This window comes from Lactuca saligna, chromosome 4, assembly GCF_052625555.1.
Source record: "Lactuca saligna cultivar CGN05327 chromosome 4, ASM5262555v1, whole genome shotgun sequence".
NCBI classification, from domain to species: domain Eukaryota; kingdom Viridiplantae; phylum Streptophyta; class Magnoliopsida; order Asterales; family Asteraceae; genus Lactuca; species Lactuca saligna.
The window spans coordinates 170,265,814-170,337,902 of NC_136420.1; the positions used below are offsets into that span (position 1 = coordinate 170,265,814).

A 72,089-nucleotide genomic window follows, 5' to 3' on the forward strand; every position below is an offset into this window, starting at 1 on the left:
ATCCTACTCGCCGAGTAGGTGCTATTTTTGGTGTTTTTCTTTTTATCCAATTCCCGAGGTCCTAACCGCTTCTCCTGCTTCCTTTTGCTTCCGAGCTTCGTTTTTGGACTGAAAATACAATTCAAACAGTTTTAAGTACCTTTTGTCCATGAAATGCAATAATTTAGCTAATAAATGAATAAAAATCTATACTTCATACAAACTAAATATGCACATATCAAAATACCCCACACTTGACTTTTGCATGCCCCCAAGCAAAACTGAATTTTAAGACATTAGAATTATGTATGACAACCCCAATCTAACCCAACCATTATGCCAAGACCGTAACGCATGCATTTGTGTCTAAAATATTTCCTTAGGACCCCCCATACTCCAAATACTCACAATCGTCATAAACATTCACCCACTCACCCCGAACTATGCTTATTTTATGCAACCCTCCGAATCCATCCTCAGAAAAACTCTTACCCTCAAGGTATTTTTAATTGAGCAACGCAAGCATACATAACCTAGAATTACAACTTTTCGATACCACTATGGAGCTCTTTTAAATTCTTCACTTACTTCATAATTTGATCTTTGATATCTTTGAATTCACCAACTTGTATTGATTGAGTTTTGGTATCTTCAACTTTTTGGATTTCTTGGAATTTTGATCTTTAGATCTTCACTTCATTTGCTCCAACATTCTTACTACTTTTCTAGTAATTCTCTCTTTTTTTACATGTATTCCTCACTTTTTTTCACTCAAATTCCTACATGCTTAAGCAGGGGCGCTCAATCTAAACCTTTATTGGCTAACGATAAACATTTTCCTGGATACATTTCAGGTTTAGGCTGCTAAACGTATTGCATCCCTCAGGCTGAGCAAGGTCGTGGTTTTGTCTCATGATTTCACTGGAATAAGGAAGCCACAAATGCACTACAACGTATATAGGCTCAACTAAACATTTAGGTTTTCATGCAATCATCAAATATAATTCTAACATGGAATCCTAATTGCTTTACCAAAATTTTCTAGATTAATCCGTAAGTCATATTTTTTGTATGCAACAATTTTTTTAAAATTCGCCTAAATTAAGATTCTAAATTTTATAATATGTGACTAACCCCTTACCCCACACTTATTTTATGCAATGCCCTCATTGCATATTATGCAAAAATAAAAATGCAAAGATAGAGAGAATTGGATCAAACTCCCCTGGGGAAGCAGTCGATATGTTGACACTCTTCTTTCAAGCTCCAACTTCAATTGACTTTAGCCATGAAAACAACGCATCCATGACTTGGGCATCAAAATCTCATTTGGCAGCTCCAAATATTCATGTTCACTAGTCCTAGACATATAACAAAGAAGTCACAAGATATATGAGGTTGATAATCAAACGATGTTCATGCTATTTAATTATCTTCCTATTAACAGAAAATTAATTATCATTCACACACAAGGTTCTTTAGAAGGCTAAAATAACAAATAAATCACCAGCATTGAATTAATCCTACCAATAATCAAACCGTAGTCTCAATTTTGTATCCCCAAACAGAAGTTTAAGAGTTTTAGCTCATGATTGAAGGAAATAACAACACAAAAACGAATTTTAATTATCTAACCATAGTGGAAAACAAAAGATTAAGTATAATGATGGAATTTGCCTCAAATCTCCTTCGGGATTGAATTTTAGCTTCTATCTTCGTCTTCTAGGGTTTATCTGGCCTCTGAATCGCAGCTAATTACTCCAGAATTATCCCAGAAGTTTTTTTCCTCGATCTGAGAAGTTATGTATATATTTGCGTATCGACTCGTCGAGTCAGGTGGCAACTCGTTGAGTCCGTCTCACAATATCCGTATGCGATAAGCATCTGGGTTCCCGAGTCATTATCCTCGCTTGGACTCACCGAGTAGTCGATCCTACTCGCCGAGTAGGTGCTATTTTTGGTGTTTTTCTTCTTTATCCAATTCCTGAGCTCCTAAGCGCTTCTCCTGCTTCCTTTTGCTTCCGAGCTTCGTTTTTGGACTGAAAATACAATTCAAACACTTTTAAGTACCTTTTGTCCATGAAATGCAATAATTTAGCTAATAAATGAATAAACATCTATACTTAATACACACTAAATATGCACATATCAAAATACCCCACACTTGACTTTTGCTTGCCCCCAAGCAAAATTGAATTTTAAGACATTAGAATTATGTATGACAACTCCAATCTATCCCAACCATTATACCAAGACCGCAACGCATGCATTTGTGTCTAAAATTTTTCCTAAGGACCCCCATACTCGAAATACTCACAATCCTCATAAACATTCGCCCACTCACACCGAACTATGCTCATTTTATGCAACCCTCCGATTCCATCCTCAGAAAACCTCTTACCCTCAAGGTATATTTAATTGAGCAACCCAAGCATACATAACCTAGAATTGCAACTTTTCGATACCACTATAGAGCACTTTTGAATTCTTCACTTCCTTGATAATTTGATCTTTGATATCTTTGAATTCACCACCTTGTATTGATTGAGTTTTGGTATCTTCACCTTTTTGGATTTCTTGAAATTTTGATCTTTAGATCTTCACTTCATTTGCTCCAACATTCTTACAACTTTTCTAGTAATTCTCTCTTTTTTACATGTATTCCTCACTTTTTTCACTCAAATCCCTACATGCTTAAGTAGGGGCGCTCAATCTCAACCTTTATTGGCTAACGATAAAAATTTTCCTGGATACATTTCAGGTTTAGGCTGCTAAACGTATTGCATCCCTCAGGCTGAGCAAGGTCGTGTTTTTGTCTCATGATTTCACTGGAATAAGGAAGCCACAAATGCACGACAACGTATATAGGCTCAACTAAACATTTGGTTTTCATGCAATCATCAAATATAATTCTAACATGGAATCCTAATTGCTTTACCAAAATTTTCTAGATTAATCCCTAAGTCATATTTTTGGTATGCAACAATTTTATTAAAATTAGCCTAAATTAAGATTCTAAATTTTCTAATATGCGACTAACCCCTACCCCACACTTATTTTATACAATACCCTCATTGCATATTATGCAAAAATAAAAATGCAAATATAGAGAGAATTGGAACAAACTCCCCTGGGGTAGCAGTCGATAGGTTGACACTCTTCTTTCAAGCTCCAACTTCAATTGAGTTTAGCCATGAAAACAACGCATCCATGACTTGGGCATCAAAATCTCATGTGGCAGCTCCAAATATTCATGTTCATTAGTCCTATACATATAACAAAGTACTCAAAAGATATATGAGGTTGATAATCAAACGATGTTCATGCTATTTAATTATCTTCCTATTATTAGAAAATTAATTATCATTCACACACAAGGTTCTTTAGCAAGCTAAAATAACAAATAAATCACCAACATTGAATTAATCCTACCAATAATCAAACCATAGTCTCAATTTTGTATCCCCAAACAGAAGTTTAAGAGTTTTAGCTCATGATCGAAGTAAATAACAATACAAAAACGAATTCTAATTGTCTAACCATAGTGGAAAACAAAAGATTAAGTATAATGATGGAATTTTCCTCAAATCTCCTCCGGGATTGAATTGTAGCTTCTATCTTCGTCTTCTAGGGTTTCTCTGGCCTCTGAATCGCAGCTAATTACTCCAGAATTATCCCAGAAGTTTTTTTCCTCGATCTGAGAAGTTATCTATATATTTGTGTATCGACTCGTCGAGTCCGTCTCACAATATCCATATGCGATAAGCATCTGGGTTCCCGAGTCATTATCCTCACTTGGACTCGACGAGTAGTCGATCCTACTCGCCGAGTAGGTGCTATTTTTGGTGTTTTTCTTCTTTATTCAATTCCCGAGCTCCTAACCGCTTCTCCTACTTCCTTTTGCTTCCGAGCTTCGTTTTTGGACTGAAAATACAATTCAAACACTTTTAAGTACCTTTTGTCCATGAAATTCAACAATTTAGCTAATAAATGAATAAAAATCTATATTTAATACAAACTAAATATGCACATATCAATATACCCAACACTTGACTTTTGCTTGCCCCCAAGCAAAACTGAATTTTAAGACATTAGAATTATGTATGACAACTCCAATCTAACCCAACCATTATGCCAAGACCGCAACGCATGCATTTGTGTCTAAAATATTTCCTAAGGACCCCCCATACTCCAAATACTCACAATCCTCATAAACATTCGCCCACTCACCCCGAACTATGCTTATTTTATGCAACCCTCCGAATCCATCCTTAGAAAACCTCTTACCCTTAAGGTATTTTTAATTGAGCAACCCAAGCATACATAACCTAGAATTACAACTTTTCGATACCACTATGGAGCTCTTTTGAATTCTTCACTTCCTTGATAATTTGATCTTTGATATCTTTGAATTCACCAACTTGTATTGATTGAGTTTTGGTATATTCAACTTTTTGGATTTCTTGGAATTTTGATCTTTAGATCTTCACTTCATTTTCTCCAACATTCTTACAACTTTTATAGTAATTCAATCTTTTTTTACATGTATTCCTCACTTTTTTCACTCAAATCCCTACATGCTTTAGTAGGGGCACTCAATCTAAACCTTTATTGGCTAACGATAAAAATTTTCTTGGATACATTTCAGGTTTAGGCTGCTAAACGTATTGCATCCCTCAGGCTGAGCAAGGTCGTGTTTTTGTCTCATGATTTCACTGGAATAAGGAAGCCACAAATGTACTACAACTTATATAGGCTCAACTAAACATTTGGGTTTTCATGCAATCATCAAATATAATTCTAACATGGAATCCTAATTGCTTTACCAAAATTTTATAGATTAATCCCTAAGTCATATTTTTGGTATGCAACAATTTTTTTTAAATTAGCCTAAATTAAGATTCTAAATTTTATAATATGTGACTAACCCCCTACCCCACACTTATTTTATGCAATGCCCTCATTGCATATTATGCAAAAATAAAAATGCAAAGATAGAGAGAATCAGAACAAACTCCCCTGGGGTAGCAGTCGATATGTTGACACTCTTCTTTAAAGCTACAACTTCAATTGACTTTAGCCATGAAAACAACGCATCGATGACTTGGGCATCAAAATCTCATGTGGCAGCTCCAAATATTCATGTTCATTAGTCCAAGACATATAACAAAGTAGTCACAAGATATATGAGGTTGATAATCAAACGATGTTAATGCTATTTAATTATCTTCCTATTAACAGAAAATTAATTATCATTCACACACAAGGTTCTTTAGCAAGCTAAAATAACAAATAAATCACCAACATTGAATTAATCCTACCAATAATCAAACCGTAGTCTCAATTTGGTATCCCCAAACAGAAGTTTGAGAGTTTTAGCTCATGATTGAAGTAAATAACAACACAAAAACGAATTTTAATTGTCTAACCATAGTGGAAAACAAAAGATTAAGTATAATGAGTGAATTTGCCTCAAATCTCCTTCGGGATTGAATTTTAGCTTCTATCTTCGTCTTCTAGGGTTTCTCTGGCCTCTGAATCGCAGCTAATTACTCCAGAATTATCCTAGAAGTTTTTTTCCTCGATCTGAGAAGTTATCTATATATTTGCGTATCGACTCATCGAGTCAGGTGGCAACTCGTCGAGTCCGTCTCACAATATCCGTATGCGATAAGCATCTGGGTTCCCGAGTCATTATCCTCACTTGGACTCGCCGGGTAGTCGATCCTACTCGCCGAGTAGGTGCTATTTTTGGTGTTTTTCTTCTTTATCCAATTCCCGAGCTCCTAACCGCTTCTCCTACTTCCTTTTGCTTCCGAGCTTCGTTTTTGGACTGAAAATACAATTCAAACACTTTTAAGTACCTTTTGTCCATGAAATGCAATAATTTAGCTAATAAATGAATAAAAATCTATACTTCATACAAACTAAATATGCACATATCAAAATACCCCACACTTGACTTTTGCTTGCCCCCAAGCAAAACTGAATTTTAAGACATTAGAATTATGTATGACAACTCCAATCTAACACAACCATTATGCCAAGACCGCAACGCATGCATTTGTGTCTAAAATTTTTCCTAAGGACCCCCCATACTCCAAATAATCACAATCCTCATAAACATTCGCCCACTCACCCCGAACTATGCTCATTTTATGCAACCCTCCGAATTCATCCTCAGAAAACCTCTTACCCTCAAGGTATTTTTAATTGAGCAACCCAAGCATACATCACCTAGAATTACAACTTTTCGATACCACTATGGAGCTCTTTTGAATTCTTCACTTCCTTGATAATTTGATCTTTGATATCTTTGAATTCACCACCTTGTATTGATTGAGTTTTGGTATCTTCAACTTTTTGGATTTCTTGGAATTTTGATCTTTAGATCTCCACTTCATTTGCTCCAACATTCTTACAACTTTTCTAGTAATTCTCTCTTTTTTACATGTATTCCTCGCTTTTTTTCACTCAAATCCCTACATGCTTAAGCAGGGTCGCTCAATCTCAACCTTTATTGGCTAATGATAAAAATTTTCCTGGATACATTTCAGGTTTAGGCTGCTAAACGTATTGCATCCCTCAGGCTGAGCAAGGTCGTGTTTTTGTCTCATGATTTCACTGGAATAAGGAAGCCACAAATGCACTACAACGTATATAGGCTCAACTAAACATTTGGGTTTTCATGCAATCATCAAATATAATTCTAACATGGAATCCTAATTGCTTTACCAAAATTTTCTAGATTAATCCCTAAGTCATATTTTTGGTATGCAACAATTTTTTTTTTAAAATTAGCCTAAATTAAGATTCTAAATTTTCTAATATGTGACTAACTCCCTACCCCACACTTATTTTATGCAATGCCCTCATTGCATATTATGCAAAAATAAACATGCAAATATAGAGAGAATTGGAACAAACTCCCCTGGGGTAGCAGTCGATAGGTTGACACTCTTCTTTCAAGCTCCAACTTCAATTGAGTTTAGCCATGAAAACAACGCATCCATGACTTGGGCATCAAAATCTCATGTGGCAGCTCCAAATATTCATGTTCATTAGTCCTAGACATATAACAAAGTAGTTACAAGATATATCAGGTTGATAATCAAACGATGTTCATGCTATTTAATTATCTTCCTATTAACAGAAAATTAATTATCATTCACACACAAGGTTCTTTAGCAAGCTAAAATAACAAATAAATCACCAACATTGAATTAATCCTACCAATAATCAAATCATAGTCTCAATTTTGTATCCCCAAATAGAAGTTTAAGAGGTTTAGCTCATGATTGAAGTAAATAACAGCACAAAAACAAATTCTAATTGTCTAACCATAGTGGAAAACAAAAGATTAAGTATAATGATGGAGTTTGCCTCAAATCTCCTCCGGGATTGAATTGTAGCTTCTATCTTCGTCTTCTAGGGTTTCTCCGGCCTTTGAATCGCAGCTAATTACTCCAGAATTATCCCAGAAGTTTTTTTCCTCGATCTGAGAAGTTGTCTATATATTTGCGTATCGACTCATCGAGTCAGGTGGCGACTCCTCGAGTCCGTCTCACAATATCCGTATGCGATAAGCATCTGGGTTCCCGAGTCATTATCCTCACTTGGACTCGCCGAGTAGTTGATCCTACTCGCCGAGTAGGTGCTATTTTTGGTGTTTTTCTTCTTTATCCAATTCCCGAGCTCCTAACCGCTTCTCCTGCTTCATTTTGCTTCCGAGCTTCGTTTTTGGACTGAAAATACAATTCAAACACTTTTAAGTACCTTTTGTCCATGAAATTCAATAATTTAGCTAATAAATGAATAAAAATCTATACTTAATACAAACTAAATATGCACATATCAAAATACCCCACACTTGACTTTTGCTTGCCCCCAAGCAAAACTGAATTTTAAGACATTAGAATTATGTATGACAACCCCAATCTAACCCAACCATTATGCCAAGACCGTAACGCATACATTTGTGTCTAAAATATTTCCTTAGGACCCCCCATACTCCAAATACTCACAATCGTCATAAATATTCACCCACTCACCCCGAACTATGCTTATTTTATGCAACCCTCCGAATCCATCCTCAGAAAACCTCTTACCCTCAAGGAATTTTTAATTGAACAACGCAAGCATACATAACCTAGAATTACAACTTTTCGATACCACTATGGAGCTCTTTTGAATTCTTCACTTACTTGATAATTTGATCTTTGATATCTTTGAATTCACCAACTTGTATTGATTGAGTTTTGGTATCTTCAACTTTTTGGATTTCTTGGAATTTTGATCTTTAGATCTTCACTTCATTTGCTCCAACATTCTTACTACTTTTCTAGTAATTCTCTCTTTTTTTACATGTATTCCTCACTTTTTTTCACTCAAATTCCTACATGCTTAAGCATGGGCGCTCAATCTAAACCTTTATTGGCTAACGATAAACATTTTCCTGGATACATTTCAGGTTTAGGCTGCTAAACGTATTGCATCCCTCAGGCTGAGCAAGGTCGTGGTTTTGTCTCATGATTTCACTGGAATAAGGAAGCCACAAATGCACTACAACGTATATAGGCTCAACTAAACATTTGTGTTTTCATGCAATCATCAAATATAATTCTAACATGGAATCCTAATTGCCTTACCAAAATTTTCTAGATTAATCCCTAAGTCATATTTTTGGTATGCAACAATTTTTTTTAAAATTAGCCTAAATTAAGATTCTAAATTTTCTAATATGTGACTAACCCCCTACCCCACACTTATTTTATGCAATGCCCTCATTGCATATTATGCAAAAATAAAAATGCAAAGATAGAGAGAATTGGATCAAACTCCCCTGGGGTAGCAGTCGATATGTTGACACTCTTCTTTCAAGCTCCAACTTCAATTGACTTTAGCCATGAAAACAACGCATCCATGACTTGGGCATCAAAATCTCATTTGGCAGCTCCAAATATTCATGTTCACTAGTCCTAGACATATAACAAAGTAGTCACAAGATATATGAGGTTGACAATCAAACGATGTTCATGCTATTTAATTATCTACCTATTAACAGAAAATTAATTATCATTCACACACAAGGTTCTTTAGCAAGCTAAAATAACAAATAAATCACCAGCATTGAATTAATCCTACCAATAATCAAACCGTAGTCTCAATTTTGTATCCCCAAACAGAAGTTTAAGAGTTTTAGCTCATGATTGAAGTAAATAACAAAAACGAATTTTAATTGTCTAACCATAGTGGAAAACAAAAGATTAAGTATAATGATGGAATTTGCCTCAAATCTCCTTCGGGATTGAACTTTAGCTTCTATCTTCGTCTTCTAGGGTTTCTCTGGCCTCTGAATCGCAGCTAATTACTCCAGAATTATCCTAGAAGTTTTTTTCCTCGATCTGAGAAGTTATCTATATATTTGCGTATCGACTCGTCGAGTCAGGTGGCAACTCGTCGAGTCCATCTCACAATATCCGTATGCGATAAGCATCTGGGTTCCCGAGTCATTATCCTCACTTGGACTCGCCGGGTAGTCGATCCTACTCGCCGAGTAGGTGCTATTTTTGGTGTTTTTCTTCTTTATCCAATTCCCGAGCTCCTAACCGCTTCTCCTACTTCCTTTTGCTTCCGAGCTTCGTTTTTGGACTGAAAATACAATTCAAACACTTTTAAGTACCTTTTGTCCATGAAATGCAATAATTTAGCTAATAAATGAATAAAAATCTATACTTCATACAAACTAAATATGCACATATCAAAATACCCCACACTTGACTTTTGCTTGCCCCCAAGCAAAACTGAATTTTAAGACATTAGAATTATGTATGACAACTCCAATCTAACACAACCATTATGCCAAGACCGCAACGCATGCATTTGTGTCTAAAATTTTTCCTAAGGACCCCCCATACTCCAAATAATCACAATCCTCATAAACATTCGCCCACTCACCCCGAACTATGCTCATTTTATGCAACCCTCCGAATTCATCCTCAGAAAACCTCTTACCCTCAAGGTATTTTTAATTGAGCAACCCAAGCATACATCACCTAGAATTACAACTTTTCGATACCACTATGGAGCTCTTTTGAATTCTTCACTTCCTTGATAATTTGATCTTTGATATCTTTGAATTCACCACCTTGTATTGATTGAGTTTTGGTATCTTCAACTTTTTGGATTTCTTGGAATTTTGATCTTTAGATCTCCACTTCATTTGCTCCAACATTCTTACAACTTTTCTAGTAATTCTCTCTTTTTTACATGTATTCCTCGCTTTTTTTCACTCAAATCCCTACATGCTTAAGCAGGGTCGCTCAATCTCAACCTTTATTGGCTAATGATAAAAATTTTCCTGGATACATTTCAGGTTTAGGCTGCTAAACGTATTGCATCCCTCAGGCTGAGCAAGGTCGTGTTTTTGTCTCATGATTTCACTGGAATAAGGAAGCCACAAATGCACTACAACGTATATAGGCTCAACTAAACATTTGGGTTTTCATGCAATCATCAAATATAATTCTAACATGGAATCCTAATTGCTTTACCAAAATTTTCTAGATTAATCCCTAAGTCATATTTTTGGTATGCAACAATTTTTTTTTAAAATTAGCCTAAATTAAGATTCTAAATTTTCTAATATGTGACTAACTCCCTACCCCACACTTATTTTATGCAATGCCCTCATTGCATATTATGCAAAAATAAAAATGCAAATATAGAGAGAATTGGAACAAACTCCCCTGGGGTAGCAGTCGATAGGTTGACACTCTTCTTTCAAGCTCCAACTTCAATTGAGTTTAGCCATGAAAACAACGCATCCATGACTTGGGCATCAAAATCTCATGTGGCAGCTCCAAATATTCATGTTCATTAGTCCTAGACATATAACAAAGTAGTTACAAGATATATCAGGTTGATAATCAAACGATGTTCATGCTATTTAATTATCTTCCTATTAACAGAAAATTAATTATCATTCACACACAAGGTTCTTTAGCAAGCTAAAATAACAAATAAATCACCAACATTGAATTAATCCTACCAATAATCAAATCATAGTCTCAATTTTGTATCCCCAAATAGAAGTTTAAGAGGTTTAGCTCATGATTGAAGTAAATAACAGCACAAAAACAAATTCTAATTGTCTAACCATAGTGGAAAACAAAAGATTAAGTATAATGATGGAGTTTGCCTCAAATCTCCTCCGGGATTGAATTGTAGCTTCTATCTTCGTCTTCTAGGGTTTCTCTGGCCTTTGAATCGCAGCTAATTACTCCAGAATTATCCCAGAAGTTTTTTTCCTCGATCTGAGAAGTTGTCTATATATTTGCGTATCGACTCATCGAGTCAGGTGGCGACTCCTCGAGTCCGTCTCACAATATCCGTATGCGATAAGCATCTGGGTTCCCGAGTCATTATCCTCACTTGGACTCGCCGAGTAGTTGATCCTACTCGCCGAGTAGGTGCTATTTTTGGTGTTTTTCTTCTTTATCCAATTCCCGAGCTCCTAACCGCTTCTCCTGCTTCCTTTTGCTTCCGAGCTTCGTTTTTGGACTGAAAATACAATTCAAACACTTTTAAGTACCTTTTGTCCATGATATTCAATAATTTAGCTAATAAATGAATAAAAATCTATACTTAATACAAACTAAATATGCACATATCAAAATACCCCACACTTGACTTTTGCTTGCCCCCAAGCAAAACTGAATTTTAAGACATTAGAATTATGTATGACAACCCCAATCTAACCCAACCATTATGGCCAGACCGTAACGCATACATTTGTGTCTAAAATATTTCCTTAGGACCCCCCATACTCCAAATACTCACAATCGTCATAAACATTCACCCACTCACCCCGAACTATGCTTATTTTATGCAACCCTCCGAATCCATCCTCAGAAAACCTCTTACCCTCAAGGTATTTTTAATTGAGCAACCCAAGCATACATCACCTAGAATTACAACTTTTCGATACCACTATGGAGCTCTTTTGAATTCTTCACTTCCTTGATAATTTGATCTTTGATATCTTTGAATTCACCACCTTGTATTGATTGAGTTTTGGTATCTTCAACTTTTTGGATTTCTTGGAATTTTGATCTTTAGATCTCCACTTCATTTGCTCCAACATTCTTACAACTTTTCTAGTAATTCTCTCTTTTTTACATGTATTCCTCGCTTTTTTTCACTCAAATCCCTACATGCTTAAGCAGGGTCGCTCAATCTCAACCTTTATTGGCTAATGATAAAAATTTTCCTGGATACATTTCAGGTTTAGGCTGCTAAACGTATTGCATCCCTCAGGCTGAGCAAGGTCGTGTTTTTGTCTCATGATTTCACTGGAATAAGGAAGCCACAAATGCACTACAACGTATATAGGCTCAACTAAACATTTGTGTTTTCATGCAATCATCAAATATAATTCTAACATGGAATCCTAATTGCTTTACCAAAATTTTCTAGATTAATCCCTAAGTCATATTTTTGGTATGCAACAATTTTTTTTAAAATTAGCCTAAATTAAGATTCTAAATTTTCTAATATGTGACTAACCCCCTACCCCACACTTATTTTATGCAATGCCCTCATTGCATATTATGCAAAAATAAAAATGCAAAGATAGAGAGAATTGGATCAAACTCCCCTGGGGTAGCAGTCGATATGTTGACACTCTTCTTTCAAGCTCCAACTTCAATTGACTTTAGCCATGAAAACAACGCATCCATGACTTGGGCATCAAAATCTCATTTGGCAGCTCCAAATATTCATGTTCACTAGTCCTAGACATATAACAAAGTAGTCACAAGATATATGAGGTTGACAATCAAACGATGTTCATGCTATTTAATTATCTACCTATTAACAGAAAATTAATTATCATTCACACACAAGGTTCTTTAGCAAGCTAAAATAACAAATAAATCACCAGCATTGAATTAATCCTACCAATAATCAAACCGTAGTCTCAATTTTGTATCCCCAAACAGAAGTTTAAGAGTTTTAGCTCATGATTGAAGTAAATAACAAAAACGAATTTTAATTGTCTAACCATAGTGGAAAACAAAAGATTAAGTATAATGATGGAATTTGCCTCAAATCTCCTTCGGGATTGAACTTTAGCTTCTATCTTCGTCTTCTAGGGTTTCTCTGGCCTCTGAATCGCAGCTAATTACTCCAGAATTATCCCAGAAGTTTTTTTCCTCGATCAGAGAAGTTATCTATATATTTGCGTATCGACTCGTCGAGTCAGGTGGCAACTCGTCAAGTCCGTCTCACAATATCCGTATGCGATAAGGATCTGGGTTCCCGAGTCATTATCCTCGCTTGGACTCACCGAGTAGTCGATCCTACTCGCCGAGTAGGTGCTATTTTTGGTGTTTTTCTTCTTTATCCAATTCCTGAGCTCCTAACCGCTTCTCCTGCTTCCTTTTGCTTCCGAGCATCGTTTTTGGACTGAAAATACAATTCAAACACTTTTAAGTACCTTTTGTCCATGAAATGCAATAATTTAGCTAATAAATGAATAAAAATCTATACTTAATACAAACTAAATATGCACATATCAAAATACCCCACACTTGACTTATTCTTGCCCCCAAGCAAAATTGAATTTTAAGACATTAGAATTATGTATGACAACTCCAATCTATCCCAACCATTATGCCAAGACCGCAACGCATGCATTTGTGTCCAAAATTTTTCCTAAGGACCCCCATACTCCAAATAATCACAATCCTCATAAACATTCGCCCACTCACCCCGAACTATGCTCATTTTATGCAACCCTCCGAATTCATCCTCACAAAACCTCTTACCCTCAAGGTATTTTGAATTGAGCAACCCAAGCATACATAACCTAGAATTACAACTTTTCGATACCACTATGGAGCTCTTTTGAATTCTTCACTTCCTTGATAATTTGATCTTTGATATCTTTGAATTCACCACCTTGTATTGATTGAGTTTTGGTATCTTCAACTTTTTGGATTTCTCGGAATTTTGATCTTTAGATCTTCACTTCATTTGCTCCAACATTCTTACAACTTTTCTAGTAATTCTCTCTTTTTTACATGTATTCCTCACTTTTTTCACTCAAATCCGTACATGCTTAAGCAGGGGCGCTCAATCTCAACCTTTATTGGCTAACGATAAAAATTTTCCTGGATACATTTCAAGTTTAGGCTGCTAAACGTATTGCATCCCTCAGGCTGAGCAAGGTCGTGTTTTTGTCTCATTATTTCACTAGAATAAGGAAGCCACAAATGCACTACAACGTATATAGGCTCAACTAAACATTTGGGGTTTTATGCAATCATCAAATATAATTCTAACATGGAATCCTAATTGCTTTACCAAAATTTTCTAAATTAATCCCTAAGTCATATTTTTGGTATGCAACAATTTTTTTAAAATTAGCCTAAATTAAGATTCTAAATTTTCTAATATGTAACTAACCCCCTACCCCACACTTATGTTATGCAATGCCCTCATTGTATATTATGTAAAAATAAAAATGCAAATATAGAGAGAATTGGAACAAACTCCCCTAGGGTAGCAGTCGATAGGTTGACACTCTTCTTTCAAGCTCCAACTTCAATTGAGTTTAGCCATGAAAACAACGCATCCATGACTTGGGCATCAAAATCTCATGTGGCAGCTCCAAATATTCATGTTCATTAGTCCTAGACATATAACAAAGTAGTCACAAGATATATGAGGTTGATAATCAAACGATGTTCAAGCTAAATTTTCTAATATGTAACTAACCTCCTACCCCACACTTATGTTATGCAATGCCCTCATTGTATATTATGCAAAAATAAAAATGCAAATATAGAGAGAATTGGAACAAACTCCCCTAGGGTAGCAGTCGATAGGTTGACACTCTTCTTTCAAGCTCCAACTTCAATTGAGTTTAGCCATGAAAACAACGCATCCATGACATGGGCATCAAAATCTCATGTGGCAGCTCCAAATATTCATGTTCATTAGTCCTAGACATATAACAAAGTAGTCACAAGATATATGAGGTTGATAATCAAACGATGTTCATGCTATTTAATTATCATCCTATTAACAGAAAATTAATTATCATTCACACACAAGGTTCTTTAGCAAGCTAAAATAACAAATAAATCACCAACATTGAATTAATCCTACTAATAATCAAACCATAGTCTCAATTTTGTATCCCCAAACAGAAGTTTAAGAGTTTTAGGTCATGATTGAAGTAAATAATAGCACAAAAACGAATTCTAATTGTCTAACCATAGTGGAAAACAAAAGATTAAGTATAATGATGGAATTTGCCTCAAATCTCCTCCGGGATTGAATTGTAGCTTCTATCTTCGTCTTCTAGGGTTTCTCTGGCCTCTGAATCGCAGCTAATTACTCCAGAATTATCCCAGAAGTTTTTTTCCTCGATCTGAGAAGTTATCTATATATTTGCGTATCGACTCGTCGAGTCAGGTGGCGACTCCTCGAGTCCGTCTCACAATATCCGTATGCGATAAGCATCTGGGTTCCCGAGTCATTATCCTCACTTGGACTCGCCGAGTAGTCGATCCTACTCGCCGAGTAGGTGCTATTTTTGGTGTTTTTCTTCTTTATCTAATTCCCGAGCTCCTAACCGCTTCTCCTGCTTCCTTTTGCTTTCGAGCTTTGTTTTTGGACTGAAAATACAATTCAAACACTTTTAAGTACCTTTTGTCCATGAAATGCAATAATTTAGCTAATAAATGAATAAAAATCTATACTTAATACAAACTAAATATGCACATATCAAGATGCATATGCTATCACCTTTTCTCTTTGGGTCAAAACACAACCCAATCCAACCCCAGACACATCTCTATAAACAGCAAAGTCATCAACTCCATCGGGTACAGAAAGTATCGGTGCCTCGCATAGTTTCTTCTTTAGCTTCTCGAATGCTTCTTTATGCTTATCATTCCAGGCATAAGTAGCTCCTTTGTGGGTCAAAGCTGTCAACAGAGTAGCGATCGAAGAAAAGCCTTGGATAAACCTTTGGTAATATCTAGCTAATCCCAATAAGCTTCGGATCTTCGTGGGACTTTTCGGTTGTTCCCATTTCATCATAGCTTCGATCTTCGCTGGATCAACCATTATCCCTTCTTGGTTGACCACGTGAACCAAGAATTGGACTTCACAAATCCAAAAATCACATTTGGAGAACTTAGCATACAACTTTTCTTTGTTCAAGACTTCTAACACTTCTCGCAAGTGTCTGCCATGCTCCTCTTGGCTTTTCGAATAAATTAGAATGTCATCTATGAACACTATCACAGATTTATCTAGGAACGGATTACAAACTTTGTTCATTAAATCCATGAATATTGCTGGAACATTGGTTAGTCCAAACGACATAACCAAAAACTTGTAGTGTCCATATCGGGTTCTGAATGCAGTCTTCTCTAAATCCTGCTCTATTACTTTCAGTTGATGATATCCTGACCTTAGGTCGATCTTTGAAAAATAACTTGAACCTTGTAGTTGATCGAAAAGGTCATCAATCCTCGGCAACGGATATCTATTCTTTATTGTTGCCTTATTCAAATCTCGGTAATCAATGCACATTCTCATACTTCTATCTTTCTTCTTCAAAAATAACACTGGAGCACCCCAGGGTGATGAACTAGGTCTAATGAAACCTTTGTCCAATAACTCCTGAAGTTGCATCATCAACTCCTTCATCTCCGTCGGTGCTAATCGATAAGGTGTTTTTGCAGTTGGTGTTGTTCCGGGCAGCAAGTCAATACAGAATTCCACTTGTCGATCAGGCGGTAATCTAGGAAGATCTTCGGGAAATACTTCCGGATAATCACACACAACGGGAATATTCTGCACCACCTTCTTTTCCTTCTTAGCATCGATCATGAATGCTAAGTATGATGTACACCCTTTGGTCAAACATTTTCTGGCTTTCATTAGAGAAATGATTCCAGAATTTACTCTGCGTTTATCTCCATACACCATAAACGATTCCTTCCCAGGCGGGTTCACTTGCACTATCTTCTTCTTGCATAAAATTTCAACATCATTGGCGCTAACCCAATCCATTCCAAGCACAATGTCGAAACCATTAAGTTCGATAGGCAATAATTCCTCGTGGAACTTATTCCTATTCAGATCAATTAAGATGTTTTTCATACGATGGCTAACAGGTACAAACTTGCCACTATTAACTTTGACTAATAAAGCATTATCTAGTCTATCAATAGGCAAAGCTAGCTTTCTACCAAATTCATGCGATATAAAGGAGTAGTTGGCTCCAGAATCAAATAAAATTTAGGCAGACAATATGTTTACGAGAAAGGTACCTGAAGCGACATCAACTTCATCTTTAGCAGCTTCCAGTGTCATCTGGAATGCTCTCGCCTTTAGCTTTGGCGGAATGTTAGGTCTAACTGCCTCCTTCTTCTTCGGGCAGTCCCTCGACATGTGTCCCTCCTCACAACAACCATAGCAAACCTTCTTAGAGAGGGTGCATTCATTGGCATAGTGCCCTGACTTTCCACACTTGTAGCATGTGGCCACTACCTCACATTTTCCATGATGCTTCTTCTTACATTTTTCGTACCATTTCGCTTCGCCTCCACTTCCCCTCGAACCAGACTTCGAGAACTTGTTTTTCTTATTGGACCCTGAAGTTCCATTGAACTCCCTCTTTTCACCAACTTCTATCCTTTCCAGACCCTTTTCCTTCTACTGGGCCTCCACATTCTTAGCTGCACGAACAACCATTTTCAGAGTAGTTGCCATCTTGACTGTCGGACCAAAGTCGGCAGGCAGTCCATTAGCAAACATCTCAATCTTGGAGAGTTCCGTTGGCACTAGGTACGGAAATAACTTCATTTTCTCAGTGAAATAGTAGCATAGTCGTCTATGCTCATCCTCCCCTTCTTCAAGTTTTGGAACTCATTGTTCAGATCAATCAGATCTATCTCTGAATAATACTGCACCCTTAGTTGTTCCAAGAACTCCTCCCATGACATTTTCAGGGCTTCCCCTCGTGGCATAGTATCAGCCAACAACTTCCACCAACTAAATACTCCAGTCTTCAGTTGTCTAACTGCAAAGACAGTCTTCTGTTTGTTGCTACAGTCGCAACTTTCAAATACCATCTCCATTTCGGAGATCCAATCCATTGTCTTAATAGGCTTTGGACTCCCAGAAAGACTTGGCGGCTTGGTGCCCAAGAAGTTCTTGTACATTCGCCCATCCTTGCTGTTTCTCCTTTCCGGATCGTTCCTTCGTTCTCCTTGAGTCCCAACTTCCCTCATAATGCGACTATTGTTCCCTTCCTCTGATTGCTCAGAAATCAATTCGGGTTCCTCAATAGGTATGATAGGTTCATCCCTATTATCATGCAACATCTGTCGCATCTCATCCCTTTGTTCGGCTAACATATCCCGAATCATGGCTTGCACCCCAGTCATTATTATTGGTTCTGGTGCTGCTGCTACAACAGGTATTTGCTCAATCCCTGGCGGTTGATTCCTGTTTTCATCCGCGTTTCCAACGCCAATCTTTGTTCTCACCATTTTTTATCTACACACCGAATAAGGTGAAATTATATCTCCATTCACGATAGATTTCACTTCATCCTTAGTACTCCAAACGATTACATGCTAGTTCTAATATCGTATACATACGCTTTAGAATCCTAAACACATAAACCTTCAGATCCGGTTGGCAGCAAACCGTAGATCCGAACAAATAGTATCATATATGGCAACATATAACATTTAGCACATAAAAGCATTTTAGGCAACTTTCCTAAAAATAAACTAGTTCTCGTGTCTAAAATCCAACAGACACACATCTCAAAATTCCACTTAGCATTCTAAGTTTAAGTCTAGAAATCCTACAAATTCCTAGTTCGCTTAAGCTAATGCTCTGATACCAATTGTGACATCCCCTAAAATCACAACCAGAAAATACCGATTTCATTTATGCTTTTTAAAATAATTTCAGAGTCAATCCTTTTGATTTAAAAGTGTTGCGGAATTTGTTCCCAAAACAAAACATGATAATATAATATTTATCAAAGCATTTCATCAAGAAATGCATTTTAATTATATAATCAAACCTCAGGATGTCATGTTCCGATACAGACCAGAAAGCATAAACGATAACATTACAAGTCATTCAAAAAATATATACATATAGAGACTTGTAAACAAAACAACTCGATGATTCATCCATCTTACGCCCTTGAGCCACTTCCTGTAATACAAATAAAACTGAGATGGGTCAGGCTTGGGAGCCTAATGAGCATATAGGGTTTTCAACCCACAATAAATAAATTATATTTAATTTCACTAACCAATCACTATCCCGATTTCCCATTCCCGTTATCCTCACTTTACGTCCCTAAAACAACATCTATCTCAAGGGAGCTAATCTAGGATTTTCATCGGGACGGACATTACTGCTAAGGGGTTTCCTCAACAATAGATATCCTAAAGGAAACAATGAGGGGGATAGAGTACACCGGTGAACACATCGTTCACAACACCTACAGGTTATGAACCTACTAGCGTTCCACAAGAATGTCTAGAAGGAGTATGTGGTCGTTATCCATACTCTGCTGAATAACTAGATCAAGAACAACAACATCGAGGCCTCTCATCTGTTTATCACACACCAACTATCTACCCATGTTCAACCCAACATATTAGTAGATAAAAATATATATTTTTATACATAGTTTAAAACCTGTATAGAATTTTCATTCAATACATATTCCACATAACAGATGAGGCACACCCACATAACACGTATTTCATAGAAAATAAATCAGATCTAAGAGATAGAAGAGAATGAATATACATTCACACATATAACAACAATATTATACACATAACACGTATTTTGTATAAAATACTTCATAATTATGCGTTAGAAGAAAGTAACTACACACTCACTTGATCAGAAGATGATCGGACAACACTACGGCTTGTAGAAGTAGTATTCTTCGGCAGATCTGGAAGATCTTCACAAAAACCGGACTCCTCGCGGGCAGAGCTTCGGCTCGGGAATCTTACTTCTTAGGATCTTCGGGACCTCGGGACTTGCTTTGGGGCTCGGGAATGATACCAGGGCTTCAGGATAATTCTTTCACGAAAAACAATGCAAAAACGCGAGAAAAAGGGAAGAAATGAGCAAACTACTCGGCTGCCCTCGACACCCTTTTATAGGGGCTGGAAGGTCGAATTACGTTGGGCGTTACTTGAGATTACGCTGGGCGGAATGACGATAAGGTCGCTGACTCCCCCCCCCCCCCCTTCGGATAATATTGGCATCTATATATATATATATATATATATATATATATATATATATATATATATATATATATATATAAATATCGAAAATATTTAATAAACTTCAAAAATTCATATATTCCTCATACGAACTCCATTTTTGATGTTCTTTATATCCACGCGTAGGGTCCCGCACTTAATACTGACGATTGGAAGTGAACCCCTATTATAGTCGGGTCCTGCATTGCCTTTTTCCATTCTGAGGTCAAACTCCTCTTGTTCCACTATCATTCTTCTCTTTTGGGCAGTCCCTCTTGAAGTGTCCCATTACGCCACATAGATGGCATATCCGAGAAATTTTGACATTGGTGGTTGAAGTAATGTGTTGGATACAAGTGCTGTAGCAATTGGTAGTATGTCCGTTCTTGTTACATTTAAAGTAGTGTAACAGATGACAATTATCCAGATGATGGAAGTTGCACTTGTTGCATTTCGGTAGGTTTCATGCATACTGCCTAGCTGGTGTAGGGACAATTGGGATACCAGAAGGGATGGTAGTAGGAGGTACAAATGTCGTGGCTGCGAAGGTTGCCACAGTTTGTTGTCTTTTATTCGCCCCTTGGGGTGATTTTCCTTTGAATTTATCCCAGAACTTTCGTTTGCTATTCTTGGGCTTGAGATTCGGGGTGTCGTGGTATTTTGTTACTCGCTGAGGTACTTTATTGTTACTTGGATTGGATTGTTTTTGCTAACAATCCTGCTAACATTTGCGTTGTTAGCGTTAAGGTGAGTCAGAACAGCTGTCACGGTAGTTGAGACTACAGCTTGAAAGGTAGCTGCATCCATCTGAAGAGTTGGTGTTTGGTTGATGGGTTGATCACTTTTCTTCAGCGACATGATTCTGTTACACGGAAAGAAAATGAATCCGTGAGTGGATATGGTTGAACCTAGATGTAGTTTGATCGTTCATGTAAAGAATATAAATATGTTCTCGTGGTTTTGACCTACATCCCTATGATGCAGTCTTAGTAAAGAGTAGAAGTAAGTTCGTAGAATGGTCTTAAGATGTTTTTCGTATAAGCCGGGGTATTATTGGTTGGTGAATAATATGATCCAACCTTTTAAAGAGGCTTGAAAATGATTCCAGAGTTAAATTACCCTCTTCCAATAACTTGATCAAAGTGGGTTTTAGATAGACTCCAACGATAGTATAATGAAAGTATTTGAACAAAGAGTAACATGGAAGTTAGCCGACTGTCCATATAATCGATGTTTAAGATGTAATAGGTTTGGGAAAAGTAACTTTGTAGAAGGTCTTACATTATATTCGGAGTAGAAAAGTCTTTGACAGCATAAAGTCCTAACTAAAAGTACTTACAGTACAAGGTAGTCACATGGAAAAGTGCTACAAAACTTAGATAGGAGCACGATTCTTTTTAAAACAAAGATGTAAAGTAAAGTATCTCCTACTGGCGACGGTCACCCCTATGGTGAATCCGTAGTTCAACTAGTTTATGTTCCATATCAAGCAGGTATCTTTCGTACACCCTCTAGCGTACTCGGAGCTCTATGACTTTAGCTCGAGTTTTGGTTAGTGCTTGCAGCAGGGTCTCATGGTCTCTCTTAGCTCTCTCACAAGTGTTTTCAAGACGATTGGTGCGGATGGTATGCATTCTAGCATTGGCATTAACCTCTTCGATACTATGGAGAGTCGTCCTGCCTTGAAGTTTGTTTTGGGTAACTCTACAGACTAGGATTGGTAGAAATCTGTCCACTGAGCTCCCTTCGTTTATGTTGTAGAAGCTTCGGTCTCTATTAAACAGCATAGGTAGATCTTGCTCTTCACTCCATGTATCCAAGCATTCTACCCAAGGAGGCGTCGGGCCATGAAAAGCTGGGACGAGGGTTAGGATTTACAATGGGAGTTACTGGGGGTAGGTTCTTAACCTCGGGTTCGGAGTTATCATCATCCGAAAGGTCTTCAGCATGGTGATCATTCAAAGGGATTGGATGATCATTCTCGGGTTCTTCTCCAACCAATCCAGCATTGTCTTCGTTCGGAAGGTACGGGTTACCGTGGGGATAGAGTCCAGCCATGTTATCTACGTGAGAATTGGGGTAAGCAACTAATTATTAGACTAACTATCTAGATAATTATTAGATAATCTTCATTAGTTACATCATTATTTGTAAAGTGCATACCAGTTATATGTAATCAAAACAAGATAGGCCTTCGAATAAGTGACCTCAACTCCAAATTCACAAGGAACCGGGGTAAAGCATAATTTCACAGATTCTAAGTCAACATAATGAACAAATCAAAATAAAAGAGGAGTCTTGATTTCTCCGTCTTCACAGAACCTGGTCGTCGTACCTGTCTATTTGTGACCCGAGAACACAAGTATTTTGAAAGCGAGTATCAGCAATAAAGCTGGTGAATTCATAAGTATTAATGTGTGTTTGATTTGTAAAATTGGAAAGTAAAGACTTGTATACACTTGGAAAAAGTATGTATAAGTATGAACTATTTGAAAGTAGTTGAAAACGTTTGAACACCCTAAAAAATCCCTATGATTTCTATTAGTATAAAAAGTAGTCTTCTACCAAGGCCTAACTGTTTTGAAAGTACGCATCACTGTAAATGTGACGGTTTTCCTTGTTTAACTATTGTTATAAAACTATAGTCTACCTCATCGATTATGTAAATGTGTCACAAAATAATGGTAGTAATATAATTATATGAGTATTAGTCCACCTCGTCGTTTGGGCGAATGTATCACAAAGTAACGGAACTGAACTAATAACTTAAATATTATCCTTTGGTACTAGGATAAACACAACATAGGAATTACCGAATGGTATTAACTGTAGTCATCCAAAGATGTACATTTACCTCTGTTGCTAACAACTAGGTGTAGGAATAGTTAGTCCCTTAAAGTATACCTATAATGGTATCAACCGTAGACATCCATAGATGTGCATTTACCTCTGTAGCTAACAGAGGTTATAGGAATGGTTAGCCCCACAAAGTATCCGTTTGTACTAGGATAGATAGATGTAATCTAAATGTATAATATGTAACAGTACCTCATCATATAGTATCTAGGTAAAAGTATCCATGTAAGAGGATTCATGTAAGCGTATATATCTAAACGTATTCATGTAAGCGCATCTATGTAAACGTATTCATGTAGCATGTAATGTATTTTATAGACTCATGAATGAACTGACACTTGTGTGATTCCTTGTACTTGGAATGGTAAATAGTATCTCCTAACTATACCTATTATAGTTACTAGTAATGTACGTGTATAACCTGAAGTATGCCTTTGCTACCCAAAGGTACTGAACCGACTGAGGAAAACTGTTATGTCTACATATGTATACATGATATGTAACTAATATTTAGACGACATTCGGACGGATAACCGATATCCCATAGCTACATCCTAACGAGGAAGAGGAAATAGAGTGAGTTAGCCTCCCTAAGTCCTTTAAACATTACTTATATAACTATACATATATGGGCATGCATTTGATAATATAAAAGCATAAAAGAAGTTTTGTAAAACCTTTGAAAAAGATTAATATCTAAGAAAAGATCGACTTGATGTCAGTTTATAAAACGATTGAAAGCATTTTGCTTGATAAGACAGTTTAAATAAGGAAAACCTTTGTTTGAAAACACCTTTGTAACAGAGTTTGAAAGGAACTTACAGTGTGTAAGACAGTTTGATAAAGAGTTTTAAACGTCTAAAAACTTTTAAGAAAGTCATTTAAAGTAATATGTTTGGTAAAACTGCTAAACGTGTAGTAAATCCATTTGCATACTAGTTATAAATCCCATATGATTGATTAATTAACAGCAAGTATAGCAAAAGATTGATATTTTTCACACGAGGATAATCATATGTTTACTTGTATTCCCCCCGTTAAAATTGTATAAAAGCATTTATAAAGTATTTGAAAACTATAATTGTAGGGGTATGAACTCACTTGATAGATTGAAGAAAGCGAGACGAAAACCTAGCAGAACTTCTACTCAAGAAAGCGGATTTCTCAGGATTCTTGGGAATCTCAGGAGTGTAAAACTTTCTTCCAAACTTGGATATGACAACCGGGACTTCAGGATGGCTCCGAGGGTTTAAACGCAGAGCTTCGACACGAGAAAGAGAAGAAATGAGCAAATAACCCCGGAACCCTCGCACCCTTTATATAGGGTCTGGATCCTCGGATTACGCTGGGCGTACCAAGGTATTATGCTGGGCGTAATCCGGATCAGACCGATGAATCCTCTTCCTACGGATAATATTGGGTATTTATAATTAAATTAAATATTTTAATTATTTAATAAATTTCAAAAATTCATATCTTCCTCATACGAACTCCGTTTTCGACGTTCTTTATATCCACGCATAGGTGAGACTACGATCTACAACTTTCGTTTAGACTCCATCAGCTAATTTTGAATTTATTTTTAATATTATATTTTTAATAGGCCGAGACAGGAAAAGTCCGTTAAAATTCCATAACTCCTTCATCCGATGTCTGTTTTCACCAGACTTTTTACCGCTGCGATAACATTGATAAGATATTCGATTCTTGTTTAGTTCATGTTGGCAAAAAGCCGCTCGATCTCAATTTCGAGCTTTTAGCTGTCTACTGCTATGTCTGAAACTTCGAAAAATCATAACTTCCTCATATGAAACTTCGATCTCAATTTCTGAAACTGCGAATCTTAGATTGGTCATAACTTCTTCGTTATAACTCGGATTTTAGTGTTCTTTATATGCACGAAAACCATGATATGATTCCTACCACTTTATTTAATGCAAATAAGATTTTTGGAAAGTCAAAATTTTACCTATATTTGACTCGTGTTACATTTCATTGTCTCGAAATATCGGGTTGTCACAGTAATAAAAGTTTTCATTAAGAGTCTATCAAAGCGTTTATCAATTGTTTCAAAATCAAACACCAAATCATATTATTCAAAACATCAGAGTATAACTATTGAAATTGCGGAACTCATGAGAGGCGGATGTTGTGCTGTCATGTCGGACCCTTTCCTTTCGAATCGGAAGTACCTGACACCATAAACATAAACATTAAGCACAAAGTTTACTGAATTTCATTGTCTCGAAATATCGGGTTGTCACTGTAATAAAAGTTTTCATTAAGAGTCTATCAAAGCGCTTATCAATTGTTTCAAAATCCAACACCGAATAATATTATTCAAAACATCAGAGTATAACTATTGAAATTGTGGAACTCATGAGGGGCGGATGTTGTGCTGTCATGTCGGACCCTTTCCTTTCGAATTGAAAGTACCTGAAACCATAAACATAAACATTAAGCACAAAGTTTACTGATTTCCCCAAAGTACCACATACCAAACATAAAAATATGGGTCCTGCCCTGGGGTCTATTTCAACTCAATAAACAAATATGGGACCCACCTTGGGGCCTTGCCCTAGGGTATATTTCAACCTGAACATGCCATAACGGGTCCCATCATGGGGTATATTTCAACCCTTTATACCACAGTGGGCCCTGCATTGTAGTATATTTCAATCCGATCATACAAACACGTATACACCACTAAAAAACTAGCATTCTATGTAACCAAATAATGGGTCAGCATAGGTACGTCCGGCCCATAGATACAGTGAGCAAACTCACCTCATAGATTGATAAGAAAACAGAAATAGCACACTACTCCGAAATCAACTATACCACCCACCTTTAAAAATATAGTGACCAATGCTCGGAATATAGATCAAAATACCCAAAATGCCCTAAGTCAATCCTTGGTCAAAATCCTAGTCAAAGTCAACCAAGTCAACTTGGTAAGTATGTTGGTCTTACTCCACATGTACATGGGGCATACTGAGTGTTTGACGAAACTGTTGGGTTATGAGCATTCTAACACTCCTAAGTGTACATGCAACCCTAAATACCTTGGATCTATGTTTTCTCTATTATACATGCAAATATGAACATCCAAGGTATTATCCTAATCTAGCATACAAAATAATGGATATAACAAGATAGAATACATACCTCTTTGATAGTGCTTGTCTTCATGAAGCTTGAGTGCCTAGTGCCCTAAGTGTGACACCTCAAATGGTTCACACAACACCATAAACACTTGGAATAACTTAGAGAGAATTCTACACTTCATGAAATCGACTAGCCCTCTCTAGAAATCTAGTGGCCGATTTTTTGGGAAGAATAATATCTTTATATAGTGTTACAATTAGGGTAAACCCTAATTGTCATGACTTTCCATTTCCTTGGATCCATGGGTTCAAATACACCATGGAGCATCCATGGAGCATCATATGGGTTTTGGCCCAACTAGATAATCCATGGAGCATTAGCCCACTATATAAGTATGGATGATTTACACAATCAACCCATATATTTAATTAGTCTTCTTTTGATCACTTAATTAATCCTAGATTAATTCTTGATCAATACTAATTAAATAATCTTATTATTCTTATTATTAATATACTAGAACTTATAATATATTAATAACCATAAGTGTCATATTTCTCTCATTATAGTCTATCCAAGTGCATGATGCCATGCAACCCAAATGGACCATGCCGGGTCGGGTCAAGTCTTACCAATTATAGTTATGGACTTAGACATTGATCCAACAGTCTCCCACTTGGATAAGTCTAAAACTATTATTGCGTATGACTTCAGGAACCAACTGGCAATCGTAGCTCTCAAAAGCTTCTGTCGAACTCTGACCTTGTAGATGAACTCTGATCTTTGCAATGACTTGTCCATTAGATAAGGGATCATATATTCCTCCATTCTAGATATCATATGGACTGAGACATGGATTATAATCATTCTCTATGTTCATTAGTTGTTTCCCGATTTCCGATTTATGACGACTGACTAATTGAACAAAGCAAATCAGTCCTGGCCCGGCCGAGCACTTCCATTTGTCATCATCAAATCATCGAGGGGCCCACAGATATCGCTTTTATCCCGAAGGTAAAAGGAATGGATAAACTTCGACTCATATGGCTTGTTCTACTACTTGTTGAATCATACACAAAGACACGTTTTATAGCACCGAGTTACCAAATGCAGTTTCGTGCAATCAATGTACAACCAACTCATAGTAACAACTCATATCTCTAGGTTTGAAGAATATAAGATATTATCGTCTCATGATCACTCGTGATAAAATCCATGAAGTAATTCCAATGAGCGCGGGTTGAATCCAATACTCAGAACTTATGAGCACTCATGAGTGTTGTAGCCATTTGTCCAACAACTTAGTCCTCTACAAGCCAACCCATGACACTCTTAATTCATATCTACTTCCAACATATGACCGACTGTGGATGGTTTGAATAACTTAGTCATTCCGGAAGAATAACCTAGTTTATTCAGGAAGTCAAAACATGCAAAGTGAAACACAATAATAATTTGAATCCAATATGGTCTCAGAACTTATGAATATAAATAAAACTCCTTTTATTTATCACCATATGATTACACATTATTCATTGTATATTGTTTCAGCTATCAACATTATTCTTGAATTTAAAACAATAGTTGTCCCATGCTCCAAGCATGCACACTATGTTTTCTAAACAATAGTCATGCCATACACCAAGTATGCATAATATGTTTGACTATGATATTTATTTTGTGAACTAGATCAAATGAACATAACTTCAATGATTCTCTTTTCACACTCCCAAATCCTTACTGCAAATGCAAGAATTCCAAATTCATGTCATTTACTGAAATCTGTTAGATTCTAAACTTATATGCATTGATCCTCTTGTAATGATTATGCGCAAAGTCAGAAAGTCTTGGAAACAATCATTACAGAGTATTCCAAAGGAGATCAGCTCCTTAGAAACATCCTTCTTGCATTAAGTTTCCTAACCTTACACAGATTGAAAATTCTAACTTTGAAACATTTCCAGATTCTATTTTGACTATCACTTCTGAACAAGAGTTGCCTCCTTACAGATTATGTCAATATGGTCCTTCCAGAATTATTTCTATACTTCCAATTGTCCTTGAGCAACCAATCTTTGGTAAACCTTAGATTGTCCTCGACAATTGTTTAATCCTTTTAGTCATATCCAGTTCTAAACCTTTTTCCCTTCTTAATGCCCTAGGCATTTGGAAAATTTTAGAAAGGATGAATATAGCACATGTAATCGATCCTATATCTGAAGGATATGGGACACGATTCATGATGTCTCACATAAAGACTAAACGAGTCTTTTGCTATAACATTTCCATTTCTATTTGCCAAGTTCTGATAATTCAGATTATGAAAAGGGATGCCGTAATCATAATCGAAATTAAGAACGCAAATAATGGACCCATATACAGAATTTCCTTATGTTGAGCCATTCCAACATGAAATTCATATATATTCTTGACTAAATGATTAAAACCTCACGATCTAAGCTTATAGATTTGAGATGAAGTATAATTTCCTCTCCCTTAATTATAGCAAAACAACTTTTCCCCAATTGAAACCTTTTGTTTTCTATAATTAACATTGCTAGCTTGCAATACTTATCGTAATTATCATGCTCCCACTAACATGATGATTATTAGCATAACACTTATTCTCCCACAAGCTTTGACATGTACTCAGAAAGCTCGACTTCTAGAAATCAATACTTTATTGACTTTCTGACCAAAGTTCAGATTTCTGATACTAGATTGTTTTTATAAGACTTTATCAAAAACATACACCTTCCCTTAGATAGCTCATGGGTGTGTCAAAACAATTTTAAGAACTATGAAAAGGGATGCCGTAATCATAGTCTTGATCGTTTTGACCTTTGCCATTTCTCACAAGTCCAAGTTAGTGTGCCGGTAAACCACACACGCTCCACTAACGACTTTGAGAATGTAAATATCACAATTGCTATCTAACTAAAATCTACTTAGTCAAAGTGTTTCCTCACCATCATTTTCATGAATCGGAGAGAAACCTTATGACACTTAGATTTAATGGTGTATGAGTTCCTACCCATATGAATTTGTCAAAACCATAATCACAAGACAAGGATAATGACAAATCCAAAACCATATGGATTGAACTCAATCTTAATTTCTTGCCACCTGGCAGCTCAAGGGCCTACCATTGCTTCCAAGTTGTTGTGCAACACATTGAGAACTCTAAGAACTCATATGCAAAGCCAACTTTAACTAGAATGAGCACAGAATATGTCAACACGATAGGTTATAAACCTCAAGTCGTGTGCTAGTGAAGAACTTCAGGTTTCATTCTTGATTAGTTCTTGAGAATTTCAAGACCTTTAAGACTCCTACTGTCCTCTTGACCTATAAGACTTCCTTGTCAAACATCCAAGAGATAGTGCGGATTCTAATCAAGACAAACACTTCACACAATTGGCCTTAGTTGGTCTTTGTTTTATCCAAAACATCACAACTTACCAATTTCAAATGTACAAGAGTAGAAACTTTTACTCTTACATTTGTCAAGTGTTTTAAACCTTCTTTAAGACATGTCACTCAAATTACAATCTTGGAGTATGACTCTAAGACTTGTATTGAAATGAAGTATGACTCATCTTCTTGATTTAATCATTTCAACAATTCGAGATCCCTTCTTCTTAGTCATAAGAATGAACTAAGACTTCCTTAGAGAACTAATTTTGATATGGTTTCTTAATCATTAAGATGATCACAAAACTGATACTAAAGTACTCTCCCATCTTTTCAGATTTGAGAAACTTTTATCCTTCTGCCTAATTTGATTCTTCTTATCCGCTCTGCCATGCGTTGGAACCTTTTCCAATGTCTCAGAGTTACACTTACGCTTGTAAGTATAATCATATTTACTAAGCTTTAGTAAACTATGACGAATAGCCTTATATCTTTTGTGGTGGACTTAATCAGTGCACATGCCTATGTACTTGATCCCTTAGTCCATTACTTTACTCACACATCCATGTGAATAAGTAATTAGTCTTAATTTTTCCAATGCTTGAAAGTTCTCATTCATCATGCTATACAACTTGCATGATTCCAAGTCCCGGTCCAATTGAGATTTTGGATGATGAGAATCTTTCCTTGTTTGGTAAATTTAGACATTACCACAAATGAAAGAATCAATTTCATATTTCCACTCTTGCTTATTAATGGAATCATATAAGCAACAATTTTTTTCAAATGCCATTGTAAGGATATTTAAAATAAATAAAATCAAAAATTTTCTTTTATTTTAAAACTATGCGGAAAAACTTATCCTTACAATCCATATGAAAACTTGTTGTTATCTATTCCTAAGCAATATCTCATAACTCCTAAGAAGTAGCTCAAGAATCCGATTTTTCAAACTATGCGATAGAAATCCATCTACGCGATCAGATTCAGCATATTCTTTCTTTAAGTTTCTTCACTTTTCTTTGATTCTTAAAACATCACCATGTGACCCAGTCACATCATGCATCAAGAATCTCAGAATAGAAACTTAACAGAGTTAGATTAGTGGACTTTTACCTGAAGTAGAGTCAATCTTATTGACTTTAACATCCTTAGGTAAATTAGGCAGCTTCGCAACTAATGACCCTTACTTTGGCAATATAAACATATGGACCCTTTGACAATGGTACACGAGACTATCACAGACTTAGTTTTTCTCTTTACCATTTGTTCAACCGAGTTGACTATGGCCGATCCCTTTCCATTGGGAAGAGAATGCTTTTTCTGTATTTCCAGTGTCACCATTGTCAATTTCCATAAAGTTTCAGGAAGTTGATCTTAACAATAGATAAGATCATTAAGGGTCTTGTCATAGTCTATTTCATAGGTGTCCCAAAGGAACTCACTATGTGACTTAGAAAGTGATTGAACCACCAACTTTCTCAAGACTTTGACACCCAACTCTCCCGGCTTGTCAATATGTGACTACATCTCCAAGATGTGATCACACTTAGACCTTGCCTTGCCATTAGGGCTTGAGTGATCTTAAACTTTTCAAGAACTTGTGGGTTAGGGAGAATAATTGGAGGAGGAGAGAGAAGTATGATATCCATGGGACATCATCTTCATTTAGGAAAGCTTGTTTCAAGAGATTTGGGAAGATCATAAATATCTAAACCAGACATCTTTTTGGGAGATATTCAAGATAGTTGATTTTAAAGTCCTTAATATGACACCCAATATGAAATATTAAGGCTAGGACCCAACAAACTACTTTATAACTTAGAAGAGGTATGCCGTAATCCAAGCTATAAAACAATTTGAAGGTAGGTGAATGACGATTCACCAATTTCCACCAAGATAAACGAAATGTATTATTAGGTTTTAATTGGTTTTTGAAACTCCTAGATCTTTTGAGATTCATTGAACTGTTCAATGGCATGTTTCAATCTCGAGTGTGCCCTTCAGGTTTTGTGACTGGGATGCCGAGGATCACAAAACAAGGTGTGAAGTAACCATGCAAATTACTTGGTACCCTTAAGTGTTTACCCCTCAATCGATGTGCCGGTTAACCACACACGCTCCACCGATACTATGATAAACATTAAGTCACCCTTTGCCTACCTTGTTAAATACGAGTTAGTGTGCCGGTTAACCACACGCGCTCCACTAACCGACTCAAACAAAGTGCAAAGTGTAATTTCATGGATTAGCACCTTATTCACATTTTCCTAAGTAACTAAGATTGGGTTTTTATAAGAGTTTAGTTACTTAGTATTTATCATTAATACTTTTAATGAAGGGAGAATTAAAGTCATGTCAAACCCGTTCGGCTAACGACCCTCCACCAGTCAAGCAAGCGGTGGGTGAGAGTGGACACCCATTACGTTGCCATTTTATAGGCAACAACCTTATACCCACCTTATAGACCGGCTTCGTGAATGAGGCGTACTAGCGGTAAGACCGACTTTACTCTTATACATATATATATTATTAACTTATAATATTATAAAGTATAAGGGTTGAATTTTAACTTTTTAAAATTCTAAGGGCTAACTTGGAATTAAAGTATCCATAAGAGAAAACTTTACAAATTCCAAAACTTGAGGGCAAGTTTTGGAACTATTCAAAACTAATTAATTCCATACCTTATGTATTTAAAGTAGTTTTAATCCAAAAACTCTTCAAGTTCCATAACTTGTGGACAAATTATGGAAGACTTTAAACTAATAAAGAATTAATCTTTTCTTTATTTTATAACTTATGGAATTAATTAAGGTTACATATTTTATTTATTTATTTATTAATGAAGTGACTCTTGAACCTCCATAACTTAAGGACAAGACTCTTCATCTTTTTTTGTAACCTTTGCCAACTTTATGAGTTTTATGAGTCTTTAATGTGACTCTTCATGTAACTTAAGGATAAGTTACACAAACACATTTTATAATCAACTCTTAGATTAATTTGGATTGAAAACAACTTTTTCACTCAACTTTTCTATTAATCTAAGCAACTCATAAGAACAAGATAATTCAAATCAAACTTTTTCATGTAATTAGTCTAACCTTTAAACTAATACAAAACATGAATCTATTGACAATTATCTTGAAAATGGATTAGCATGAACATTACCACATTTAAAAACAAGTTTATAAGTCCAAAACAACTTAGGGTAATGTTCCTAGTCCATTTCTAGCCAAAAACCTCGAAGATATGCTGTCTGGGGTCCAACTCGTCGAGTGCATGAACTCAACTCGGCGAGTTGGATGCATTTTGCCTTGGACTCGTCGAGTCCCTTCATGGACTCGGCGAGTCAGCTGGGCTGACAGCATCAAAACTCGATTTTTCAGCTTCTATTGCAGGTATAACAAGAAAACAAACCTGGCTCTGATACCACTGTTGGGTTATGAGCATTCTAACACTCCTAAGTGTACATGCAACCCTAAATACCTTGGATCTATGTTTTCTCTATTATACATGCAAATATGAACATCCAAGGTATTATCCTAATCTAGCATACAAAATAATGGATATAACAAGATAGAATACATACCTCTTTGATAGTGCTTGTCTTCATGAAGCTTGAGTGCCTAGTGCCTGTCACACCCCCAAACCAAGGATGGCGGAAACGTCTGGGGGTGGAGGACTTCATGTACAGTATCACAACAACGTGTATAATAGTGCTCAAAGTAAAAACAACCACCATAAATATAATTGCAAAAGTTACACCAAAGTATATGTTTACATGTTTCAAAAGCAATTACATTATGATGACAAAATAAATTTGTTGACGGTTTAGCGTCCCATCCTCAAAGCGATGAAGTTTGCCTGTTTCACTGACTTCCTGAGAATACAAGTAGTTTTAAAGAGTGTCAACACAAAGGTTGGTGAGTTCATAAGAGTTTTGTTTGAAGTAGAAACCGTTTTTCCTTGTAAAATCGATTTAGTTTGATTTCCAGAAAATCCAATATTTTCTTAGTTAAGTATGAATAGAAATAATCCTGCATGATGCATTAATGAACCCTAGAGTAATCCGTAGAGTTCCTCTATAATCGTCCAACATATATAAGTTATATAAGGTTTAACTTAGATAAAACGTTGAATATAGTGGGTCTGCCCCAGGTCCACAACCCAACGAGGAACAGGAGATGAGGCGGGCACCACCAATTCTAGGCCAATCAAGACTAAACTCTTATATGACTCAAACATATACGCTCAGCGACCATAGTTGAAGTCTAACAATTCTAGAGGAAATATAGTTTAATATCATAATAACTTTGTATAGAGACCCGGTACTTTGTATCTGTACTCCTTTTTGTATAGAGACCCGGTACTTTGTATTTGTACCCATAGAGATAAAAGGTGATTTTAAATCAACATAAAACTCATTTAGGTTTTTAAAAATAAAATCCCGTAAACTTATGGATTGTTCCCTATGTGAGCCGTTATAATCATACTATGACTATGTGAACCTGCCACGACGTTCTCAGTGTCGCGAAAAATGAAATGACATTTGTCACCCGTAGACCTGCAGATCCCACTGTAGCTAGCAGCGAGGTGTGGGGTGTCAATCCCAATATAGATCTATATACAAGTATCACGTTCTCCCTCCAGGAGATTCTGATTATAACTACCAGGAATTATATCCCGCACTCGGACGTACGGGGAGAGAGATAGAGAAACTCACAATATAGGATAACAAGTTTACGTGAAATGTGTGTGAAAATAAATATTTCTTGTATGAATGTACCCTTCTTGTACGAGTGCGTAGAGTGATGTATCATAAACTATACCTATTATAGTTTATCTAAAATGTATGTACTATGTATGAACTCTTTTATGGAAAAGTATTAGTGTAGTGAATTTATCGAACTCTTTTCATAGTTTAATAGTGCGTGTTCCAAAATGAATGAATAATATTTAATATGAATGTTTTAGTTTCAGTCTATAATGATAAACTAGCAAGAAAACTCATTCAAATATTAGAATTTATGATTATACACTTTGCTCAACATAATACAAAGTGTTATGATATTTACATGCTGTTGGCAAAATTTAGCAATTCTGCCCTGTTTTGGAAAAATCATAGAAAAATCATACGAAGTCGAAAACTAGATCCGTAAATTCTGAGAGTTCACAAAATGTGTCTAGTTTGCTCATAATTTTTATCACAATTTATAATGACCTCTAACTTGGGTGAAAAAGTCCATAATCACAGACTGGTCCGGATTGTTGTTTGAAATGATAGGCAGTTTTGTAAAAATCACCATAAATTGTAGAAAAATCGTATGGAGATGTGCAAGTAGCCATTTTAAAGCTAAAAACTTGATCTATTTGCACCTTGTACAGTTTTGAAAACAAAAATAGTTAAGATGCCCAAAACAGTCCGTGAATGGAGTTGAACTTTTCTGATGAAGGCTGTTAGAAAAATCTAGTTATGTTCTTAGTGTCTTAACTTGTATTCCCCCCTGAAAACTTGAGAAAACATGAAAATGTAGGGGTATGAACTCACCTTGAGTGATTTCAGTAGATACGTGTTGAAGATGGAAAGTGTTCAACCCAAGAACACTTGAAGAATCACTTGAAGATTCGAAGCTCTAACACAATTATGAGAGAGTTTGTCTAAGATATCCATGATTTGAGTGGAAATAAATGAGATAATCATAAAGAGAATGGATTATGCTTACCAAATGTGGAGGAAAAACTCAAGATCAGCCCTTGAATCTCGAATTTCTAGAGAGAGAAAGTGAGAGAGGAAAGAGTTTGATCTTCTTGTGAAATGAGAGCAAAATGAGGGAAATGAGGAGAGAGGATGAATAATCAGTCCTCAAAAACTCGGGAAGAGGGTTAATTGAGTGGGAAAAGACGTTGATGTGACCTAGGTAAGGTGGGGAGGCATGGTTGGTCAGAGAGTGGGTGTGGGGCGGTTGCTTGTGACTGCGGATCAATAACACTACTTTGAATGCGAAGTTGGATTTAGCTTTGCTATAAGTTTCAATCGATTTTGAGAGTATTGTTCGCATTTGTATGAGTGTAGTCGATGAATTGATAAAGCTAGAACATATGAGTTTTGATTCGCAATTGGATTGATGATTGAGGGATGATTCGTGAAGAAAAACGCGAAGTCAAGGACTATGAAATTGTTGTTTTGCAAGAATTTAAAAAAAACTCGATTGTGGAGTTGTTGATGCTCATTTTGCGAAAGTAAAACAATCGAGTGTTCGCATCTATGAATCAACTTGAAGTCAATTGGGTTAATATTCGCATATGGGTTCAGCATATGAATTTTTGATTTCGCAAGTTTAGAGTTCAAGAACTAAACTGTATTCGCATCTGGAATGAAAATTTTGTGAATCGCATTTGATTGATTAGGTTAAAATGCGAAGGGATGCGAAGGGTGTAAGAATGAAGATGCGAAAGTGATTAATGCGAAGGGATGCGAAGGGTGTAAGAATGAAGATGCGAAAGTGATTAATGCGAAGGGATGCGAAGTATTTCACAGTAGAATGCGAATTGGGGAAGAAAACAGAAGATTTCAAATATTGTCCCTGGAGTTTCGCATTTTTTTTTTTTTTTGAAATAAATACTCAACTTCGCAAATGGGGTCATAAAATGATGAAATTGCAGAAGAGTTTCGCATTGAAATAAATACTCAACTTCGCAATTGGGGTCATAAAATGATGAAATTGCAGAAGAGTTTCGCATTTTTTTGGAAATAAATACTCAACTTCGCAAATGGGGTCATAAAATGATGAAATTGCAGAAGAGTTTCGCATTTTTTGGAAATAAATACTCAACTTCGCAAATGGGGTCATAAAATGATGAAATTGCAGAAGAGTTTCGCATTTTTGGAAATATAAATGAGAATATATCTTTTGTTGTTTTAATTAAGGAAATAAATATTTTATATGAATACTCACCAGAAAAAACGCATATCATACATTCCCGATGAGTATGCATCATTGATTTATCAGTTTGGCTCGCCACGTACTACAGTTTTTAGGTTAAAGAGATCTAGTTGTACGTACTTTTCGATTCATGTTTTCTTATTAGAGTAGTGGGTTGTTTAGTAAATACTGAACGTAAGTCCAAGTACACAAGGGTTAGTTGAGCTGAGAGGTTTGACTTGTTGACTTTATTTGACTTTGAATTGACCAGAATTTGACGGTTGTCACATCATCCCCCCGTTAAAGGGAATTTCGTCCCGAAATTTGCACTTCGAATGGGGATCCAGGAATTTAGAGGAAAGATGGGGATGACTTTTCGTAGTACGAGAATTTGATTATGGTAAGGAATAACTCGCCCGATGTCACATGATTACTACTATGCATGCTTTAATCGATGCTAGATTTAGCATATAGAGAAATTCGGGATCTAAATGTCGATGTTAGGAACACGTACTGATATTTGCGGGCAGTTCCGGAGTGGTTTCTCCTTCGGTGATTGCAAACACCCTCCCGCCACCACCAGCATCTCTTGTCCTTGGGCATTCCCTTATAAAGTGTCCCGTTTCTCCACACTCGTAACAGGTTGGGCTTGCTCCAGAGCCGGGTACCTGGTTGATGGGTCGTGCTGGTGCCTTACAGAAACGAGCAGTGTGCCCCTCTCTGTCGCAGTTTTTGCAATGCAACTTTCGACAAGCCCCAGTGTGATGGAAGTTACACTTGTTGCATTTTGGAAGTGTTCCTGCGTATGGTTTCATGGGAGTTGGTGTGGTGAGGGTTGTGGCAGCATGAACAGCAAGGATCTGTTGCTTCTTAGCGAGGCCTTGGGTTGATTGGTCTTTCTTGTTGTCCCAAAACTTTCTTTCGTTGTTCCCTCCTCTTGCTTGGGTATGGGTGGTTGCCATAGTGTCATGGCGGGCATGGTGGTCAATGAGTTGTTGTGCTAACTCCTTGGCGCTGTCGAAGGTAGTTGGTCTTGAGGCGAGCACGCTATCTTGAATTTCGGGGGACAATCCCCAGAGGTAACGCTCCAACTTTTTGTCTTCCGGGGTGACCATAGCGGGACAAAGGAGTGCTAGATCACAAAATCGGTTGGTGTAAGTTGTAAGGTCGGAGCCTGCCATTCTGAGATTCCATAGTTCTTGCTCCAGCTTTTGCACTTCACCTCTTGGGCAATATTCCTTCAACATCATCTTCTTTAAGTCCTCCCAACTTAACGAGTTAGCCACTGCAAGCGTAAGCGACTTAACTTTGCCGTTCCACCAAGTGAGAGCTCTTCCGATGAAGGTGAATGTCGCGTACTTGACTTTGCTCGCTTCGGGGCAAGCGCAAATCTCAAAGATCGCTTCGGTCCTCTCGAACCATTGAATTAGTGCGAGGACACCCCCACTTCCATCAAAGGAATCGGGTTTGCCATTTGTGAAGTCCTTGTAAGTGCATTCCCTTGTGCGTCCTGCACTATCCCCGTGGTTAGGGTTTGTGGCTCCAGATCCAGCACCACCATTGCTATTTGTGCCAATTTGTGACATTGCAGCTACCACGGCTGCTGTCACTGCAGCTTGGAACATTTCAGGATCAAACTGGGGAGGTGGCGTCGGAGGTGGTGGCGCTGTGCTGCCCGAAGGTCTGGGTCTTTTCCTTGGTGGCATTGTTCTGTCATGAGTTTGCAAAAAGGAAAAATGATCAGATGATAAGTTTCTACTAGTAAAGACAAGTCAGTTGTTATAGAATTTGATTTTTCCTGCATTTTTCTTCGATTTAAGAATTCCTTATATGTAGTTCATAAAGGAAGTCCATATGAATGAACTTCACGAGTTAGTGGGTTTTGTGGTTTCTCTTAGATTTTTCACGAGTGTGTTCAAGGCGCTTGGTGCGGATCGTATGTATTCTTGCATTTGCATCAACCTTTGCGATACTATGGAGAGTCGTTCTACCCAGAATCTCGTTTCGGGCAACTCTATGGACCAGGATTGGAAAAATTGTATCTGTTTGAGCTTCCTTCGTTTATGTTGTAGAAGCTTCGTTCTCTACTAAACGACATATGTTGGTCTTGTTCTTTGCTCCAGGTTTCCAAGCACTCTACCCAAGGAGGCGTCGGGCCTTGAAAAGTTGGACAAGGGTTAGGATTCGGAACAAGAGTCATCGGGGTTAAGTTCTCCACTTCAGGGTCGGAATCAGAACCATCAGCATAGCCTTCAGCTTGGTGGCCATCTACAGGGGTTGGGTAATCATTCTCTGGCTCCTCTCCGAGCCATTTGGTATTGTCGTGGTTAGGGTAGTACGGGTCGTCGTGTGGATGGAAATCCAGCCATGATATCTTCGCGAGAAATGGGGATATAAGAAACAATTAAGCAAACGTACTAATTAGTTAATTATACGATGATCTTTATCAGGTACTTCAACAAATTGTTTAGTGCATACTAATTATATGTATTCGGGACAGGATAGACCTTCGAATAAGCGACCCTAACTCTAAATCCCCAATCCAACGAGAACAGGAAGTAGAGCAAAGATCCACAGATTCTAAGTCTATGACGTCCTGGATACATAAAATTTTAATGTATCCACTAAGCAACTATTGACCTATTGATAAAGATCTATTTAGTTCTCACATATGTAATTTTAATAATGCCAAAATACCCCTATGGTATTTCATTGTGGTAGTGTTGGTAAATTTTTAGACTTGTTGCCACATCACAACCATTCTTGGGCATATGCTAATCACTCCTCGGACCAGCATAGTTGATCAGGCTATGCTATTCCCAAGACTGATCATACATCCCCAGGCTTACCTGTGATGTCCAACAATCTTTACTTTTGTTTTGTCCTAAAATGATGCTGACCTTAGTATGTATGCATGCATGTATACTTTTAACAAAAGTTATTTATTCTTAAAGGTATAGTGGTTTTGAAATCTTAAAATCAGAGACCTTAGTCCCAATGCATTTATAGTTTGTATATCTTATGTGGTTCGATATACTTAGTTCACTATAAACAATGCTCTGATACCAATCTGTCACACCCCCAAACCAAGGATGGCGGAAACGTCTGGGGGTGGAGGACTTCATGTACAGTATCACAACAACGTGTATAATAGTGCTCAAAGTAAAAACAACCACCATAAATATAATTGCAAAAGTTACACCAAAGTATATGTTTACATGTTTCAAAAGCAATTACATTATGATGACAAAATAAATTTGTTGACGGTTTAGCGTCCCATCCTCAAAGCGATGAAGTTTGCCTGTTTCACTGACTTCCTGAGAATACAAGTAGTTTTAAAGAGTGTCAACACAAAGGTTGGTGAGTTCATAAGAGTTTTGTTTGAAGTAGAAACCGTTTTTCCTTGTAAAATCGATTTAGTTTGATTTCCAGAAAATCCAATATTTTCTTAGTTAAGTATGAATAGAAATAATCCTGCATGATGCATTAATGAACCCTAGAGTAATCCGTAGAGTTCCTCTATAATCGTCCAACATATATAAGTTATATAAGGTTTAACTTAGATAAAACGTTGAATATAGTGGGTCTGCCCCAGGTCCACAACCCAACGAGGAACAGGAGATGAGGCGGGCACCACCAATTCTAGGCCAATCAAGACTAAACTCTTATATGACTCAAACATATACGCTCAGCGACCATAGTTGAAGTCTAACAATTCTAGAGGAAATATAGTTTAATATCATAATAACTTTGTATAGAGACCCGGTACTTTGTATCTGTACTCCTTTTTGTATAGAGACCCGGTACTTTGTATTTGTACCCATAGAGATAAAAGGTGATTTTAAATCAACATAAAACTCATTTAGGTTTTTAAAAATAAAATCCCGTAAACTTATGGATTGTTCCCTATGTGAGCCGTTATAATCATACTATGACTATGTGAACCTGCCACGACGTTCTCAGTGTCGCGAAAAATGAAATGACATTTGTCACCCGTAGACCTGCAGATCCCACTGTAGCTAGCAGCGAGGTGTGGGGTGTCAATCCCAATATAGATCTATATACAAGTATCACGTTCTCCCTCCAGGAGATTCTGATTATAACTACCAGGAATTATATCCCGCACTCGGACGTACGGGGAGAGAGATAGAGAAACTCACAATATAGGATAACAAGTTTACGTGAAATGTGTGTGAAAATAAATATTTCTTGTATGAATGTACCCTTCTTGTACGAGTGCGTAGAGTGATGTATCATAAACTATACCTATTATAGTTTATCTAAAATGTATGTACTATGTATGAACTCTTTTATGGAAAAGTATTAGTGTAGTGAATTTATCGAACTCTTTTCATAGTTTAATAGTGCGTGTTCCAAAATGAATGAATAATATTTAATATGAATGTTTTAGTTTCAGTCTATAATGATAAACTAGCAAGAAAACTCATTCAAATATTAGAATTTATGATTATACACTTTGCTCAACATAATACAAAGTGTTATGATATTTACATGCTGTTGGCAAAATTTAGCAATTCTGCCCTGTTTTGGAAAAATCATAGAAAAATCATACGAAGTCGAAAACTAGATCCGTAAATTCTGAGAGTTCACAAAATGTGTCTAGTTTGCTCATAATTTTTATCACAATTTATAATGACCTCTAACTTGGGTGAAAAAGTCCATAATCACAGACTGGTCCGGATTGTTGTTTGAAATGATAGGCAGTTTTGTAAAAATCACCATAAATTGTAGAAAAATCGTATGGAGATGTGCAAGTAGCCATTTTAAAGCTAAAAACTTGATCTATTTGCACCTTGTACAGTTTTGAAAACAAAAATAGTTAAGATGCCCAAAACAGTCCGTGAATGGAGTTGAACTTTTCTGATGAAGGCTGTTAGAAAAATCTAGTTATGTTCTTAGTGTCTTAACTTGTATTCCCCCCTGAAAACTTGAGAAAACATGAAAATGTAGGGGTATGAACTCACCTTGAGTGATTTCAGTAGATACGTGTTGAAGATGGAAAGTGTTCAACCCAAGAACACTTGAAGAATCACTTGAAGATTCGAAGCTCTAACACAATTATGAGAGAGTTTGTCTAAGATATCCATGATTTGAGTGGAAATAAATGAGATAATCATAAAGAGAATGGATTATGCTTACCAAATGTGGAGGAAAAACTCAAGATCAGCCCTTGAATCTCGAATTTCTAGAGAGAGAAAGTGAGAGAGGAAAGAGTTTGATCTTCTTGTGAAATGAGAGCAAAATGAGGGAAATGAGGAGAGAGGATGAATAATCAGTCCTCAAAAACTCGGGAAGAGGGTTAATTGAGTGGGAAAAGACGTTGATGTGACCTAGGTAAGGTGGGGAGGCATGGTTGGTCAGAGAGTGGGTGTGGGGCGGTTGCTTGTGACTGCGGATCAATAACACTACTTTGAATGCGAAGTTGGATTTAGCTTTGCTATAAGTTTCAATCGATTTTGAGAGTATTGTTCGCATTTGTATGAGTGTAGTCGATGAATTGATAAAGCTAGAACATATGAGTTTTGATTCGCAATTGGATTGATGATTGAGGGATGATTCGTGAAGAAAAACGCGAAGTCAAGGACTATGAAATTGTTGTTTTGCAAGAATTTAAAAAAAACTCGATTGTGGAGTTGTTGATGCTCATTTTGCGAAAGTAAAACAATCGAGTGTTCGCATCTATGAATCAACTTGAAGTCAATTGGGTTAATATTCGCATATGGGTTCAGCATATGAATTTTTGATTTCGCAAGTTTAGAGTTCAAGAACTAAACTGTATTCGCATCTGGAATGAAAATTTTGTGAATCGCATTTGATTGATTAGGTTAAAATGCGAAGGGATGCGAAGGGTGTAAGAATGAAGATGCGAAAGTGATTAATGCGAAGGGATGCGAAGGGTGTAAGAATGAAGATGCGAAAGTGATTAATGCGAAGGGATGCGAAGTATTTCACAGTAGAATGCGAATTGGGGAAGAAAACAGAAGATTTCAAATATTGTCCCTGGAGTTTCGCATTTTTTTTTTTTTTTTTGAAATAAATACTCAACTTCGCAAATGGGGTCATAAAATGATGAAATTGCAGAAGAGTTTCGCATTGAAATAAATACTCAACTTCGCAATTGGGGTCATAAAATGATGAAATTGCAGAAGAGTTTCGCATTTTTTTGGAAATAAATACTCAACTTCGCAAATGGGGTCATAAAATGATGAAATTGCAGAAGAGTTTCGCATTTTTTGGAAATAAATACTCAACTTCGCAAATGGGGTCATAAAATGATGAAATTGCAGAAGAGTTTCGCATTTTTGGAAATATAAATGAGAATATATCTTTTGTTGTTTTAATTAAGGAAATAAATATTTTATATGAATACTCACCAGAAAAAACGCATATCATACATTCCCGATGAGTATGCATCATTGATTTATCAGTTTGGCTCGCCACGTACTACAGTTTTTAGGTTAAAGAGATCTAGTTGTACGTACTTTTCGATTCATGTTTTCTTATTAGAGTAGTGGGTTGTTTAGTAAATACTGAACGTAAGTCCAAGTACACAAGGGTTAGTTGAGCTGAGAGGTTTGACTTGTTGACTTTATTTGACTTTGAATTGACCAGAATTTGACGGTTGTCACAGTGCCCCAAGTGTGACACCTCAAATGGTTCACACAACACCATAAACACTTGGAATAACTTAGAGAGAATTCTACACTTCATGAAATCGACTAGCCCTCTCTAGAAATCTAGTGGCCGATTTTTTGGGAAGAATAATATCTTTATATAGTGTTACAATTAGGGTAAACCCTAATTGTCATGACTTTCCATTTCCTTGGATCCATGGGTTCAAATACACCATGGAGCATCCATGGAGCATCATTTGGGTTTTGGCCCAACTAGATAATCCATGGAGCATTAGCCCACTATATAAGTATGGATGATTTACACAATCAACCCATATATTTAATTAGTCTTCTTTTGATCACTTAATTAATCCTAGATTAATTCTTGATCAATACTAATTAAATAATCTTATTATTCTTATTATTAATATACTAGAACTTATAATATATTAATAACCATAAGTGTCATATTTCTCTCATTATAGTCTATCCAAGTGCATGATGCCATGCAACCCAAATGGACCATGCCGGGTCGGGTCAAGTCTTACCAATTATAGTTATGGACTTAGACATTAATCCAACAGAAACCACGAAGGGCTGACCACGTGCGCACAACGTACCCTTTGGTATGCCCAGTGTACGTGGCCGCCACTGGCTCAACCCATTAAGTACTTAATCCTTAATCACTTTTGTCTAAAATCAAGATCTAGATCCTAAAAGAACTTTATAGTTTTGCATGGCTAATAGGACCTTAACATCAAAATCCCTAGCTTCTTGACCCATTAAGACAACCTATAACATGCATGGGAAGAAAATAATGTCCAATATAATATTTTTATGACTTTACACACTATATAACACCTAAACGGACAACTTAAATGTCTTGGATTACTCCATACTCACAAGGATCATGATTTGGGACAAAAGGTGCCAACTTTAAGATAGAAATAGATCTACATGAAATACTCATCAAGGTTGTAGCTTTATATCTCCAGAAGCTGCCAAAAGGAGTGTAGATGTTGGATCCAAGGCCTTTAGTGAAACACTACAACTTCAAAGCTCTTCAGTCTCCACAAAGAGTAGAAAAAAGGCATCAAAAGGCACTCAAAGCTTCAAAATGTACACACACACACACACACACACTTTGGAGTTTCAAAATGAGGTCAAGGAGGAATAGAGGTTGGAGTTAAGGAGGGGTATATGGGTATAATGATTCTTAAATAGTGTCCAAACCCTAAAAGTTAGGGTTTACACCCTGGTCACATATGCCCGACATACGAAATGTACGCCTATCATACAAGCCTGCCCAAATTGTTACGAAATTGCCATTAGGGAGAAGTGTTGTAATTCATTCAAAAACCAAGGGTCAAATTGAAAAATACATGGAAATAAAAATGTTACACTAGATATTATGAACATGATATATGGATAATTGGTCAAACTTATAGTTCACTTTGTTAAGTTTTCTATGCATCTCTACACTAGATTTAGACAACAGAAGAATTCAGAAACAATCATAAGTGTACATGAACCCTATATATAGGTTTTACTATTATAGTAATGTACTCTTAAAACCTGAATATAAACTAATCAAAAGGGATAAGAATGCAAATATTTAGGACAAAATCGTGTTTTCTATAATCACGTGTAGATCTCAAACTCAGTTGTTTCTCTTGGAAGAACTAGCACCTAAATTAGGAATGCATCTAATAGCTCACACCTAAAAGTTTTAAACCCTTTAATATTTAGCAGATATGAGAGAGGACCATGAGAATGAAATGCTCGCTCTTGGAAATTTTAGGAACTAAATTCTTAAGGCTCTAAGGGTCTATTTATAGTTAAGGTAACTTGGAGACAAAGCAAATTTGAATCAATTAAATATTTAGATTTAGTTTGTATTCAAATCCTTTCTTTATCTATTACCTGGATTGATTCTGGAAGCCTTCAAAACTACTAAAAACCGTCTATACCCTTTAGGAGTTCTAAAATGCTCCTATTGTTCAACGTTTAAACAATTAACATGAGTCCCTAAACCTTTAATCAGTTCTTGATGAATTCTAATTAATTCTAATTAATTTAAATTAAATTTAACAAGTTTCTAATTAATTTATCAAGCTCTAATAAATTAATAAGTTATTAATCTCCCTCTCCTAAATTCTTTCTATCTATTTTAGCTCTTGGGGGTAACCCAAAAAGGACATAGTCATGACATTGGACACCCATTTCTAGTTGTCTTCCACTTGGACAATTTATCTACTACTATTGATTAAATAATTTTCGAATAACCAACAAATTGTGCATTCCGTAACAACTGTCGAACTCTTATCTTATCAAATATAAACCATTAGATAATTGATCAGTTATTCATTTGTTTTTACAAGATATCTTTGAGATTTGAGTAAGGAATTATGAATCAAACTAACAGTCCAACTTTTTGTTTCTCGATTTCTGATTTTTAATGATAAATTCTGACTGCTAATTGAGCACATCAATTTAATCCAAACCCTACCATGCAAATAAGATACCAACACAAAATCATTTATGACCCCAAGGATATTGCCTCTCCTATTAAGGGCGAAGGAGTAAATGAACTTTAACTACACAATTTTTGTCTACTCGTCAAATCATGTATGGACTGTCCCATTATAAGTACCAATTATATATAACGTTAGAGCAAGACCAATGCACAAACCAACTTGTATGCAAAGAAATCAGTGCCTCTCCGTTTAAATAATAAAATATATTATCATATCTGAATCACTCATGATTGAATATATAAAGTAATCTCTATGAATGTGGGTTGTTCCAACACCTTAATCTCCATATGAAGCACTTTGGCCATGTTAGTCGCAATGTCCATGTTATATTGTGTCAAAATAGACAATCTACTAACACTTGATGACAATCTTAACTTAATATGCACTCCGAAGATTATGACTGTTTGTGGAGTTTTGAGTAAATTAATACTCAGGAAGTGAGTTCTAAACATTAAAAAGGAGAACACAATGATAAACTAATTAAAATGACTGATCCCCATCATATATTAAGTTTACTACTTAATAATCGCTAAATCAAATTAAAACTTTATACTTCTTGAGTTCTTAAATATAAAAAAACTTATTTTAAGTGGGATCTAATAAGATCATTTGCAAATCAAATGCATGATGATCAAGTTTCACTATTAGTCTTATTGTCCGACTTGTTGACTTAACGAATGGGTCAACAAGAGTTCTACCGATATGAGTCTATTTACTATGATGTCATCACATTAGAACAATTATCAAATGTGATGGTACTTAGTGCATTAACTTCATGTGAGCTTGTGTAGTTTTCAGATCCATTGTAATACCCGGTTTTGAAAGTGCTTCGTTACTCGGGGCTGCGACCCAATCATCAGTTGCCATAGGGTTTAGGGCTTTGGGAAAGGAAGGTTTTAGCCCATTTTAGATCTAGTTGGCATCGTATAAGTGATCCCAGTGTTCAATGGTGTCTTCGGAGGCCAAGTGTATAATCTTAATTTGAGATTTTGATCTTTTATGGATTTTAGGTTCTTGTTCGGCAAGTTTTCAAGAGAGGGTGAGTTGTTAGAAGCGTAGGGATTCTCGTCATCTTTCCATGGATATAAAGTTTGTCAGAAACAGACATAGAATGAGGGAGTTATGGTACTTTGAAGGTTTTGGCATAATTAGCCCCTAATGGAAATACTTGGTAGATCACTCCCATTCATGCAAGGATGCACACACGTGTTTAGCTGGGCACGCCCAATGTTTAAAGATGAATGGTCGTGGGTGGTTTGTGAGTACGTCAGGCGTATTAAGAGGTATGCGGGGTGTACACCCTTTAGACCAAAACCCTAATTTCGGAGTTCCTACCATATATAAGCAACATTATACCACTACTTAGGTCATTTAAAGCCAACCACCACCCCTTCTTACATCCATAAAACCATAGATTGCCTTGGATGAAGTTTTGAGATTGAACGAACACTTTTGGTGGTTTTTGCAAGAGGAGAAGGAGGTGAAAGACTCAACCTATGGAGAAGAGCTTGGAGATCCAGTGCTAACATCTCCATTTCAAGACTTCCAAGGTGTGAAGTCTCTACCTTGGCTATCTAAATCATAGATCTACTTTGGGTTGTTTTTTTGGCCATTTTAGTCACTTTTTGCTTGGTCTTGGTGATCTACGGTTATTTTAGGGGCTCAATCTTGTAGATATGGACATTCTAAGGTTCCCTCTCTCATAATGGTGCAAGCTTTGTGGAGATTTTGAGTTTAATCATGAATTAAGACCATCCATTAAGCCCTGGTTTGAGGGATTTGGATACACTCTCCTTGTGTGTATGGAATCAAATCGAGGGTTTGAAAGATTTTTACAAGAAAAACATTTTTTCTAAAATTTAATATTAAGGGTTTTTATAAAGAACAAGGAGTGTGATGCGTGCAATCGGCCAAGCTCAAGTATGTTTTCCTCAAGAGGCCCATACATGTTATATTATGATATGATATGTTTATGTGATTCACATTCTAGATTAGAGCTAAGGATCTAAGAGAGATGCATTTGTATGCTTATATGAGCTTGTAGATTTGCATGCAAGAACTGATCATTCAGTGTTAGGATGGCCAGTTTAGGTTATGCCTGATTGTATGAGCCTTCAAATTGCATGCAAGTATAGATTCCTAATTAAAGGATAGAATGGCTTGATAAAGTATGTTGGTAAGATTTTTCCATTATCTGAATGATGCTTGCTTTGTGCTTTGTGGGACTCTTAGCAATGTGGGCTAACTACTAAGTGAGTATGACAAGTCACATTTTCCACAAGCTGGATAATCTCAGAGATGGACTTGGCCCTATTGTGCAGCTCTTCTTTGAGTTTAACCGTCTTAGGATTGAGTTTTTTACTCGAAGGATTATCTGATCTTTGTTGCATGTGGCTGTATTCATGAGGCAGCTAGCTGATATTAATGGGAATCCTTCAGCAGTTGAGGACTCGGTGGGTTCGGAAACCTAGGAAAGGATAGGATATGCTTCAGTGGGTTAGTAGTGCGATTTAATGAGTTTTGGGTGCATCAGTTTGAGGAATTGATTTAGAGGATCTGGGAGGATCGCTGAGGAAAGTATGGATAGGTGTGGAAGGTAGTATTGGGCCAGTACTACTGAAAGCACATGATCCATACTTGAATCGGTGAGAGTGTTGGAGAATCTAAGAAGCTTATGGGAAGGAGAATTCTTGGTTATGCTCTGATCGTGGCGATAATTGCTTTTCCTGATAAGGATAAGCACACATGGGGAAGGACCAGGGTTTGGTCCCGGCTCAGGTGGTGAGCCAATTAGTAAAAGGACTACCAGGGATTTGAGTTTGCATTGGATGAAGGAGATGGAAAGTGTTTTCTGCATTGGTCCCTAACCCTTAGGAACTAAGGTTCGACTCGTTTTGGATCTCTTGTATCGGGTGGCAAGGATTAGTTGTGCGATCTATTGTGCTTTCGGGATTGGAGACTATGTCTTGGGAGTAGTTTGTAGCCCGTTAGGGCAGAGGTTTCTTCAGCTACTGTAGTTTAGGAGTGGACGATTGAGCCGGTGAGTGTGTCGGGGTGCTAGACCCTGAATGATATGATTGTAGAGCCCGGTAGTAGGAGACTGATTTGGAGCACTCACGAATGGGATCCAGATTTTGGTTCCAGCTCAGGATTAGGACCTAAGGCTAATCGATGCGTGATCGTTGGAGTTCATCTTAGCGTAGATCACTCGCAGGGTTTTGGAATGGACCTCGATGGTCTTTCGTTCATCCAAGGAAGGGATTTGGGGAGCTTTCGATAGTCTTCTCGGGGCCTTTAATGCTGGAATTATCGCGGGGTAGTTAGAGGCTCATCTGGAGGCCAAAGCCTGTGGATTCCTAGAATCCTTAAAGAAGGAGGATTCTACTATTAGTTACTGCCATTGGGATAGAAAGGGAGTGTTACACCATGTCCACAAGATGGTCGAGGTAACTCAGGAGGAAGTGGTCAGGATTCCTTCAGATGTTTGCGGGTATGTCATCTGATGCCACTTCAAGTGGATATTGGGAATTTGTATCGCTTTGGAATTTTTATTGAGTTTGAATAAGTTAGATCTTGGGTCGGTTCTCTGATATTGTTTAAATTATCAAGGATTGTCATATGCCATTCTGCATGCCGAGGAGTCTTTGATGAATCTTCAGATGGACATATCTTGCAGGAGTGGGTCCCGCGTGTATCGTTATTGTTCTGGGTCTTTGTCGGAATCTGTTCAGGAGTATTGGTTGGAGGATCTTTGGTTAGGAATTAATGAGATAGTTCTCCAGTGAAGTCAGGGTTTAGTGGTTCTGTCATCTGCTTGGGTATGATCGGCATCTGCCTATGGAAGAACTTTAGAGTTCAAGGAACTACCATTGCTACGAAAGGAATGGAAGCATGAAGATGGTGGTGTCAATTGCGTGAGTTGTTTGAACATTGGATGTGTCAAGGGAATCATACCTCCTTATGGACTGAAGTAAGTTAGAGTTCAATGATTCGTTAAGGATAGAAATAGAGTAGAGGTTCTTTAGTACATGGCAAAAGGTATGGTTCTTAGTCGTCGGCATAAGAACTCATGGAATTGTTATGGTATCATGGGAGGTGATTTGGATTAGCGGATTGGTTAAGTTCTTAAGAGTATTCATTCGGATTCCAGGAGTTGGGTAATCGTTGAGATTGGCTAGTGATGGAGCACTAGTTAGTAAGCATCTGTTGTCATCTGGTCGATTATTCTAAGGTAAGAAGGATTGGGAATCCATCAATTCTCATGTGCTTTGGGAATTTAGTTGATTCAAAGTAGGGAAGAGTCGTTCAGGTATTCAAGAGCAGGAGTGGTTATGAAGCTAGGATGAATTTCATATCCCCTTCAAAAAGGATGGTAGCCCAAGTGGCTGTTTGGTTTGAGGGATGTGTGAATTCGGAGTTTGGTAAAACTTCCAGCATGTGATTCGCATCTTCCTAGTGCTTGATAGCAGAATTTGGGGTGAAGCAGGCTAGGGTTCTGGTCATGAATTGAGTTTAGTTTTGGTGTTCGGTCAAGTAGGATAGATTAGGGGTAAGGCATCGGGCTGTGTTTATGTTAGAAAGGAAGTGTTGTACGAGTACAGGGGTAGCCGTTGCATTCACACATGGCCAGATAGTGTGGAAAGTGTTATAAGACTGCGGGTGTAGTTGTAGCATTCACGAGTGGTCAGATAGTGTGGATAGTTTTGTAAGACTGTGGGGGTAGCCATATAATTTACAAGCAGTCAGATAATATGGAATGTATAGAAAGACTACAGGGTAGCCATAGGATTCATGGATTCATTCAGATGACTTGGGCCAGGGTGGGCCAATTCGCAAGATTGTGGGTAAACCGCAACATGTTTGAAATCAGGAAATGGTAGGTCGTAGGAGACCGGGTATGAGGAAGACTACAGATGGACCTTTAGCATTCAACCTAACAACGAGATACTATCGAGATGGTTTGAGTAGTTATTACCTATGAAGTTTTATGTTAGAAGTAGCGAAGGGCGACGGTGAGGAAGCATTTTGGCTCAAAACCGGGATGGAACCTGAAATTTCGGATAAATGGCTAACGAATCGGGATCAGGGAGGTCTCGGTGGATTGAGGAAAGCAGTGGGAAGGCAACAACCTGTTGTTCAGGAAGTTTTAGTGTTTTAGGCAGTAGTAGCGATTTGGGTTCCGTGGGAATGAGGAGTATCTGGGTGTTTGGGTAACGCCATGTCACTTACGGTGGGATTGAATAATCTTAGAGTAATTGATTTGACACTATTGTACAGCTCTCATCTGAGTCTAACCATTATAAGGATGAATCTTCAACTCGAAGGATTATTTGAGACTCTTGTCGAGTTAAGTGTTCTTTAGTGGTATATGGTCAGTGACTTTGTCTTTGTTGAGATGCCAATATGATCTGGGATATGAAGCATTTTGTGTGGTGCGAGATACTATGAGGATGGCTTGCTGGTAGTTCAATGTGAGGGCCTAAAAGGGAGTCAGACCATTGTGACTAAGGTTTTGAATCCCAGGTAGGTGGGGTCGGTTTCTATTTGAGATTTGAGGATTCATTCTTCCTCAGATTCGGGAACTATTTTGAGGATGGTTTCGGTAGATAATTGATGGAAGTGTTATGATTGACCTACAACTCATTTAGAGTTTCGTAGAAAGTAGTTTCAGCATGGGCGAGCCGCCAGGAACTCAGGACATGGTAGGTTTCAGGTCTTAGAAGGTAGAAGTGTCTTGCAAGGGTTGAAGGTTTGGGTGTATTTTCGGGATAGAAGTTTTGGTTTTGGTTTTCGGTTGTCTTGAGAAGACTTTAATACACGTAGAATCACCGTTTGCATTCCACTGATCATTTGTTGGAATATAGGTGTTAGTAAGGATAGATTTCGAGGATGAAATCTAATTTAAGTGGGGGAGAGTTGTAACACCCAATTTTGAAAGTACTTCGTTACTCGGGGCTGCAGCCCAATCATTAGTTTCCATAAGGTTTAGGGCTTCAGTAAAGGAATTATTTGACCATTTTGGATATAGTTGCCATGGTATAAGTGATCCAAATGTTTGATTGTGTCTTCGGAGGCCAAGGGTATAATCGTAATTTGGGATTTCGATCTTTTATGGATTTTGGGTTCTTGTTCGGGAAGCTTTTAGGAATAGACGTTTTGTTAGAAGCGTAGGGCTTCTCATCACCTTTTGGTGGATATAAAGTTTGTCGAAAATGGACTTTAAATGACGGAGCTATGGTACTTTGAAGGTTTAGACAAAATTAGCCCCTAATGGAAATACTTGGTAGATTAGTCCGATGCATGCAAGGATACATGCACGTGTTTAGATGGGTATGCCCAATGTAAGTTGGGTACACCCATCGTTTAAAGATGAATGATTGCGGGTTGTTTGTGAGTACGCCGGACGTACTAAGAGGTGCGTGGGGCATACTTCCTTCTTACCAAAACCCTAATTTCAGGGTTCCTACCATATATAAACAACATTATACCACTCCTTAGGTCATTTGAAGTTAGCCACCACCTTTTCTTACATCCATAAAACCCTAGATTACCTTGGATGAAGCTTGGAGCTTGAAAGAAGACTTTTGATGGTTTGTGCAAGAGGAGAAGGAGGTGAAAGACTCAACCTTTGGGTTGGTTTTTGGCCATTTTAGTCCTTTTGTGCTTGGTCTTGGTGAGCTAGGGTCATTTTAAGGGCTCAATCTTGTAGATCTGGACATTCTAACATTCCCTCTCACATAAAGGTGCAAGCTTTGTGGAGATTTTAAAGTCAATCATTAATTAAGACCATCTATTAAGCTCTTTTGAGCTCTAGAGTTACGTTAAGCCATGCATGTTAGTAAAGTTGCCAAGCTAAACTTGAAAAGTCTCCTTTAGGAGTCAGATTGGAGAGTTGGAGCAAGGGATGAAGTGATTAAGAACTTATTGGAAAAGTTTGGAGTTCAGAGGAGTATGTTGGGCATAAAAATTGGAACGCTGTACGTACTGGCCCGAAGGGGTGTATGATGGGCGTACTAGTTAAGTACGCGGGCGTACTCGACCAGGGTGGGCTTCCTTGGATTGTTGAATTTTTGGGCTTTGGACCTTGGATCAGGAGTTGAATAGGGTTGACCATTCAGTATTTCCGGCCTTTTTGGATAACGGGCCTTCTTGGGTTAGGTCCATTATGGATTTGGGCTTTATTGGGCCTTGTAGACCATTTCGGGTTTAGGCTTTCTTAATGGGCTTGTAGGTGCATGGATTTTTGTTGGACCAGCTAAGGATGTATGTTTGGATTGGAAATAAGTTATTGGGCTTTAGGGTAAGGCCCATGTAAGGGTTTGGGCCCAATTTTCCATTAATAAGCTTTCATGGATTTTGTGGTTTTAGATCTTGTTGGGATGGGGCCTTATTTATGAATCTTGTTGTGCCAGGGGTAAAATGGTCATTTTACCCTAGGTATGGATTATTGATCAAGTTTCGGGACCTAATTGCTAATTGGGGTGATATTTTGGTGTTGTTAGCTTGGGGACTTGTTAGGGAAGTAGCTAAGGATTTCATGCAGGGAGCTTCAGCAGTGCGAGGTGAGTTATCTTTCATGTCTGAGTGGGTCGAAGGCACCAATGTTGGCCTACTAGTAGTTATTTATAGTAAAGATGATTATCTTTGTGATAATTTTCTGGTATGCCACTATCTGTAAATATTTATGTGCTTGTATGCTATGTTATTATGTGGTAGTGGTAGGGGTGAAATAGACCCCATAACTGGTGGACATAAACCGGAGGGTAGGTCGGGCACCCATATATGCCTGACATTGTGTTTATCATATGATATTATGTGGTAGTGGTAGGGGTGAAATATATACCATAACCGGTTGAAATAAACCAGAGGGTAGGTCGGGCACCCAGATATGCCTAACAATATGTTTATGATATGATATTAGATGGTAGTGGTAGGGGTGAAATAGACCTTGTAACCGGTGAAATAAGTCGGAGGGTAGGTCGGGCACCAAGGTATGCGTGCCAGGGGTAGGTCGGACACTTCAGTATGTTGGACATAGGTAGGTTGAGCACTCAGGTATGCTCAGCAGGGTAGGTCGGAGGCCCAGATATGCCTGACAATATGTTTACTGTATGTTATGTGGTATGATCGAGGAACTCACTAAGCTTCGTGCTTAAAGTTTTCAGTTTTGGTTTCAGGTACTTCTTATTCAAAAGGGAAAGGAGCAGACATAATCGCAACACATCACACTATGATTTTCCGCATATGAGATGTTTAGGAGATTTTACTTTGATGTTATTTTCATATGTTATGTTTGGATTATTGAGATATTGGTTTTGATTATGATATGGGATGCCACTATTGATGTTTTTAGACTACTGGTTTTTATAATTATGTAATTAAAAATGAAATTCTTGGTCATGAATTTTGGGATGTTACATCCATACTTGCGGTAAGTTCACATTTTCAATCACAAGAATCTTTCTTAATGATCATCAATCATTGAATTTCATCAAAGATGTCAATAATGAATTTTTTCAGTCACATAGCTTCATTTGCACTCTAAGTGGTTGCAATATACTAAAAGTTTACTCTTAAATTCACTATAGTGTATTACTTGCTACTCTCTAAGAAATTACTTCACCATTTAGTAAAAGTCATGAATTATGACTACTAACAAAATTATCTTTGTTATTGTGGAAGTTAGCATCATTGTAACTTCTACAGTGAAATATTTCGTACTAGGATCATATCCTTTGCCCTCCTAAAATACTAAGGAATGTACTCATTATTAATCTGTTTATTCTTGCCAAGTTGATTTGGTATGACTTCTCATGCTCAAGGCATACGAGTCATCAGATTTGGTTTGTTTCATGGCATACATGATTGATCCCATAAGCAAAAGCATGAAGGACACAATTCAAATCTTCTAACTGAATACTAGAACTATATCATTAGCTCAATGTGATGCCACACATTATGAACTATTTCGAGTTTCTTCGAGACTTCATGTACTTTCGCTTATCGTAACGAATTATTCAAATCTATATCCATAGATTAAGACATTCAATATTGGCACATTTTCGTTTCTCGAAATTCAAAACTCTTTGAAAATTTTCATTTAAACAAATATTCCAGTTATTCCCACTAGCATTAATATATATATATATATATATATATATATATATATATATATATATATATATATATATATATATATATATATATATATATATGTAGGGAAGGGTTATTTGGAAAAACAAAAAAACCCTAAAAATCATAAAGATACATAAAAAATACTTATGAAATAACTTTTTGTATGAAAAGATTATCCTCGTAATGAAGAATGGATACTTGTAAATAAAACGTTCGTATAGTTAGATCCGTTAGTGTTCTTATACTATAGTATTTTAGTATGTCTTTGTCATAGTATATTAGTATGTTCTCTTTGTCATAGTATATTAGTATGTTCCTTTGGTTATAGTATTCTATGTTATAATATTTGTATACGATAGTATTCTCCTAAACTATACCTATTATAGTTTACTAGTAAGTTCCATTATAGTAGTTGTAGAAATGAATGTAAACCTTTGCTACTCAAAGGTATTGAACTGATTGAATACTACATTTATATCAACATATGGATACATAATACATAAATTTAAAAGGAAATTTTGTAACACATTTGAATGAGTTTAATAATAAATACTGATGACTTGATGTTAGTATATACAACGATTTAAAAAGTAGTTTGTTTGATAAGACAGTGTAAAGTAAAAGAAATCCCTTGTTCGAAAACACAGTTATAAATCACATGTGATTGACTGTATAAAAAGAGTATAACAAAAGATTTATGTTTTTCACACGATGATAACCGTGTGTTGACTTGTATTCCCCCCTTAAAGTGTATAAAATGAATTTATAAAACTTTTGAAAGTATAGTTATAGGGGTATGAACTCACTTGCTTGATGGGAGAAAGCGACATGATAATCGAGCAGAACTTCGACATGGAAGAGTTGATTTTCTCGAGAATCTCGGAAATCTCGGGAACACAAAACCTTCCTTCGGAACTTGAAGGTGAAAACCAGGGCTTCAGGATGGCTTATCGAGGTAATTATGCAAAGTAACATCACTTAGATGGAAAGAGATGAGCACCAAACCCGACACCCATAAGCTTCTATTTATAGGAGCATTTCTGGTGTGTCACGTCGTGGACATCTACGCCATGTCGTGTTGAGCAAAATCTTATCCCCTTCCTTTGATGGGATGCCCTTGATCACTTCTCGGGTCGCGGCAAACTGTGCCACGTCGTGGCAGACCTGACAACCTCAGATGTTGAGCCTTAAACTTGTAAAATCCGTAACTTTCGCACACGAGCCCCGTTTTCGAAATTCTTTATATGCACGCCTAGATGAGAATATACTCTACAACTCTCGTTTAGACTTCGTCGGCTAATTTTGATTTATTTTTAACAAGCCGGGACTGGAAAAGCCCGTTAAAAATCCATAACTTCTTCATCCGGCGTCCGTTTTTGCTAGACTTTTTACCGTTGTGCTACTTTGGTTGAGACCTTCGATTCTCATTTAGGTTGTTTCGGCCAAAAGTCTCTCGATCTCTATTTCGAGTTTTTAGCTATATATTGCTATATCGGGATCTTGGAAAAATCATAACTTCCTCATACGAAGTCAGATTTGGACATTCTTTTTATGTATGCTCACGGTTTAATCATATCTACAACTTTCATTTAGATACTTAAGGCTAAAAACTATTGCATCGAAGCTTTGTGTTTTTACATCTATTCATATTGCCGGTTTTTTCGGGAATCTTAGAATGGTTCTAACTTCTTCGTTAGAACTCGGATTTTAGTGTTCTTTATATGTATGGAAACCTTGTTATGATTCCTACCACTTTATTTAACCCAAATAAGATTTTAGGAAAGCTATATTTTGACATAAATTTGACTGGTGTTACATTACATTGTCTCGAAATATCGGGTTGTCACAACTTTTGTCCTAAAATAAGCACAATTGTAGCTAAAAATATTAAGATAACACCCAAAGTATATAAATAAATATGTACATATCAGAATACCCCACACTTCACTTCTTCTTGCCCTCAAATAACACTGACTTTCATAATTATCATAGTATCACATGATAACCTAGCTACCAACATTGCACAAGACAATCCATTTTGAGCTCATCCATTACATCGAGACTGCAATGCTGTGGAAACAGTTATTTTCAAATTTGTAAAAGTCAACAAAAGTCAACCAAGGTCAACAAAAGTCAAATTTGGTAAGTAAAAGTTAAATTTGTTGATTTGCAATTTATTAAGGCTATATTAACAATTTAATTTATATGAATTCTTTTTTATTAAAGTGTTGCAAAAATTGAAATTAAAACTTCAAATTTGAGAACCTTCGCAAGTCTCACCCCTCCTCGCGCTGAAAATAAATTTCGGTTAAGACCGAAATCTGTTGGATAAGGTGTCTAAGTCCGTAACTATATTTGGTATCAACTTGACCCGAACCGACATGGTCCATTTGGGTTGCACTTCATCTAACAACTTGTTTGGATATACTTTTGAGAATAAGATGTATATGATATATTAATATATTATTACTTATAATATATTAATATGATATCATAATTATTTAATTAGTATTGATCAAGAATTAATTTAGTGATTAAAAGGGGATAATTAAATATGGACTCTTATTTATATATATATGGATTGGGCTAAGATTTATTTAGGATGGGCTAAGAGTATATGGAGTCCATGGAGCTTTTAACCCATGGATTGTTGGTAAATGAAGAGTCATCGGTATTAGGGTTTAACCCTACTCCTCCATACTATATAAAGGAGTTCTTGGTTCTAGAATATGTACTAGTGTGTGTGAGCATAAGAGTGAGCCGATATCTATAAGTGTTCTTATTCTCTCAAGAACTTCCAATTTGTTTTGGTGATTTGTGACACCACTTGAGGCATCCATACTATTGGTGTTAGGCTCATAAACTCCAATCAATCAACCACAAAAGTAAGGTATGTTATTCTACTTAAAGTTTTGTGTTACAAGTACCCCATAACATGATAGTTAGGTTGTGAACTTTGGAAATCAAATTTGCATGTATTTTAGAGAAAACATAGATCCAAGGTTTCTAGGGTTGCATGTACACCATAGGAGTGTTAGTATGCTCAAAACTCATCAGTGGTATCAGAGCCTAGGCTTGTTTTCTTGATACTTGATGCAAACTTGTTGAATAAACTAAAAAATCTGCACTCTGAAGCATGGACTCGACGAGTCCATGCCGAAACTCATCCTACTCGTCGAGTAGGTTCTTGCACTCGACGACTAGGGGCCCCAGAATGCAGTTTTTCGACTTTTGCTGCTCGAAATGGACTAGAAACATTACCCTAAACTGTTTTGGTGTTTTAAAACCTATTTTAGATGGTGTAATGTTTATGCTAATCCGTTTTGCAATGGCTAATATCAAAATTCCATGTTTTATCTTTGTTAATATGATTCTTGTAATTTTGATATGAATGTTCATGTTCTTATGTGTTTTAGAAGATCATAGGAATTATGTGTTATTTGCTTGTAGTGTAATTCTAGATCTTAATGGCTAGTAATGGAATCCATGACTTGTCCTCAAGTTATGGATAACCAAAAGTCACTTCTTTAAAAATGTCATTAAAGAAGAAGAGGTTACATAAAATGAAGAGTCTTCTTTTTATGAACATTAAAACTCTTAAGTTATGAAATGAAAAGTCTTGAATAGTTTCAATACTTTCCCTCAAGTCTTGGAATTTGTAAAGTCTCACACATTAATACTTTAATTCCAAATTAAACCTTAGTTTTTTAAAAAGGTTTAAAAACAAAACTTATACTATTATTATAATCTTATTTATATAGATATGTATAAGAATAAGTCAGTCTTACCGCATGTAGGCCTCATTCACGAAGCCGGTCTATAAGGGGGTATAAGGTTGTTGCCTATAAAATGGCAGCTTAATGGGTGTCCACTCTCACCCACTGCTTCTTGACCAATGGAGGGTCTTTAGCCAAACGGGTAGAATAAGACTTTAACTCTCATTAAAAATAAAATGAATTATAAAGTAACTATATATTATTAATTCCCAATCTTCGTTACTTTAGGAAAATGTGAAATAGGTGCTAGGCCATAAAATTACACTTTGTACCTTACCAAGTCGTTATTGGAGCGTGTGTGGTTAACCGACACACTAACAAGGACTAGTAAGTGTGGCAAAGGGTAACTTGACTTTATTATAGATCGGTGGAGCGTATGTGGTTAACCGGCACATCGATTAGGTAATATAGTTAAGGGTACCAAGTTAATTTTTATGGTTATTCACACCTTGTTTGTGATCCTCGACATCTCAGTCACAAACTTGAGAGGGCACAATCGAGATTCAAACATGCCATTGAGAGTTCAATGTATCTCAAAAGATCTAGGAGTTTCAAATCCAATAAAACCTAATAATAAAATATTTCATTCTTATGGTGGAAATTGGTAAATCGTCATTTACCTACCTTCAAATATTTTATAGTATGGATTACGACATTCCTCTTCTAACTATAAATAGTTTGTTGGATCCTAGCCTTAATATTTCATTTGGGTGACTAATTAAGGATTCTTCATCTAATTAAACCTTTCCTTCTTCCTTTCAGATGTCTTCCAACACTACTACTGGCTCAAACCCTATAGGATCCTTTTCCCTCATGAACTTGTGTGGGAAAGTCACTTTTGATGGGTCTAACTTAAATGAATGGATTAGAAACATCATGATGATTACCCACTATGAGAACAAGGAACATGTCCTTGAGAAGGAGCTTAGGGTTATCAATGAGTCCACTGTAATTCCTGAGGAGGTTACGGAGTACACTGCAAATGAGAGGGATGCTACCAAAGTGTCCTGCATCACGTTGGCTACCATGACTCCCGAACTCCAGAAATCCTATGAAGATTTCTACCCCTATGAGATGCACCTGGATATAATGGATAGGTACCATCAAAGCATGCATCAAGAGAGGTATGAAATCATATACTCCATGATAACCTCCAGGATGATGGATGGTGAACCCATCACCAGTCACTTGCAGAAAATGCAAAGGTTCGTGGACCAGTTATTGATGCTCAATGTTGACTTCCACGAGGACTTGGCGATTGATATTATTCTCCATTCCTTACCTCCAAGTTATGATCAGTTTCGTATGACTTATCATATGAACAAGGAGGAGCTCACACTTAGCAAACTTCAACGACTTTTAAGGATCGCTGAAAGTGGCCTTAAAGGTAAATCGGCTGTTATTTCTACTACTACTCCTACAGCAACCCATGTTCTTGGAATTGGGAAGGGAAAGGGTAAGAAGAGGAAAAACCCTTCGAAGCGTACCAAGGGTAATCCCCTTGATGGTTCCTCTTCAAGTGGGACGAAGAAAGGTTCCATTACTCCTTCATCAAACCCAAAGGAATCACAATGCTTCTATTGCCAGGAAAAGGGGAACTGGAAGCGAAGCTGCCCCAAATACTTGCAAGATGTAAAGGATGGGAAAGTTAAACCCACCCATGCAGGTATCTATACAATATTTTCTAATAACTCATCTAATTCTAATTCATGGGTACTTGATACATGTTGTGGTATTCACATTTGTACTGATTTGGAGGGCCTAAGAAGAAGCGAGCAAGTGGACCAAGGGAAGATAAACTTAGTCATGGGCAACAAGAAAGCATCACCTGTCACCAAGATACGTGTTTATTCTTTATTGCTTAATAATGGGTTAATGTTAGATCTGAATAGATGTTATTACTCGCCTGAAATAGCGAGAAATATTATTTCCTTTTATGGCTTGTACAAACAAGGGTTTACATGTTCCTTTGATAATAATAATGGTGCTATTAATGTTTATTACAATGATGTATTTTACTTTAAAGTATTACCTTGTGATGGTGTATACAAATCTGTGAATGTTGTAGACAATCTAGGAAATAATGTGTTGTATATTGATTCTTCAAATAGCTTGGATAAATCATCCTTGTGGCATTGTCATCTTGGACATGTCAACATGAAGCGCATAGGACAACTCTAAAAGGCTGGAGTTTTGGTATCATATGACCTAAAGTCGGAAGATAGTTGCGAGTCTTGTTTACTTAGAAAAATGACAAAGTCACCCTTCACTGGTACTTGTGAGAGGGGTGAGGGTTTGTTGGACCTCATACACACAGATGTTTGTGGACCCTTTAAATCAGCCACAAGGGATGCTAATCATGATTATTTGACTTTTACTGATGATTACAGTAGATATAGATATGTCTATTTAATCAAGCATAAGTTAGAGACTTTCTAGAGGTTTAAAGAGTTTAAACAGGAATTTGAGAATCAATTGGGCAGGAACATTAAGATGCTTCGATCCGATCGTGGTGGTGAGTATCTTACTATAGAGTTCCTCGACTATATCAAGGAATGTGGGATCATGTCACCATTGACAACTCCCAGGATACCACAATTGAATGGTGTGGTGGCTGAGAGGGGTAATCAAACCTTGTTGGATATGGTTGGTTCCATGATGAGTCGAGCTTCGTTACCAATCTCATTATGGGGGTATGCCTTAGAGACTGCCACCCATATCCTCAATCTAGTCGGCACCGAAGACACCCACAAAAATCCGTCAATTCTTGGGTTTCGCCGGCTATTATTGCAGATTCATCCAGAATTTTTCTAGAATTTTCCAAACCCTAACCACTATAACACAGAAAGGTGTACCCTTTTGTTGGAGTGAAAAGTGAGATACAACATTCCAAACATTGAAGCGAGCCTTGTGCAGCGCACCTATCCTATCCCCGCCCAAAGGAACAGAGGATTTCGTTGTGTTCGGCGATGCATCTAATCAGGTTATAGGCTGTGTACTTATGCAGAGAGGAAAAGTTATCGCTTATGCCTCAAGACAGTTGAAGGCACACGAAGTTAACTATACGATTCACGACCTGGAGTTAGGAGCAGTGGTCTTCGCACTGAAGATTTGGAGACATTATCTCTACGGAACTAAGTTCACGATCTTCATCGACCATAAAAGCCTGCAGCACATCATAAATAAGAAAGACTTAAACATGAGGCAATAACGATGGGCAGAGCTACTCAGTGGCTACGAGTGCGAAATCCGCTACCATCCCGACAAGGCCAATGTGGTAGTAGATGCCCTTAGCCGAAACAAGAGTTCAATCCGCAAGGCAATGACATTGCCGATGATTATCCATTCCCACTTATCTGAACAAATATAAGAAGCCCTGTTGGAATCCCTAAGATCGGAAAACGTGTTGAATGAAGCCTTGAGAGGAATGGATAAGAAACTTGAGATCAGAGGTGACGGAGTCTATTGTTTCAGGGATAGAATCTGGACCCCAAAGTTCGGAGGTTTTAGGGAAGTTGTTATGAACGAAGCGCCCAAGACCAAATACTTTGTTCACCCATGTTTGGATAAGATGTACCTGGATCTCAAGAAACAATACTGGTGGTCAAACCTTAAAGCCGAAATCGCAACCTTCGTGGGCAAGTGTCTGACTTGCGCTAAGGTAAAAGTCGAGTATCAGAAGACCTCAGGTCTGCTCCAGCAGCCCGTGATACCTGAATGGAAATGGGAGATGATTACCATGGATTTCATCACCAAGTTACCTAGATCTCCGAGTGGGTACGATACCGTTTTGGTAATTGTCGATCGTCTGGCAAAATCTGCTCACTTCCTTTCGATTAAAGAATCATTCAAGATGGAAAGACTGACGCGAATCTACATCCAAGAGATAGTCTGACTGCACGGTGTGTCTGTGTCCATTATCTTCGATCGAGATAGCAGGCTTACCTCAAGGTTATGATAGTCCCTTCAGAAAGCTCCTGGAACTAAGCTGGATATGATTACAACTTATCATCCACAGACAGACGGATAGAGCGAGAGAACTATCTAGACCCTAGAAGACATGTTGATAGCATGTGTCATCGATTTAGGAAAGTTGTGGTACACCCAATTACCCTTGACCGAGTCACCGTATAACAACAGCTACCACACCAGCATCAAGGTTGCACCGTTCGAAGCCCTCTACGGTTGCAAGTGCAAGATCCCCTCTGTGCTGGACCGAGGTAGAGGACACGAAACTAGCCATGAGTCGATTCCTCGACAGTGCCCTCTCTAGTACTGAATCATCCACAAAACCACCGAGAAGATCATCCAGTTCCGAGAACGACTGAAAGCTTCACGAGACAGACAGAAGAGTTACGTCGATAAATGACGAAAACCCTTAGAACTCCAGGTTAGAGACCGTGTCCTGTTGAAGGTCTCACCCTGGAAAGACATGATACGCTTTGGAAAGCGTGGAAAACTTAATCCGAGGTACATAGGACCTTCCGAGATCCTGGAAAGGATTGATCTGTAGCATACAAACTCCGATTACCTTTAGAACATTAGCAGCATCCATCTTGTATTCCACGTCTCAAATCTTAAGAAGTGCATAGCTGATGAAACCCTAGTAATGCATTTTATGAGACCGAGATCAACTAAAGTCTGAACATCATGGAAGAACCAATCGAAATCATGGATAAAGAGATTAAACGTACGAAACAAAGCCATATCCCGATAGTGAAGGTTCGCTGGAATGCCATGCGAGGACCCGAGTTCACTTGGGTGTGCGGAGACTCGATGAGACACAAATATCCGCATCTTTCCAATTATACGATTTGTATCTTAATTCTAAATTTCGGGATGAAATTCCCTCTAACGGGGGGATAATGTGACAACCCGTAATTTATTCCGTCACGGTAAACCATTTCCGTCAGTAAAACCGTTTGTATTCCAATTTTTCCGTTAACATTTTGGATTAGGTAATTTAAATTAAGACTTTTATTTTGACCTCGTGAGTTTCCAAACTGATTAGAAACATGTGAAAATACCCTCATTATTTAATTGGAAAGTTTTTAGTTTCAACCACGTCGGGTTACGACAACTAAATTGGGTACGACCATAAGCCTCGTTTAACGTCAGTATCGTGTAGATTTCCACCGGGTCTCAAACTCTATCCATATATAAAGGTGAAAGAACTTCATTTGAAGCTTTTTCACTCTCTCTCTCTCTCTCTTACTACACTCTCTCTACAAATCCATGTTTTGATCCAAAATCACCCATTTCAAGCTCCAATTTGGTAAGAAATCCATCCTAGCTCATAGTGTAACATGTTTAGCTTTCAAATCCATGTCTAAATAATTCAAAAGGACCAAATACATGTGTTTATGGCCCAGGAACTATCCCAAACCGTAAACACCCATAAATGGGGTTTTGGATCCCCAAAACCCTTCCAAATCACTTCTAGTGCTTAGATATGACTAAGGGGCTTACAAGATTGGACTTAGAACACCAAAATCTTAACATTTGAGGGGTAAAAATGAGTTTACGGTCCAAGAACATGCTTGGACCGTAAACACCCTTTCTAAGGTCGTAAACACCTTTTAAGGTGTTAAGATTCCCCTTAAACACCTCCTAAGCCTTGGCACAATGTCTAGAATCAACCACCATTGTGTTTTTGACCTTAAGCATGAAAGAAACCACTCCTTTAGGAGATTACGGCTGTAAACCCCCCAAGGAATGGTTCGTGGGCCGTAAACTCCTTATTAGTGGTCAAATGGTGCCCTAACTTCCTTCCATGGCTTGTACTTTGGACTAGAACCACTTATGCTTAACCTAGGATCACCAAAACACATAAGGAAAGGGTAGATGAGAGTTTACGGTCGTAAACTCCTAGTTTACAGCCATAAACTGCTTAATATGGTCCATGTATTGGTCAATTCACTTCCCTTACCTTAGAACTAAACCTAGCATCATGCCACAAGTGTTGTAAGATCATTAAGCAACCAAGAACACACCACCCATGAGTTTACGGCTGTAAAATTTAGCATTTTACTCTTGAAGAGCAAACTCCATATTTAGGACATACACCCCCTTAGATGCAACCCGGATCACTCCTAACACTTGAATTGAAGTGTTTTCACGCCTCAGAGTGTATATTCTCAATTAATTAGTAGTTCAAAGCCTAATTAGATAAAATTATGTATTTCCTCATATTACATAGGAACCTCGCACGTATTCAAGCCCTAAACCGACATTTAGCATCCTAGCCGACACATTTCTCAACCGGTGAGTTCATACCCCTACATCTTTTTCCTGTGTTTTCCAATGTTTTCGGGGGGGGGGGGGGGTGGATACAAACAAATCATAAAGGTTTTTGAAACTTAAAACTAATGTAATTATATGATTTCCTGACAAACTTTAAATGCTAAATTCCTTTTGTATTATGCGGAGCATAAGGGAGGTCTTCAGAATGTAATTACATAGCTTTCAAACAATATGGGAACTCATCAAATCATCTGATTTATAGCCCATCTAATCATTTAAATTATTAAGGGAATAATTTGGGATCGACATTACTAGTTTTATGGATTCAAAAACTATGACTGATTTAGTTTATCCATGTTTAATCTACAGTATCACGTTGAATAATTATCTCATATTTGATTATTTATATTTTACCAAACTATTTCGAAACTCGAGAAAGATCTATTTTCCATAAATTGGTAATACTAGCTTGTGAGATTCATTTTCATTATTCCCTACGGGGTATCAGTAAATCCTCTCCGGAAGTATAACCAGCGTTTCCAGGAGGGAGAGCTAAAATTTGTGGATAGATCTATTCGGGACTGATAATCCCATACCTTAACTGCTAGCTATAGTTAGGCGGGCACGCCTGGGGTGATAAATTTTGGATTCTAGCGATGCTTGAAGAACGTCAAGGAGGTCACGGGTTAAATTAGTATGGTTATATGACTCACAATACGTATTGAATTACCAAATTTTATTCACGGATGTTTTTCTCTCTTCTATAGTTTATGTATTGAAACTAATGTACTTTCAAAGATAATCAGGCTCTCAGAATAATTCACTTAGACGTTACAAGTAGGGTAGATACTTGTATAATTCATTTCGAATTGATAACAAACCACAAACTTTTAAAGAAAATAAGGATTTTTCCTGGGATCATGAAACTGTTCTTAACCAGATTGTGTAACAAACGAATAACTCAACTCTTCTTATAAGAAAATATAGGATTTTCTTGGATAACAACTTTTCAGAAAACCAAAGGAAACTTGTTCTTTTACTAAAACAAACTGCTTATGAACTCACCAGCTTTATGCTGATATTTTCAAAGCTGCTTGTATTCTCAAGTCCATATTAGACAGGTACCCCGCGATCTTTTGGAGAAGACGGAGCATTTTAGCTGTCTCGTCTTTACTTTTGTTCATTTTAAATGTATATATATGTATAATCATGTATAACTTTACTTTCAAACAAATGTAAATACTTCTATGTAATGTATTGGTTGTGTTTACTGTGATTACTATGTATATTGGTTGTGATACTTTACATGGCGTCCTCTGTACCGGAACGTTTCTGCCATCGCTTTTGGGGTGTGACAGCGGCCCAGGATCAACATAAGTCATATGCAGAAAAGAGAAGACGACCCATAGAATCCCAGTTGGGAGATTTCGTAATGTTGAAGGTATCCCCATGGAAAGGTATTATGCGATTTGGGGAAAAAGTTGAGTCCCAAATTTGTTGGACCTTTCAAAATCATCCATAGAATTGGTAAGCAAGTATACCGCTTGGAATTACCTAAAGATTTGGCAGGTATTCATGATGTATTTCATGTAAGTTATATGCATAAATGCTTGATCATTTATGATGAAACGGTCCCATTATCCGAGGGAAAACTGGATAATAAGTTAAGAAATGTAGAAGAACCTGAAGAGATCATAAATGAAAGAACGACTGAGCTACGTAATAAAGAAGTGGATTTGGTGCTTATGAAGTGGAAACACCATCGAGGCCCAAATTATACTTGAGGAAATAAGAATGAGATAAAAGCGAAATATCCCCATTTATTTTAATCGTGTTAATTTTGGGGATGAAATTCTCAAAAGGATGAGGTATTTGTAACATACACGTTCACTTATCGTGTTATGTAATTTTAAGAGTGAATAATATAACGAAATATTATATGGTTTTGAGTATTGAGTTCTAACCAAGAGTTTTTACTAGAAATTGAACTAAAACTATGTTTAGAATAATTCAGAATGTATTGGAAGTCTTATGAGATTCCAATCAAAAGGAAAATATAAAATTTGAAATAAGTAGAATTTTATCATTGAAATTTGTAAAGAATCTTGTTAGAAACATTTAGGCAAAAACCTCATCGAAATCCGAGTTATAACGAAGAAGTTATGACCAATCGAAATATGCGACAAAACCAGCACGATGCTGAATGATGCAAAAAGTGAGTTTTCGATAAACTACTTTTTATCCCTTATGAGCTAAATGAAAGTCGTAGTATTCGTTAAACTGAGAACTTGTATAAGAAAAACGTCTAAATCTGACTTCGTATGAGGAAGTTATGATTTTTCTAAGTTTCGGTATAACAGTAGACAACTAAAAACTTGAAATAAAGATTGAGTGACTTTTAGCCGAAACAATCTAAATTTGAATTGAAGGACTCGTTAATAGTAGTACAATGGTAAAAAGACAGATGAAAGCAGATGTTGGATGAAGAAGTTATGAATTTTTAACGGACTTTTCCTATCCTGGTCTGTTAAAAATATACTAATAATAATGAACTCAAATTTAGCTGACGGGGTCTAAAAAAAAATTTTAGAGCATAGTCTTACCTACACGTGGATATAAACAACGTCTAAAACAGAGCTCGTATGTGAAAGTTATTAATTTTTGAAGTTTGGAATTGGGAGTACGCCCATCGTACTCATATACGCTGCATGAAATGAGCCCAGTCAATGACCAATTGAGCAGTAGGCCCATCATACTTGGCTTTATGCCTAGCATAACCGATATTCTGCCACTATAAATAGTAACCGAGGGCTTATGGGTTTTTGTTTACAAACCCAATTCTCTCTCACTCCCAACTTATCTTTTAGCCTACTTTTAATCCCTGAAGTCCCGGTATCATCCCCGACACCCGAAGCAAGTCCCGACGCTATGAAGTTCCCGAGAATATCATATTTTCTAGCTGAAACTCTACCCGAGTAAGATCGATTTTGCCAATAAAATCCCCGGTTTCGTCACATAAAGTCATATTTAGAACCGAACTGCTACCCAAATTATCATTTATTCCTTCGGTTATTTCACGGTGAGTTTAATATTTAGGAACAATTGTATGTAATGTGTTATATGTGCTATGTGCTTTCCTGTGTTATCTTGATTTTTATATCATTGATCATGTAGAGCATGTCGCTTATCACTTATTGTATTCGCTTTGAGCCTTTGGCCATATAGAGCATGTCTTGTATTATTCTGGTATCAGATTTATGCCTTTGGCCATGTAGAGCATGTCTCGTATCACTTCTGGTATTGACTTCTTGCCTTTGGCCATGTAGAGGATGACCCGTATAACTTTTGTTATTGGCATAGGGGTATGTAGGGCTGAAACCCTGTATATTCTAACAAAATGATAATCCAAAATTGTATGTCTTCTGTGTCATTTGGGCCGAAGTGTTATTGATGTATATCAAGTATTGGAAAATTGTTATGTCTCATTGATTGATAAGGAAAATTATCGCATGATTCACATATGCCTTTATTGTTCCTTGTTCCTCTTTGCTTCTGCCATATTGAAGTATATATATATATATATATATATATATATATATATATATATATATATATATATATATATATGTGGCGTAACGTTTAGTGTGTCTATTATTGAACTCACTAAGCGCCACCGATTACCGTCTCAGTGTTTATACTATTGTAGGTGATAAGTATCCAATACAGTTTTGTACTGGTAGAAGATGTAGAATAGATAATATTATAACTTTTGTATTGTATTCCTTGGAAAGTATGTAATATATATAAACCTTTGTAAAAATCTTAATAGTCGGTTTGTATCAATTTTATGTAAATAAAGTATTAATGTAAAATATTGTTTTATGAATATGCATGTAGCATGTTTTGGAGTAACAATATTGTGAAGTATGAAATTTTGGGTCTTTCAGAAATATGATGTAGTTTTAGAAAGAATGGAGTTCTTTCATTAGTGGTGGATTTGGGTCTTGGTCAGGATCAATTCAGGGGTGTTGCTTGGAAGATCTCTGGTTAGAGTTCAGTGGTTTTATCATCTATTCTGGTGTGATCGGTGGTTGTCTAGGGGAGAACATTTAGGTTCATACATTATCGTTGCCTAAGGAAGAGCAGTAGTAGGAAGATGGTGATGTCAGATTTATGAGTTGTTGGTCATTAGAAGTGCCATGGATGTTTTATATTCACATAGGTTGTAGTCTGTTAGAATTCAATGATTCTTTGAGAATGGCAGTTAGGATAAAGATTCGTTGATTTAGGGCAAGGATTATAATTTTAGTCACGAGCATAAGAACTCAGGAATTAGTATGGTATCATGGGTGGTGATTTGGAATATTAGATTGGTTCGGATTACAAAAGTAATCTTTAGGGTTTCAGAAGTCGGGAAATCATTGGATTTAGAGTGTAATGGAATGCAAGTTATGTTAGCATAGGTCATAGGCGGTTCATGCTATATGAGGTTGTCAAACTGGGAACCCATCAAGATTTCAGAGAGAGGAGAGCTCTGCCAAATCAAAGTGGTGGAGAATCGATCAAACTTCTGTATTTTTGGAAGGGTGTGGGACTAGGGCAAGTTTCACATCCTGACCAGGAAGAGAGATGATCCAAGTGGCTGTTTAGATTGAGATTGTGTAAATAGGAGTTCAGGAAACTTCCATCTTCTAATCGATTTCTTCTTTATTATGCCTAGTAGGCTCGTGCGTGAGCCCAGGTTGAGGCTTTGAAAATCGAAGTATGACCCGAACATCTGATTTAATGTAGTTGGTGTTGGATTAATGTCTAAGTCCATAACTATATTTGGTATGTACTTGACCCGACCCGGCATGGTCCATTTGGGTTGCACTTCACCAACACAATATATATATATATATATATATATATATATATATATATATATATATATATATGGATAATCTTTTGAGAATAGTATGTTTATGATCAATATTAATATATTATAAGTTCTAATATATTATTATGGAATCATATTATTTAATTAGTATTGATCAAGAATTAATTTATAATTAATTAAGTGATCAAAAGGAACTAATTAAATATGGACTCTTATATATATGGAATGGGCCAAGTTCATTTAGGTTGGGCAAAGTTTTCATGGATAGTCCATGGAGTGTTTAACCCATGGATCCTAGGAAATGAAAGCTCATGGGTATTAGGGTTTAACCCTAATCCTCCACACTATATAAAGATGTCCTTGGTTGGTGAAAATGGCACTAGTGTGGTACACTAAAAAGGGCTAGCCGATTTTACTAGAGAGAACCAAGTATCTATATTCTCTAAAGTCTTCCAAGGTGTTTTGGTGATTTGTGATTCCACTTGAGGCTTCCACACTATTGGGGCTAAGCTCTTAAAGCTTGAAGACATCAAGCTACATTAAAAGGTATGTCATCTAACTAGTACTTTGTAGTATGAGATCTTCATAATATGCTAGTTAGGATTAAAGCCTTGGAAAGTTCTTAATTGCATGTATAATAGAGAAAACATAGATCCAAGGTTTATAGGGTTTCATGTACACCATAGGAGTGTTAGAATGCTCATAACCCAACAGTTGGATGCCGGTTGTAGCTCAAGATGAGTGGGGTTGTAATGGTTTGGGTATGGTAAGGCCATGGGTGCTAACCATGGTTAGGTTGAAGTGTTGTAAGACTGTGATGGGATCGTAGCATTCACTAGTTTGAGGTAGACTATCATTGGATATGGTTATGATAATAAAAAGTTGGATCCAGTTCGTGCCTTGGGCATGCCACTCAGGATTGCCAAGGAGTATTTCTCTATTTTAGGTTGAACACCCTTGGGGTCTGAGGCAGGGTTAGGTCGGGATATCTCTCGATAAGTGGGACCCGTAAGTGAGGTCACTCTATGGTATAGTTCGGTAGGACCTGTGGGTGATGCCGGTGTGATTATGGCGATATCGGTGGTTAGTGTGTGACGCAGAGGGGTTTATAGGATGGATAACCTTCTTATTTGAACTCTTGGAAATATGGTGGTTGGCCGTGTGTGAGACAGGTAGTCTCAATGATGGTTTGCGATCCTTTATATCTTAGTCTAGTGAGGGTTTATCATGAATGAAAAGGTTTTGGGTAAAATGCAAGTGCATATTTGTGGGTCTTGGGTTATGATTTATGTATCAGGTTGGTTTTTGGTTGAGATCTTGAGTAGGTAATCACGGGTGGTTATGTACACGTTCTTCTTTTCATTACGGTAAGAATTAGGGGTATCTATATGCTGAGGGAATCAAGCGAGGGGTTCAAGGGTAAGGAATAAATTCAGTTTTGATGATAGATTAAGCCTATGTGATTGTGCCTTGTATTGGTTCTATTTGAGAAGGGCATCAAGATAAGTCAAGGCGATATTATTGAATTGGATCTCATGTGTGGAGTCGCTTTTGAATCATAGAATATGTTAGGTCACTTGCAAATGGGTTAAATAATCCCAGAGTAAAGATTTGACCTTGTTGCACAACTATCGTTTGAGTCTAACTGTTGCAGGGGTATGTCATCTACTCGAAGGATTATTTGAGACTTTTATCAAGTATGTGTGTTCTACAACAATATTGGTCAATGATTTTGTTTCCACTAGAAGCATCAAGTCATTCAACGGTTGGAAGCATTATGTTTAAGTCTGGTATTCAATGAGGTTTTGGCTAGTAGAGGTACAGTATGGGCGGTTTGTCGGGGAGTCAGACTAATTCGAAATTTCAGATTTCAGGTACAGTAGGGTTGGTTTTCTGCATGGGATTTTGGATTTGTATTTTTTGGGTTTGAAAGTTCTTTTTGGGTTGAGTTCAGTTTCGATGGGAAGGTCATTGTATACTCAAGGTTTTGATTGCGTCCCTCGGGATGTTGGGCTTGCCGGAGATGGTAAGGAATGATATCAAGGACAAAATCAAATTCAAGTAGGGGAGAATTGTAACACTCAGTTTTGAATCGCTTCATCATTCGGGGTCTGGCCCAATCATCAGTTATCATAAGCATTATGGTCTTTGAAAATGTAGGACCTAGGCCTATTTGGATGCGAGTGATGTATTTGAAGTGATCCGGGTGTTTGGTTTGTGTTTTGTAAATTAGGAGTATTCTGGTAAAGTGTCAAT

The 72,089-nt window shown here is 37.0% G+C and overlaps 2 long non-coding RNA genes across 2 annotated transcripts; both read right to left on the reverse strand.

Moving 5' to 3' along the window:
• Positions 1-33,448: 33,448 nt before the first annotated feature.
• Positions 33,449-36,073, reverse strand: LOC145038921 (uncharacterized). The gene is made up of 3 exons (XR_013679638.1): positions 35,429-36,073; positions 35,254-35,338; positions 33,449-33,585 (listed from the first exon to the last, which is right to left on the reverse strand). It is a non-coding gene; the product is annotated as an uncharacterized LOC145038921 (long non-coding RNA).
• Positions 36,074-39,809: 3,736 nt separating this feature from the next.
• Positions 39,810-42,433, reverse strand: LOC145038922 (uncharacterized). The gene is made up of 3 exons (XR_013679639.1): positions 41,789-42,433; positions 41,614-41,698; positions 39,810-39,945 (listed from the first exon to the last, which is right to left on the reverse strand). It is a non-coding gene; the product is annotated as an uncharacterized LOC145038922 (long non-coding RNA).
• Between the last annotated feature and the right edge of the window lie 29,656 nt (positions 42,434-72,089).